The sequence below is a fragment of the Hemiscyllium ocellatum genome, chromosome 10 (assembly GCF_020745735.1).
Source record: "Hemiscyllium ocellatum isolate sHemOce1 chromosome 10, sHemOce1.pat.X.cur, whole genome shotgun sequence".
Lineage (NCBI taxonomy): Eukaryota > Metazoa > Chordata > Chondrichthyes > Orectolobiformes > Hemiscylliidae > Hemiscyllium > Hemiscyllium ocellatum.
In genome coordinates, this window is record NC_083410.1 from 60,815,944 (window position 1) to 60,888,032 (window position 72,089).

Below are 72,089 nucleotides of genomic sequence, written 5' to 3' on the forward strand. Positions count from 1 at the left end.
CTTGTTGTTTCATACTATAACTATGCAGAGTTAACCTGAGTGGAATTTTTCACTAACATGATGCTGCCCAAGCCCAAAAAGACATTCTGCTTACCCAAAATTGAACAATATTTTGTAGAAATTTCATTGCTGGATTGATACCAGTTATCAAGCACACATCACTATGATGGGCTAATTGAATCAAACAGCATGTTCCTTCAGTCTTTCTTGCCCGTTTGCAGTTCAAGTCAGCATACTACAGGAAGGATATAATTGTGTTGAGAGAGCACAGAGAAATTATAATTAGAATATTGCCAGGGCTGGAGAATTATAGCTATGAAGAGAGATCGGAGAAGTTAGGATTGTATTCGTTGGAACAGAGAAGGCTGGAGGGGAAGCATGATTGAGGTTCACAAAATTGTGAGGGGTAGAGAAAGAGTAGACAGGAGGAACCTGTTTCCCTTGCCAGAGAATGCAAAAGCCAAGGGTCATAGATTGAAGCTAAGTGGCAGCAGGATTAAAGGGGACATGAGGAAAAATATTTTTTAAACAGTAGGTTGTGGGTGTCTGAAATTTGCTGCCTGAATTAACAGTGGGGGCAGAGACCCCAAATCTTTTAATAAGTACCTGGATCTGTGCTTTAAGTGCTGTAAGTTGCAGGGCTATAGGCTGTATGCAAGAAGATGGAATTAGAAACAGCATCTGAGTGTCTTTGTATTGGCGTGGGAAAGATGGGCCAAATGTTCCCTTTGGTGATGTATCATTTTTATGGTTCTATAATTGTGAATAATAGGTCTAGTACAAACCAGATTCAAGTAGCCAGGGGATGTAAAACCCAAAATGTTCACTGTTAGATATGATTTTGAGTTTGGGCAGCCCCTGTTGTACAGTCCTGAGTGTGCTATACCCAACACTAAAAAACAATTTAAGACAATCAATCAGGCTTTAACATAGATCATTTAGAATAGAATATCATTTATGTTTACTGGAAGTGATGTATATTCATACAGAGGGCCATATTATCTGTAAACAAAATGAGTAAGTTCAGGTCTTACTCCTTTCTAAATGATCTGGAAGGTTGGAACCCAAATTTCCCCACTGTTTCCTCCATGGAAATGCCCCTCAGTGAATCAGTATCAACTTGCTAGCCAATCAGTTTATTTTCTCCTGTACATTAATTGCTCTCATTTTCTGAAAATACCTGCATTTATCCTGATGGACACAAAGATTGAGGTGTCCATCTCAATATTTTTCTCTCTATTCTCTAAGTGGCAAAAAGTGACAAAGGCACAATGATCCTACATGCTAACTCATTTTCTGTCTTCTTATATTCTGTTGGAACTGTTTCCAACGTTTTCTGTTTTTATCTCAGATTTTCAGCAAAACCCTGGCTCACAAAATTGTCAGCCATATAATGTTATTGTCTAGAAATGCCTCCCTTAATGCACAAATTTGAAAGCAGTGTCAGGTACCAATGTTGTACAAGGGTTTTTTGAAGCTGCACCAGGTTGTGGAAAATCTATAAGCTGTCCCTTGGCATTCCAGTGACTTCCATTGTTCTGCAATCAGCTCTACTGTGCTCAAATATATGAAATGATGGTCTCTGTTACTAATGTCTTTCTGCTAACACTTCAATCACAGAATTGTACTGTATTACCTAATTAAAGTATCTTTCAAAACAATTCAACACAATCAAAGAAATCTACTTATTTCAGAACTGGCAGGTCAGGAGAACAGAAATAGGGAGGTGAGGTTGATTCCTGATGAAGGACTTTCGCCTGAAACTTCGATTTTACTGCTCCTCGGATGCTGCCTGAACGGCTGTGCTCTTGAGCACCATTAATCCAGAAAGTTGAGGTTGATGGTAGGGGAAGGTGACATATATTTGGTCAAGTAAAATGTGCTACTTACAATTGATCAGAAAGAATAAATCAGGCCATAAAAGAACTTGAAGTCAAAGCTGATGATCCTCAAGTCAGTTAACTGAGACAATTGGAAGTCAGTGCTGCCTGGTTAGCAGGAAGATATGTGATTAAAGTGAGGTGGTGCTTTGAGTTAGCAGACTGCTTTTTGGATTTGTGAGGAACCCATCCACTTTTAAGTGCAAATGGGATTAAAAGACATGAAAACAAACTTGCTGAGTTTCCACCAGGGAGACATTTTACTGTAATTTTCAAGCTAGACAGTGGCTCTGTGGTTAGCACCGCTGCCTTACCGTGTCAGGGACCCAATTTTGATTCCACCCTCAAATACTGTTTGCACATTTCTCCCTGTATTTGTGTGGATTTCCTCTGGGTGCTCTAACTTCTTCCCACAGTCCAAAGATGTTAGGTGGATTAGCTTTGGGAAATACCGGGTAGGGTGGTGAATCTGGGTGGGATGTTCTTCAGAGGGTTGGTATGAACTTGAGGGGCTGAGTGGCCTGTTTCAACACAGTAGGAATTCTATTCTATTCTATAATTTAGACAGTCAGTGGTCTTATCAGGAGCAGACTAGAAGTCTAAATAAATAATATTTATTCTCAAATTGATTCTGGTTTTAGTTCCCTCTCACTTCAAGGTATTTTTACAAATCACTTCCTTCCAGCATTAGATGGGGCAGTCAGAAAGCTGTTTCCTCTAGTTAGTTATCTGTTGAGTTCCTTGTGGAGATTGTCAATTAGTCCAGGAAATCAGAAAGCAAATTTTAATTTACAAATTGCCAAAGGCAAACAAACAGTTGTATTTTAGCACACAATGTTTGGGTGGAATAGTTAGGCAATTGTTTTGTTGGTGGCAAGTTTCAGCCACTTGGAGTTTTTGTATGAGATCAGATGCAGTACCTTTTAGTTGGCCATCTGGTGGTTCTCTGCACAGTGAGGATGCTCACTCTCTGATGTCCTGCCCTCTCTTCTGCAAAATAGCAGCATGATCCTTCACGGTTGTGCCTGACTTTGACAATCATGCACTGGGAGTGGCTTCCTACCGTCGAGTTCTGCATCAATAATTGGGCGTCAAGCTCCCCATCCAACTGTGACTTTAACAATTGAAGAAAGATAGCAATGAGTAACTGAGTTAAATGCAGTGTAGTGTTGGATCTCAGGCTAGTTTCCTGACCAGGACTGAGTGATTGAATCTTCTTTTTCTACAAAACCAAAGGTTCTTCTGCCGGCTTTGTTAGGATCTTTACTGAGAAAGTTCCACATTTCGCCTAACTCCTTAAAATGTTGCCCTCATTTTCCCATGTTCACATCACTTGATTTTGTAAAGTTTCTATCTTGCAGAGGTATTGTAAATACTTAAACGCTTATTTTGACATATAAACTTTATATATAGACTGTCTTTACTTTATATAAATTGTAGAAAGACAGATAGAAATTTTTAAATTTAAATGCTTTATTATCAGCTCTTGAAAGTGAAAGACAATTTGTTGCAAAGCTGTCATAGTAATACAGGATTGTCAATTTATTAAATATTCCATCTAAACACCAGCAGCAGGTAACTACCTTACAAGGGCATCCCTGAGATATAAATATACACCTTTGTGAGAAAATATTTGCATATGTCAGCAACAATTCAAAAGCAGCCAAACTCAAATGTGCCGTACCAAATGCCATTTGTCTCAACGTTTGAGTCAGTCAGTGATAGCAGCTGCTATTTCGCATTTTGCTTTGCTTGCCAGTATGAGTGAATAATGACTTGTACTGGTGCATTGTGTTCTTTTAGCAATAAATTATCAGTCAATGTAACACTGATGGTTATTCTAAACTGGTCAATTCAAACAGGTCTGGAAGCTGGACAACTGGAAAAGTGTAATTTTATTTTGAATCTCTACAGTTGCAGTGCAAGGAAGGAGCAAATATATGATAAATTGTATTCTTGCATTTTACCGAATCACACACAATTTTTAACCCAGGGTAACTGAAGATTTGCAGGTATCTATCACAGACATAAACAGTAATAAAAAGTTGATATATTTATTGTTTAACACTGAATATAATTAACTATCACAAACATGTTATTGAATGGCTTTAATGGCAATATTAATTGACCTGTGTGCTGTTACAAAAATGTGTTCTATCAAATATTAAGTTGTAGGTCTTTATTAAAAGGCAGTTCTTTTAAAATGAAACAAAGAATGCTGGCTGCAATTTAAGATTCCTGAAGAAGGGCTCATGCCTGAAATGTCGATTCTCCTGCTCCTTGGATGCTGCCTGACCTGCTGCGCTTTTCCAGCAACACATTTTCAGCTCTGATCTACAGCATCTGCAGTCCTCACTTTCTCCTAGAAGATTTTAACCTACTGCGAATCGTCTTGCAAGGATGCCTTCCTTGAAGAAGCTCTCTTCCTCCCTCTACAAGGATTTCAGTGAGTCTCTCTCTCTCACTGCACACCCCAGGTCATCTCTGCCCAGAAGCTTTTCAGCCACGTTCTCAAACAGACTCGCTACCACAGCCACATCTCCTTCCTACGGAACCGACTTACCCCGCACGGACTCCAGACTACGTTCAGACCAACAAAATTTGGACCCAACCAGGACAACCAGTACCTACAACAAATCCGAAGCCTCCAGCAACAGACCTCCCCCTGGATCCTCCGCTCCACGCTTGCAGCCATGCGCCGCTACCTACATTCGCTGCAGTCAGCCCTACCCCAGCTCAGGACAACACTCTCACAGACTTGCAAAGGACCTCTACTGTTCTTCATCCACAGAAGAATCCATACACTAAACAAAAAGTTCTTCCTAGCCATATCGGAATTCCTGAAGAAGGGCACATGCCCGAAACGTTGATTCTCCTGCTCCTTGGATGCTGCCTGACCTGCTGCGCTTTTCCAGCAACACATTTTCAGCTCTGATCTCCAGCATCTGCAGTCCTCACTTTCTCCTGCAATTTAAAATGGCCAGGACTAAGCCAAATTCCATTCCATGAAGACATAGAGCCTATAGAGACTCGAACAGAGACAGTGGCACTCTTGGAGTTGTGAGTAACTCCTTCCTATCTTCTCAAGTTGGAGGATGGAACATTCAGGATTTAATGCCTGTCACATTAGAAATTAATCACTTGGTCAGATGATTGAATAGAAATTAGGAGATAGAAAAGGCATGTAAGAAAGGCATGATTACAAATAACAATAGATGACTTCAATATGCAAGTGGCCTGAAAAAGTCAAGTTGGCAGCATATCCTAAGAAAAGTGATTTATGGAATGTTTACAAGATAGTTTTCTCAGAGTGGCTTGTCATAGAGCCCACTAGGCAACAAGTAATTGTGCATTTTTAATGAGGCAGACTTGATTAGGGAGCTTAAGGTCTTAAGGGACACTTAAGGGACAGTGACCACAATAAGGTGGAATTCACTCTGGAGTTTGAGAGGAAGAAGCTGAAATCAGATGTAACAGTATTGATTGGAAGTGGATCCCAGCAGGGAAGATGGTGGAGCAACAATGGCAGGAGTTTCTGGGGTAATTTGGGAGGCCAAACAGAAACTCCTCCCAAGAAAGAAGAATCATACTAAGAAGAGGATGAGGCAACCATGGCTAACAAGGGAAGCCAGGACAGGAAAACAGAACAAAAGAAAAAACATACAATGTGTTGAAGATTAGTGGGAAGTCTTTAAAAAACAGCTGAGGACAACTAAAGACACCAATAAGTGGGGAGAAGACAAAATTTGAAAGTAAGGAAGCTAGTAATATAAAAGAAGATTGCAAGAGTTTTTTTTCATATCTAAATGGTAAGAGTACATCATGGACCACTGGAAAATTAAGCTAGAGAGGTTGTAATGGGGAAGAAAGAAATGGTGGAGGAACTGAATAGGTACTTTTTATCAGTCTTCAGAATGGAAGACACCAGCAGAAACCAAGGGCTTCAAGAGAGTTGGGAAAAGTGGTGAATATAGTGGTCATTACTAATGGGAAGATACTGGGAAAGCTTTAAAGTCTGGAGGTGGATAAATCACTAGGATCAGGTGTTCGAAGGACAAAACTAAGAAAATTGTAGAGGTGATCTTTCAGGAGAGTCCCAGAGACTGGAAAATGGTTATCGTGACACCTTTGTTTAAGAAGAGAGGGAGACAAAAGATGGGAAAATGTATCATTAACCTGATCTTGGTTGTTGGTAAGATTTTAGAGTCTATTATAATGAAATTGTGGAGGACTTGGAAATATTTGGTAAAAACAGCAGAGTCAGCACAGTTATATCAAGGGGACGTCATGTCTGATAAATCTGTAAGAATTCTTTGAGGAGGTAACAAACAAGTTAGACAAAGGAGGGCCCATGGACATAATCTATTTGGATTTCCATAAAGCCACAAGTTGCCACAGGAGGCTGCTAAATAAGACAAGGGCACATCGTGTTAAGGATAAGGAACTGGCATGGATAGAAGAATGGCTGACAGGCAGAAAGCAGAAAGAGGGGATAAAATGGTCTTTTTCAGATTGGCAGCTACTAACTAGTGGAGTTCTGTTGGGGTTGCTAATGAGATTACAGCTATTCATGTTATATAGTAATGATTTGAATGAAGAAACAAAGGTTCTAAGAAACAAAGGTGACTAAGTTTGAAATTACACAAAGTTGGGTAGAGAGACAGGTAGAGTTGAGGAACTGGGAAGGACTTGGACAGGTTAGGAGATTGAGCAAATAAGTGGCACAATGGAATAAATGGAACACTGTGGTTATGTGTGATGTTTTACACTTTGATAGGAAAGATAGAGGCATCGACTATTGTCTAACTAGGGAAAAGCTTTGGAAATCTGAAGCACAGAAGAACTGAGGCATCCTAGTTCAGGATCCTCTGAAGGTTAACATGCAGGTGCAGTTGGCAGTTAGGAAGGCAAATGCAGTGTTTGCTTTTATTATGAGGGAGCTAGAATACGAGAGCAGGGACGTACCACTGAGGTTGAATAAAGATTCTGGCCAGACTGCAATTGGAATATTGTGAGCAATTTTGGGCTTTATATCTGAGGAAGGATGTGCTGACATGGGAGGGAATCCTGAGGAGGTTCACAAGAATAATCTTGGGAAAGATGAGTTTGTTATATGAGAAGCGATTGAGGACTCTGAGTCTGTATTCAATGAAGTTTAGAAGGATGAACAGGGATCTAATTAAAACTTACAAAATACTGAAAGGCTTCGATAGAATGGACATGGAGGAGATGTTTTCACTTGTAGGAGAGACTCTGACTTGAAGGCACAGCATTAGAGTGAAGGGACAGCCCTTTAAAACAGAGATGAGGAGGAATTTCTTTAGTCAGAGGGTGGTGAATCTATGGAACTCATTGCTGCAGAAGGTAGTGGTGGCCAATTGTAGAGTGTATTTAAGACAGTGGTAGATAAGTCCTTGATTAGCAAGGAGATCAAGGGATATAGGGCGAAGGCTGGAGAATAGGGTTGAGAAGCATATCAATCATAATTGAATGAGGAAGCTGTCTTCATGGGCCAACCCATTTAATTCTGCTCCTATGTCTTATGGTTTTATTGTAATATATAAAGAACAGCAAACATTAATCCAGAGAAAGAAATTTGAAATATAAAGAGCTTCTATAGGTATTTGAAAGAAAATGAGTAAGTAAATAGAGTAAGTAAACTCTTGAGAGTGAATGGAAAAGTTAATTATAAAGGAAATGGCAGGTGACTTTGAGAAATCCTTTGCCCTTCACTTTGGGATGAACACCTCACGGGTGTCAGAGGTGAACACATCACAAAACACTTCATTGGTTTTCATCAAACGTAGTTCTTTGACAATGTAGAACCATCTTTTATTCAGAAACTTTTAGCACCTAACCTCTCCAAGACGACAACAAAAACAGAAGTTGCTGGTGACACTCAGCAAGTCTGGTGGTAACTCTGGGAAGAAAGCAGAGGTAATGTTTTAAATCCAGTGACTCTCCATCAGAGCTCGGAACTGTCCCCAGTACTATATTCTTCTTACCAGAAACACACCATCACAGCTCTGGGGGCTAATATCTCCATCTGTTTCTATCAAGCCAAAGATCATGCTCCCATACTAATATATCTCAAGGCTTCTCTCCTTCTGCAGAAGAACATCCAAAAGAACAGCCAATCAGGGTTGAGAGCATGACATCAGACTTCTGAGGTCCTTTGTGGATCAAGCTGCCAAGTGACCAGGAAAGCAAGAAGATCAAACCTGTACTGAAGGGGAGATTCGATATCTGTAGACACCGCCTGAGGAAGCCTCCAATCTGCAACTTCAGCTGTATATCAAAAACCAATGTCTTAATGAACATTATGAGGTGTTCATCCCAAAGTGAGAGGCAAAGGATTTCTCAAAGTTACCTGCCATTTCCTTTATCACTAACTCCTCCAGTCACTCTTGAGGATTTCTCAATGTCTCCTTGGCAGCTTGCAACACTATATTCATGTTTTTCTCTGCAGCTTCCAGATCCCACTACCAAGCCTGAACAAAACAATGAGAAGAGACCTAACCCCTGGCACATACTTACCAGCCCCTCGAACCTTTGAGGATGAACAGTTATGAACTTCAGAGGGTACACCATCAATACCTTTCTCCTGCATTCCACCAGATCAGAGACAATCACCTTGTTGGGTCATCTATCTAGAACAGTTTCAGAGTTCCATTCTGGCAAACACTGCATAGCATTGACACAAGCCTGCAGTTAGGGAAGGAGAAAAGAACTGAGATCTCTGATGTTCAGAGAAATGCTAGAGAACTGGCCCCAGCTGAATCAATGCAGATGATGAGCCTCTGGACTCAGTGGCAAGTATGGGAGCATCCATCAGAGCTGCATAGTCTGGAGCTAAGGAAGAGGATTCTGTCCAAGTTCTGCCTGAAGTTATAGATGCCTCTCATCATCAGTGTTGGCTCCTTCAGTATCCCCATCAGACTTTGCTTTTTCATCTGAGGAGACAAGAGATTGGTCCAAACCAGTCATTGATTTAGGAATGCAGCACTTAATCATTATTCTGAAGACCTTGTTCTGACAAGCACTGGAGTGCTCCTTTTGAACAGTCCAAGCAACAAAACCACATCTATAGAAGACCAATTGTCTGTTCAACAATGCCCTGGTGGACACTCAGGCAGTGTTGCAGTTCTGTTTGGTATCAGTCTGAGGGTAACATCCCATGCTTTTTGTGGGTCCCTCTGGTCACCCATGAGCTAGACCTGGAGATAATGCAGAGTGGGATGGGAGGGAGTCAAACATTTATGGCACATGGGATTTGTTCAGCTTGTAGGCATTGTGGCAGCTCCCTGGATAATAGGCTCACACTTGCTGGAACAGTTTCCTGTGGTTACAATCAAGCTAGAGACTGAGGGAATTAGATACCTTTGTGTTCAGGAATCTGACTGGATGATGTGATAGAGTTCTGACCACCCCATGTCAACAGTTGAAGAGTTCTTGTTCCCAAGGCAACCCAGCAGTTACTGTAAACCTGACCTTTGCTCTCTGGTCCACAGTTAACTGGGCAAACTCTCCTATGAAGGGCATCAGTGTACTCATGAATGTATTTGTGGTCTGCTGAACGTGAAGTGTTACCATTGTTCCCAGGTGAGGTTTGAAAGGAATCAGTGGTGAGGAAGTACAATAACATTAGTGACCCTCAATGTCAAGGGCATAGTGTTGCCTCCCAAGTCATGTGCTTCCTGTTTTGTGATATAAAGACATCACCTTCACTCCCTTTCACTTACCTGTAGGTAGCTGCAACACCTTTGATCATACTGCATGGCAGGATTAAAGATCCTGGCTCCCTTGTTGAAGTACTGCTTGTTTGTTCAAACCTGCAGCCTTCTAAGTGTTGTGTCTCTGGTTCTATAGCTTTCCTCCTTCTTCACTTCAGCTATTACACTGCAGCTTTAAATTGGTCAAATAGATTGTGTGGAAATATTGATCTGTGAGGAAATGCCTGGAATTAGATGTTTGTTTTGAGACCTTTACAGAGTCGAGTTGTCTTTGGGCCCTTTTCATTGGTTGCTCATGTGGTGGGTAAAATCCTACTCTACAACCTCTGCACAGTGAGGAGAATCCTCTGTGACCCATGTCCAGTTTTCCTCTTCCTCATTCTGCCATGTGCAAGATTTTTGTAGCCTTGAACTTGCCACATAGATGGCAATTATCTCAATCTGACTCTTGCTGGCCAGGAATTTCCCTGTGATAGAATCCCTACAACTTTGCAAACTGGTCTTATCCCCTCCCAATCCATGTCCAGAACTTGCAGATACATGGGCCTGTGAATGAAATTACCCATTACCCTCACATCCTCTGGTGAACTTTAGGTGCCCACATCCTCAGATTTAGATTAATCAAGTAACATAGTATTGAGAGTTGATATAGCCCGTGTTTGCTTTCAGCCTGTTGTGAGTGTTTCCCTTCAGTGCTAAGCCTTTCACCAAATGCTTGATCGGTGGCAATTTCCAGTTTCTGCTTTAATTCCCTTGGTTGGGTGCATTTGTGCTGCACATTAGAATATGCAAATAGATCTCGGGGACCTCCCATTTTTCCTGTGTATTATCTGGGAAGTGGCAGAAGGATGAATGCTGAGACCTTGAAGGTGGTCAGCAGGGTCAGGACCTAGAGATCCACTGACCAAATGTGTCATCTCAGCAATAAAAGATAATCTGCTGGAGAACAGATTGTTGGACTATTCTAAGAGCCTGAAAATCATTTTTCAGCACTAGTATCTAAAAGCATAATGATAGCGTCTGTATGTTAACAAGCTGAGATTGGAAAACCTCAGAATGAGAATCCACTGCAGCACTGAAGCATGAAGTAGCTACTGTCTAAGCTACAATGACAGCTGAGATAACAGCCATTTGAGTATAACATCTCCAATCTGTGTTCCATGCTGCAAAGGATGGGCTTCAGACACTACATTAAGCTTAGTATCAAGTGGAAGACAGACATCCACCTAGTCTTCAACTGGGACAGTTGGCATTCTGTCAATGAACCAAGTCATTCATTGTCCCCATCAATGAGATTTTTCTGCAGCCTTCCCCATCAAATCCCTTGTCTGAATCAAGTATTCTGCAGCAGACTTCTTGTGCAAGCTTATCCTGTGACAAACTGGTGGGTGCACTAGGAGAAAGTGAGGACTGCAGATGCTGGAGATCAGAATCGAGAGTGTGGTGCTGGAAAAGCACAGGTCAGCCAGCATCCGAGGAGCAGGAGAGTCGATGTTTCGAGCATAACCCTGAGTCCTGATGAAGGGCTTATGCCTGAAATGTTGATACTCCTGCTCCTGGGATGCTGCCTGACCTGCTGTGCTTTTCCAGCACCACACTCTCAACTCTGGTAGGTGCACTGTCCTTGTCCCCAGTGGCTTTATGCCCCTCATGTCTCCATGTTACCCCTTAACAACACATGATGCCTCTGAGGGTGAGATCAAGTAACAATGTTTCATTATCAGCTTCTTTCACTTCCACATTCCAGTCCTGCACCACAGTCTGGGGAGGCAGAGTTCTCACATATCTGAATAGAGATGGGAATAAGGCTAAGGTTAGAATGAAGAGGCTGGCAAAAGCAAAAGGAGCATTCTTCAACCATTATATTGCAATCCCAAGGTATAATGCGATGAAGGGGATACAGAAAATTGAGATAAGAGCATGTCATCATCTTCTACGATTGTCTGTTGCATCTTAGTCATGGCTGTTCCAATGTAACGAGTACCATCTCCTCCATCAGGATGGGACCAGGCACAGGTTAGGTCTTGCAGTCATCCCTTAAGCACCTTCTCGACCTGCAAGACAGAGGGAAATGTGCCATTGAGAGTGTACAGCGTGTTTGAGTGAGGTGCCTGCATTGTTGAAAAGTTAACATTGAGTGCAAATTTAGGTATGGATATGAGGTCTGCAGTTGTTAAGTTGTAAGAATAAAGTGAAGCTATGAATGTGTATTGGTAAATGGGTTTAGGGAATGGTCGTGAATGGAGCAGTATGCAAAGCTAGTGTTAATAAGGTTATGCATTTACAGATTTTCACTGACTTTGACTGCTCATGTGAGGCAATTAAACCCCTTTTAGCACTGCATCCAAATTATTGGGGTGACTGTCTGCATTGACCTTGGTGGTTCTCTGCTCTCATTGCTTTTGCTGCTTCAGTCTGGAGGACTTGCTTGCTGGCTTTAAGTAATGTGGGCTAGCTTCAAATGGTGCTAACCTTGCAAAAAATTGGAACTCCTGCTGAGGTGCGCAGTCATGAATCAATGTGTTTAAAGTGTTGCGCTGAATATTATTAGCGTTTACATTAGCAGGCAGCACACCGTTTGCTTGTTATCATCATTGGAAGGGAGAAGTAGATTAATCATGCATCACCATCCAGTTTATCCAATATTCCTGCCTATGCCTTGAGCAAAACTTACTACAGGATCAAAAACTCTGGCTGGTTAAAATCTCACCCAGCTGACGAAGCTGTATATGAAGATTGTGCTGCTGTATTTGAAGGCCCTTTGTTAGTTCTTTAATTTTCTGTTCTCTGCCAATTTGCATTTAGTCACTGATGCATATGACATAATCTTCTGGGGTTATATCAGTTACAGCAGACAGACTTTGGGAATCTGAAAGATTACTTTGCAAATCTGAAAGATTACTTTGCAAACGTAATTATGCACATCTGGTGCTCTGTCAAGGTTAACCTCCAATTGTGGTGCAAATGATGGAAATCTGTCAGATTATTGTACACTTAAAAAATAAAATCCGAAAATTATATTCAACTTCTGTCCAGCTAATAGATTTATTTGGGTGAAGTTTCATTAACCTATAAGGAATTTATCCAAGAATATTTATTAACGTATAAGAGTTAAAACCTATGAAAATTCTTGAATACACATTTTCACAAAAGCATGTTAAAATATCTATGTATTTTGCAAGAAATATAGGAAAGTGTATGATCCAAAGGATTGATACTTCTTGAAAGTCATAGCTAAAAGTATTCTATCAACACAAATTAATGCACTCATCAAATTGCTTTACAGGACAACCCAGTGAAGCAAAAGATTAGTTTACTAACACACTATGTTTCTGAATGGTTTTACACCCATGATTCCCCAGTACAGAGCTCTGATCTCTGCTGAACTGTCAGTGGGAGATAATGAATGGGGATGAAGCTCTTTCCCACAGGGGATGATGGGAAATCGGGGGAGGGAGCTCAACCAAGACTGCTTTCACTCTCCACTTTGTGTTACAGCTCACAGTGGCAAAAGGTTCAGGACCAGTTCGACTGTGCATTCAGTTGACCAGGGAATTGTATGCAGTAACATTATACAAAAGAAAAAAAAATGATATATTTCTCACTTTATTTATTACCACAAAGACTTTAAATTACATATTTTGATAAGGTTGCTGTTTACAGATGGCTTTAAAAATTTAAATCACATGAGCCGTGGAAGCAGTTAGTGAATCAGAAAGTCTACAAGATCATTCACTTGGTAATCTGTCTTCAGATCTGAATCTGGTGATCTCGCTGTATGTATGGTAATGATCATTTTCTTCAGTGAGATTCCACATTTCCTTTCTGTTTGTGACATTCTTTTGTTTAATATTAGGAGAGAAATTCTTCGAAAATTAATGACAGAAATTGGTGATATATCCACCATCTTGTGGACCTCGCTTTCTTACTCATGCAATCTATACAACTGAAATATTCAGGTCTTCAAAATGAGGATTGTCAAAGACCCACTGCTAACTTCACCAAGTCATGCTGATACAATTTTGTTTCTTCAGTTTAGACCCTGAACTTCCAGAGATGTTTTTGAACATCAATGATAATTTTTCTGGATGATTTGGTGAACCAATGTAGAATTTCAACCCTTATTTTTACTTTGCTATTAGAGTTCCTTTTGCCCACATTTTACAATGGAAATGCACTATATAATACTCATTCTGTAACTACACTTGCCCACAACTGATGTAGTTCGATAAACACAATGGTTACCTTTCTCATTACAATGTTTGAGCTTGTATTGATGCAATACCTTTCATACTAACATAATGTCCCTCAGTAGTTCACAGCCAATGATGTCATTCTGCAACTTAATCGCCGTTGTAGTGCTTTTTTAATATAGAGAACACAGCAGTTATGTTTCTCACAACAAGATTCCACAAACAGCAATAAAATAATGACTAAATGGTCTGTCTTGATGATGTTAGTTCATAAGACCTAGGGAGTGTTGCTGAATGAAGAGACCTTGGAGTGAAGGCTCATAGCTCCTTGAAAGTGGAATCGCAGGAAGATAGGATAGTGAAGGCGGCATTTGGCATGCTTTCCTTTATTGATCAGAGTATTGAGTACAGGAGGTGGGAGGTCATGTTGCAGCTGTACAAGATATTGGTTAGGCCACTGTTGGAATATTGCATGCAATTCTGGTCTCCTTCCTATCGGAAAGATATTGTGAAACTTGAAAGGGTTCAGAAATGATTTACAAGGATGTTGCCAGGGTTGAAGGATTTGAGCTACAGCGAGAGGCTGAACAGGCTGGGGCTGTTTTCCCTGGAGCTGAGGGGTGACCTCATAGAGGTTTATAAAATTATGAAGGGCATGAATAGGATAAATAGACAAAGTCTTTTCCCTGGGATCGGGGAGTCCAGAACTAGAGGGCATAGGTTTAGGGTGAGAGGGAAAAGATATAAAAGAGACCTAAGGGGCAACTTTTTCACGCAGAGGGTGGTAGGAGTGTGGAATGAGCTGCCAGAGGATGTGCTGGAGGCTGGTACAATTGTAACATTTAAGAGGCATTTGGATGGGTATATGAATAGGAAGGTTTTGGAGGGACATGGGCCGGGTGCTGGCAGGTGGGACTAGATTGGGTTGGGATATCTGGTTGGCGTGGATAGGTTGGACCAAAGGGTCTGTTTCCATGCTGCACATCTCTATGACTCTATAAATAGGATCAGGACTTGGCCATTCAGTCTCTCAAGCCTTCTCTGTCATTCAATGGGATCATGATGATATCCAACATTCCTCACATCCACTATCCTGCCCTTTCCCTGTAACCCGTGATTCCCCTACTGATCAAGAATTCTTCTCTCTCAGCTTTAAATATGCTCAAGGACTCTCAGTGGAAGGAGTTTCAAAAAAATCACAATCCACTGACAGAAAAGAAAATCCTCATCTCAGGCTTAAATTGGCACCCCTATATTCTAAGACCATGCCCTCTGGTCAAATACTCTTCCATGAGGACAACCACGGTGCCACTGTGGGTGGGCATGGTGGCTCAGTGGTTAGCACAGCTGCCTCACAGCTCCAGAGACCCTGGTTCAATTCCTGCCTCAGGCGACTGTCTGTGTGGTGTTTGCACATTCTCCACGTGTCTGTGTGGGTTTCCTCTGGGTGCTCTGGTTTCCTCCCATAGTCTAAACATGTGCAGGTTAGGTGAATTGGCCATTCTAAATTGCCCGTAGTGCTAGGTGAAGGGGTAGATGTAGGGGAATGGATCTGGGTGGATTGTGCTTCAGCGGATCGGTATGGACTTGTTGGGCCTGTTTCCACACTAAGTAATCTAATCTAATCATCCTTTCAGCATTTACCCTGTCATTCCCCCTTAATAATCATGCATGTTTCATTGTGATCAACTCTCATTCTTCAAAACTCCAGTGAGTAGAGTCCCAACCAGTTTAACCTTTGCTCATAAGACCAGAGAACATCCCAGTGAACCTTCTCTGAGGAGCCTCCCATGAAGTAATATCTTGACTTAACTGAGAGGAGTAAAGTTGCTTGTCGTACTACAGATGGGCCTTGTACACCTTGTCTTATTCCTCAGTCTTGTCCTCCAAGCCCTTGAAATAAGGGCCAACATTTCATTAACTTTTCTGACTACCTGCTGCACCTGTGTGCTAGCTTTCTGTGCTTTGTGCACAAGCACCCACAAGTCCCTTGTGTTGCAGCATTCTGCAGTTTTTTTTCCCATTTAAATAATATACTAAAAGTTGAAGGATAAATATTTGTCAAGAGAGCGTGGAAGACACTTTTACTCTTTCATGTTCTCCTGAGAAGAAACTCAGACCTCAACTGAAAGATTGTCTGAAAGACAAATATGTCCAACTCTGCAGCACTCCCTCAGTCCTGTAGTGGAGTGTCAGCCTAGATTTTGTATTCAAGTTTTCATTTTAATCGTGAGAAGGCAAAGCAAACAGAAGAACAATTATTCCAGGAACTTAAGCTCAATTATCTGATCGTGGTCTAATTGAATTTTCAGCCATATAATTCAATATTAGTTACCCTGGATTACCTATAAGAAAATCAACCTGGTTATGACTTTGAAATCTAATCCAGTGATCCCTGGTAGAAGTGGACACCTCAGGGCAACACGTGAAAACAGGATTAGCAGGAAAAGATTCTCAGCTTGAACGACTTTCACAAAAATCTTTGAGAAGGTTCGTACAAAAGCAACAGCCACTTTGATGAATTATGGGTGATCTGCTAGTGCCAGCGAAAATGCAAACTCCTCTGACATTATCCTGAGGGCAGGAAACAAAAGGGGAAGTAAAACAATAAATAAGTGATAATGTGTTGGTCTCTTGTGTTGACTATAATTTAATAATTGTTCATCAATCTTTATAATTAATGTTTAATCCTGTGCCAGGTGCATCATCAGGAGTGAATTATATTCTTCTGAAATGTTGAGCTTTGACAGTTTAAAGTGCTTGAGGCAACAAAAGCTGTTTGCACCCTTTAAAAGTGCATTTTATAAACAACAAATCAAAATAGCTTGTTAAATAACCTGATATAATTGTTAGACTAAAGACCCAGCTGTCATTATTCAAATGCATATAATACAGCAAACAATTCTGGAGTGAAATAGAAATTTCTGCAAATAATTGTGCGATCACAAGTGGCAAGAATCTTGCTAAATGTTTCAAATGCTTTAAAGTTGAAATCTTCATGAATCCCATGTAGATTTTCACAGAATTATAGCATCTTACAATATTGAAGAGACCCTTCAGCCCATCAAATCTGTCCTACCAAAAATTCACGCAACCTAAATTAGCACCACTTTTCAGCACTGGCCCCATCATTTTCAAATCCTCATCAAGTACTTTTAAAAAGTTGTGAAGTTACCTGCCTCAAATACCCTCAGCGCATTCCAGATCCTACCATCTTCTGAATTAAAAAAGGTTTCTTCAAATCCCCTGTAAAAAATATGCCACTTCAAAAGTATGCCCCTTGTTTTTGACCCTTCAATTAATGAACAGATATTTTCCACCCAGCCTATCTATGCCTCTCACAATCTTAGACGCCTGCATCAGGTCCCCTTTCAATCTTCTCCACTTGAATGAAAACAGCCTCTCTTCAAAGCTAAGGTGCTTCATTCTGGTGAATCCCATCTCACCCCATCCAATACAATCATATTCTTTCTACAATATGGTGACCAGAACTGCACACAGCACTCCATAAGCTTTGCAGAGTGAGGAAGGAGAGATCACATCCAGAGAGAAGCATAGTTCAAATGAATATGTATTACAGAGATTTTGATGCATCGTGGGAATTTAGTGCTGAGGGTAAGGGTACGTTTTGCTTTTTCTTTTGTTTCTCAGTTTGTACGTTTTTCTTAAACAGGATAGATTGAAGCCCAGGTTCGGAAGACCCTGAACAAAGCAAGCAGTAACATCACAGGGAAAACCACACTGTGAAGATGCTCACTGGGAATCAGAATCTCAGAGTGGAGCTTATGGGGAAGGAGCTTGTACGGAAAAGTGAGTAATCAAAAATGAACAAAAACCTTACAATGGACAGGGAGAAACAGAGTGTTACAGGGAAGTGCAAAGATGATTGTTTCTTTAGGAGCCAGTTTTAGGGACTGAGTAGTAACGGGAGGAAGAGAGTGTTAAGTCCCTATTTTGAGGGTTTGTAGTTTGCTAGGGAAGGAGAGAGAGAGATCAATCTGATTTGGTGAGTAATGGCTAAGTTTGTGTAATTTGATCCGAGAATATTGTTTGAAGTTGGTAAGGATCACAATGGCAGGAGAACTTAGCCTTGTGACTGAAAAGTATTGGGTGACCACCAGAAAGATTAATGGGCATGGACACAGAGTCCCACATGGTCAAACACCTCTCAACCAGATATGCCACGTTGGATACTAGCCCTGGGGTGTTAGCCTCTAGGGGAAAGCAGCAACAGGCAGGTTTGTAACACCACAGGTGCCTCAGCTGCACAGCAGGAAGGGATAAGACTGGGTCAGCTTTAGTAATAGGGGACTCGATTGTACAGGGAAATGATACGCGGGTCTGTGGCTGCAAGCAAGCAAGACTTTCGACTGGTCTTTGCCTCCCTGGTGCTGAGGTCAAGGATGTCTCAGAGCAGCTGCAGGGCATCCAAACAGGAAGGGAGAATAGCCGGCAGTCATCGTACAACTACATGGTTAAAAAAGAAATGGGGTCCTGCACCAGGAAATTAGAGGGTTAGATTGAAGAGGAAGACTACTAATGTTGTAATCTTTGGATTACTTCCAGTGCTATCTGCTGATGGGTATAAGGAGATGAAGATAGGTCAGTTGAACGTGTGACAAAAGGGATGGTATAGGAGGAAGGGCTTTAGATTTTTGGATCATTGGGACAGTTTCTGGGGGTGCTTTGACTGTACAAACTGGAAGGGTTGCACCTGAACTGGAATGGGTCTAATATCCTTGCTGGGAGGTTTGTTCATTCTGTTGGGGAGGTTTTGAACTAATGTGTGATATTATAGCAGTCACTGAGACGTGGCTAAAGGTAGGACAAGACTGGCAGATCAACATTCTGGGGTATCAAAGTTTCAGGGGTGAAAGAGGGAGATATAAGAGAGGTGGAGTCATTGTACTATTGATCAAAGAAACCATTACTGCAGCAGTAAGGGAAAATACCTTAGAACATTCTTCAAAATTGAGGTTATCTGGGTAGAGTTTAGAAATAAAAGAGGGGTGATCACTTTGCTGGGATTATATTCCAGATCTCACAATAGTAGGAGGGAGATAGAGAAGCAGACATTTGGGAAAATCAGAAGTATGAGAACAATAATTATGCAGTAGTAGGTGATTTCAACTTTGCTAACATTAATTTGAATAGGGCAGCACGGTGGCTCAGTGGTTAGTACTGCTGCCTTAAAGCACCAGGGACCTAGGTTTGATTCCAGCCTTGGGCAACTGTCTGTGTGTTGTTTGCACATTCTCCCCATGTCTGCGTGGGTTTCTTCCCACAATCCAAAGATGTATAGGTTAGGTGAGTTGGCCATGCTAAATTGTCCATAATGTTCAGGGATGTGTAGGTTAGGGGCATTAATCAGGGGAAAATATAGGGTAGGAAAAGGGTCTGCGTAGGTTACTCTTTGGAGGGTTGGTGTGGACTGGTTGGGCCGAAGGGCCTGTTTCCACACTGTAGAGATTCTAATTCTTGAGTTGTTTTTGTGTGAAAGGATTCAATCAGGTAGAATTTATTTAAAGTGCACCCAGGAGAATATTTCGCATTAGGATGTGAAGTTTCAGTGTCATTGCACCTTCTTGAAGTTTCAGTGTCATTATGGAAAGGAATAAGGATAGTGCAGAAGTGAAGTGTCTAATTGAAGGATGGTCAATTTCAATATCATTGAACAGGATCTGACAAGCTTAGCTTGGGTGCAACTCCCTACACATTGCCACTTTCCAAATGTGGACTAATCTTTTAAAAGTAGTCCGGTGAAAACTCAGGGCCAGTGTATTCCTCTAGGAATGAAGGGCAAGGGCAGCAAATTCAGGGAACCCTAGATGTCAAGAGTTCCCCTGTTATTTGTCATTTATATTAACAATTCAGATGAGAATTTAGGAGGCATGGTTAACAAGTTTGTGGGTGACACCAAAATTGGTGGTATAGTTGAGTGAAGAATGCTATTTAAGATTGCAAAGAGATCTTGATCAACTGGGTCAGTGACTGAGAAGTAGCAAACGGAGTTTAATTTGGATAACTGTGAGGTGTTGCATTTTGGCAAAACAAACAAGTGCAAAACTTATACGGTTAATAGAAGGTCCTTGGGTAGCATTGTCAAACAGAGAGCCCTAGTGGCTCAGGTACGTAGTTGTTTGAAAGTTACACTATAGGTAGACAGGATGGTTAAGAAGGCATTTAGTACACTTGCCTTCATTGCTCAGACCATTGAGTATAGGAGTTGGGACACTAAGTTGAGGTTGTCCAAGTCATTCATGAGGCCAGCTTTGGAGTATTGTATACTGTTCTGGTTATCATGCTATTGGAAGGATGTTACTAAGTTGGACAGGGTTCAGAAATGATTTGCCAATATGTAGCCAGAACAGGAGAGTTTGAGTTATAAGGAGAGGATGGATGAGCTGGGACTTTTTTTAATGGAGTGTAGGAGGTTGAGGAGTAACCTTGTGGAGGTTTTAAAAAATCACGCAGAGTATAGGTAAGATGAATAGCAAAAGTTTTCTTTTCCGAGGATGGGGAAGTTCTAAACTAGGGAGCATATTTTTTAATGTGAGAGAAGAAAGATTTAAAGGTGACCTATGGGGTAACATTTTCACACAGAGGGTCATTTGTATGTGGAATAAACTGGTAGTGGAAGTGGTAGATACAGGTTCAGTTATAATATGTAAAAGACATTTGGACATGTACATGAATAGGAAAAGTTTAAGAGGGATATAGGTCAAATACAGGCAAGTGGGACTAATTTTGTTTGGGACTGAAGAGTCTGTTTCTGTGCTGGATGACTCTATGACTCTAAGTGAAATCATCAATGTATCATTTGAGATGTTGGTTAGCTCAGATGGTTGGATGGCTGGTCTCAAATGTAGAGTGACACCAATAGTGTGGTGTCAATTCCTGGACTGGCTGAAGTTACCATAAACTCTCATTCTCACACTCTCCCCTGACTGGAGGTGTGGTGACTCTCAGATTAAACCTCCAGTGGTTGTCACTCTCTTCAATGAGTAAGAGGCCTATGGTGACCTTACCTTCAGTGGTGGGCAGAGCTCACTGTGTTCCATTGCAGATTCCTACTTGTAAAACACTTGCACACCTTGACTACATCATGGGCAGAACTTCATACTGGCCTGAGCAATATAGGCTAGGGTGAGATGTATTATAGAATTAAGCTATAGATTCAGTGAGGCCTATCTCAATGTCATGAGGAACACACTCCACTTTTATATTATTCACAGGTGCCATAGCAAGTTTCTCAGAGGAACATTGAGTTGCTTTTTAAAGAGGATTGTTGCTTGTTAAAAACCTTGTTAGCAGCATAAACCACCTCATTAAAATTAGATTCCCTACAGCTGGGAAACAGGCCCTTCAACCCAACCAATCCTCCAAAGAGCAACCCACTTCCCTTTGACTAATACACCTAACACTATGGGCAATTCACCGGACCTGCACATCTTTTGGAATGTGGGAGGAAACCCATGCAGATATGGGGAGAATGTACAAACTCCACACAGACAGTCACCTAAGGCTGGAATCAAACCTGGGACCCTTGTGCTGTGAGGCAGCAGTGCTAACCACTGAGCCACCTGCATATGACCACAAGGCCATAAGATATAGGAGCAGAAGTAGGCCATTCAGCCCATCAAATCAATTCTACTATTCAATGAGATTGTGGCTGATCTGATAATCATCAATTCCACTTTCCTACCTTTGCCCCATTCTCTCAATTCCCTTACTGATTAGAAATCCATTTATCTTAGCCTTGAAAGTATGAAACAATCCAGCTTCTATGACCCTGTCTGGTAAAGATTTCCACAGGCTTACTACTCACTGAGAGAAGAAATTTCTCTTCACGTCTCTCTTAAATGGTCAACTCCTGAGATTACAACATCTCCTCCTAGATTCCCCCACAAGTGGAAACAATCTCTGCATTTACCCTGTCAACTCCTCAAAGAATCTTAAATGTTTCAGTAAGATGTCCTCTCATTCTCCTAATCTTCAATGAGGACAAGCCCAATGTACTCAAGCTTTTCTCATAAGAAAATGCCTCCATACCCCAGATCTCAGTGAACCTAATAAACTATCTCTGAGCTGTTTCTAATGCCAGTACTTTATATTGTCCCTTCAATAATGGGACTGAAAGTATTCATTATATTCAGGTGTGGTCTGATTACTGCTTTGAATAGTTTTAGCACATCTTCACTATTTTTGTGCTCCAGTCCTTTTGAAATAAAGGCCATCAGTCTATTGCCTTCCCTATTACCCCTGAGCTTGTACAGTAGCTTCTTGTGATTCATGCACAAGACCCAAATCTCTCAGTGCTGCAACTTTCTGTTGTCTTTTCCCAGTTTAAAAATTACTGAACTTTGTATCTTACCAAATTCACTGAAGATGCTAGATATCTAGAAAGCTTTGCAAGGAAGCCATAGCAGGGGCCTACTGGATTTCAGCTGGCTGCTTGCTCTGAACTACATCCATATTACATATGACCAAACTGCAGCTTACATGGCAAAAACATTGCATATGGAACAAACTGTCTCAAGGCCTTGGGTGAGTATTCCTTGCTGAAATCCATGGAGGGGGATTCATTATTCAGGGGCCCAGGCACAATAAGTCAAAGTCAGTTTCCATAATAGACCAGTGGATTGGCCATGGTTAGGTTTCATCTTGGTTGATTTTGATCAGGAAGTCTAATGTGCAGTTCAGAGAGTGCATCACAATCAATCCATAGTAGCTAAGAGCTAATGTATCACAGAAATGTCAAGCCACCAATCAGGGATTGGGGCAGTTCTCACCTAGGGTTGTCCGGTTTGGTCACTCCAGGGGGTGGGCCATTGTCAGGCTATCAGGTCCACCCTGAAAGTCAAGGGAAAGATGATGGAATGGGATTAATGATGGCCCTTGCACAGGGAATAAACTCAGTGTGTCAGTCTTTAGGGCTGGAGGCTACAGGTTCTGGGGAAGGGTATGTTACAATTGGGAAGGGGCAATGTAGAGGAGGTCATCATAGTCAGGTATGCAGCATGATTGACCAGGAAAAGGATATAGATGTTCACCATGTTCTCAAGTAGAAAATGGAAGCCACTGGCCAAGGGGTGCTGGAAATTGAAAGTGCACAACTGTGAAGAAAATGGCTGCACTAACACTTGGAGTGGGTGGAGTAAATGACTTGACCTATGAAGAAGGGAGCCGCAAATCTCATCTGTATAAGAGCTTTTAAATGGAAAGAACATTGCACGTAGATCCAAGTACTATACATTAAATACAGATCTGTAGTGCTTAGGTTCCACAGCCATCCTAATGCATTGGCCCTCTATGTGTGTGGCATCTCCATGCCAGACACACAGCTGTACAACACCCTGGCAGCTACACATTTGAGCACAAAGCCATGAAACAATATGAATAATATACAAGGAGGGTCAAGGTAACAGCATGACCCAGTGACATGTACATGCATTGTCTGTATTGCTTCCATGTGATACAATAGATTCTGAGCATAGACCTCCATTCATGAAATCTCATGTATAGCCATAAATGATGCTGGATGGTGCATATTGCATGGGGAGACTAACAGCCAGATGTACTGTTAAAGTACAACAATGTATCCAAAGGTTCACAATTGTTTACAAGCCATTGTCATCTGTGCCACCAAAATGGGCTCAATCAGTTTTCTCCTTCCTCTCCATCCCATTATATCTCAATGCATTCCTTGGTTCTGCATCTGGAGGGAACCATCTTGGCAGTGAAGCCACTTGCCCTGGATGTTTGCAAATGTAACCCCAGGAGTTTTGTATTGAGACAAGCTAGATATGCTGAAGGTCAATTTGCCAGAGGCAAGTGGACACTCCTTGGCTTGAACTTCCAAGAATTGAAGGAGGAAAGGAATGGTGGAGGTGGAGGTGGAAGTGGAGGATCCAGTCACCTCTACATTGTCCTGATTGGAGGCTGAGTCTGAGTAATTCTCCAGCTGCCATCCACTGTCTACTTGTGAGGAGGAGGCAAATAGTTTGTCAGATTCAACATTCCTTTGTCTTCACATCTTTGGGTACTGAGGACCAATGACTGGAGCAATGGAGTGCAAGTTGGTGCACCTCTCCAGCAGACCTTGAAGGGGCTAGACCTGAGTCTCTATGGCAGCTCCCAACATGTCCATACAGACAAACAGATGGTCACATGACTTGCTGCCCTGCTGCAGCTTCTGGGCAATGCATCATCATCATCATCATCATCATTATCGATGATCTCTTGCAGACAAGGATGACTGTCTTCCACTCTCAGGGTAAGTCCATAGATGGTTGCACAGACAAATGTGACTACCGGAGCTACATTTGGTGCAGGTGGTGATCACAGGAAGCATTGGGTAAGGTATTGGTGTGACAGCATGTTCCTTTTGCTGTTTTCGCTTGGCTTCCATTTCTTTCCCGATGGCAAGTCTTGAGGTGCTCAATGCCTTCCTGGATGCTCCTCCTCCACTTTGAATGGTCTTGGGCCAATGAATCCGAGGTGTCCGTGGGAATGCCGCACGTTGCAGTGAGGCCTTGAGGGTATCACTGAAATGCTTTCTCTGTCTATCTGGGGCTCGCCTGCCATTTTGAAGCTGGGAGTAGAGCATCTGCTGCTTAGGGAGTCTTGTGTCAGTCAGGCGGGTGACATGTCCATCCTACTGTAGCCAATCAAGGGTAGTCAGTGCCTCGATGCTGGGGCTGTTGGCCTGGTTGAGGGTGCTGATGTTGATGCGTCTTTCTTCCCAGCAGATTTGCAGGATCTTATGCAGGCAGCATTGGTGACACTGCTCCTGCACTTTGAGGTGTCTGGTGTAGACAAACCACGTCTCAGAGACACAGAGGAGGACAGGATCCACAGCTCTACAAACCATGGTCTTGATGTCAGATCTGATATTGTTGTTGTTCTTGAATACCCTTTTCCTCAGGCAGCTGAAGGCTTCACTAGCACACTGGAGAGGGCTCTGGATCTCTCCATAGAGTCATTGAGTCTCGGAATCATAGAGATGTACAGCATAGAAACAGACCCTTTGGTCCACACCATCCAGGCTGACCAGATATCCCAACCCAATCTAGTCCCCCCTGCCAGCACCTGGCCCATATCCCTTCCTATTCATATACCCATCAGATGCCTTTTAAATGTTGCAATTGTACCAGCCTCCACCACTTCCTCTGTCAGCCCATTCCATGCACGTACCACCCTCAGCATGAAAAAGATCCCCCAGGTCTCTTTTATATCTTTCCCCTCTTACCCTAAACATATGTCCTCTAGTTCTGGACTCCCCGACCCCAGGGAAAAGACTCTGTCTATTTACCCTAACTATGTCTCTCATGATTTTATAAACCTCTGTAAGGTCACCCCTCAGCCTTGGACGCTCCAGGGAAAACAGCCCCAGCCTATTCAGCCTCACTCTATAGCTCAACTCCTCCAACCCTAGCAAGATCCTTGTAAATCTTTTCTGAACCCTTTCAAGTTTCACAACATCCTTCCGGTAGGAAGGAGAACAGAATTCCAAATATTCCATGCAATATTCCAAACGTGGCCTGACCAATGTCTTGCACAGCCACAACATGACCTCTCTGACTGACAGGACAGTCCTGAGGTATTAGATGTGGTCGATGTTCTCTAAGGCTCCCTGGTGGACCTTAATGATCAGGGCTTCATTCACAGTGCTGGGCCAGGTTGGTGGAGGATCTTGGTCTTGTGGATGTTCAGGGTGAGACACATCTCATATATCTCTGTAAATGTACTGATGATAGTTTGGATTACATCCTCTGAGACTGCACATAACATGCATCATCTGCGTACTGAAGTTCGATGGCACTGCTTGAGGTGACTTTAGTTTTGACTTGAAGGAAGCAGAGGTTGAATAATTCTTTTAACTACACCTGGGATACAGAACGATGGTCACGTGACTCACTGCCCTGCTGCAGCTTCTGAGCAATGAGGCCATTCTCTCCTACATCCCTGTCTGCTACTTCTGTTCCTCCATCTGCCTGGGGGTGAAGTCCCTGGTTACAGACATCACAAGGTCCTCTCCTGCCTGGGCCTGAGAAGGTGTCTGGTCTCCGACAGACTTTTGAGTGCCAGCGATCGAGGGCATTTCTTCCACAACCAGCTATCACAGTCCACCAGTTTGTACTCTCACCTTCTCTGCACTAAATGTTTCCACTGAGGTGCCAGGATCTCATCTGGTTCAGGTTGCAGGAGGCAGACTTGCCAATGCTTCTTCTGAGGGCCTAGATATTTTCATCCTCAGAGTTGGAAAAAGCGTCTTCTGGCAGAACTGGGCTAGTCACCATGGGTGTGGTAGATGCATTAATGGTGCCTGGCCAGACACAAGAGAGAAAAACTGTCACGGTTAGAAACAATGTACAATGAATGGCACTGACTGCAGGGTACTGTGAGAGACGCAGTGAAATGAAAAGTGATACTTACTAGGTTGGTAGGATGTGGATGTTCCGACGTCCTCACAAGTGTAGTGTCGGTCTTCTCTGGCAAAGGCCAGGATTCTCTCTGGATCAGGGAGTGAACACCTGAATGTCACATGCACCCATTCCGCCCATAGTCTCGCTCTTCCCTGTTATTGGCTGTCTTCTCCTCAAATGAGAGAAAGGGAGGGATTGAGTGAGATCAAAGTGAGTGACACAGCTTTCAGCACTGTTGCATGTGGTGGAATGTGGTGAGGTTTCCTGAGACAGTGAGGAGATAGCACACAGTTCATACAGAGTTAGTTGTGTGGGAAGAGGGGTGAGAGAGACAGAACAAGGGAAGATGTTTTTGGTGACAGTGAAAGTGGGAGAACATGAGTCTTGTTGGGAGGTGGGTGCAGAGATAGAATGAGTGTGAGGTAGCAGAAAAAAGAGTTTGGCACTTAACTTGCTGCAGTAGAGAAGGTCAAACACCTTCTTTTGACATTGCTGACTATTCTTCCTCACTGTGGCACTGGGCTATGTGCCAACATCAGACCTGGCTCCCAGGATCTTCTGATGCAGTTTCCTTTCTTGGTCCTTGTGAAAAAGTCTTCTCTCTGCTCCATCCATAGTGAGCACTAAATCCCTAATGGAGAATTACAGTAATATCTTTCCCTTCCCCAACATGTTAAGATTCCATGTTTGAGCGAACAGGGCAATTTCAAAATGCCAGTGTCCATCTGGCTGCATAATAGTCTATTAAAGGTGGCAAGATGCAAGGAATATTGGTAACTTGGCAGATATCCATTGAGGAACAAGTTGCTCCTGGAATGGTGTTTAGAAAGATGGGGCTGGAATCTAATGTGGTCAATGCCATTGGGGCAAAGAAAGGTAATAAATGTGCAAAGTTTGGTCAGATATGGAATGGAAACTTGCTAGACCTCATGTTGAAAAGAAAAGTTGTACTTAGCAACAAAAGCATGAATAATCCCCTCATCTTGAAACTCAATTTTAAATATTCACCTGTGGGGCGTGGGTGTTGCTGGCTGGTCCAGTATTCATTGCCCACTCCTAGTTGCCCATGAGGAAATGGTGGTGAGCTATCTTCTCGAACTGCTGCAGTCCTCACGCTGGAGTTAGGCCAACAATGCCATGAGGGAGTGAATTCCAGAGTTTGAGTCGGTGCCAGTTCAGGAACAGCAATATATTTGCAAGTCAGGATGGTGAGTGGCTTGGAAGAGAAATTGCAGTTGGTAATGCTCCCATTTATCTGCTGTGTTTGCCCTTTGGGATGGAAGTTGTGAGTTTGGAAGGTATAGTATAAATATTTTATAAGGTTTCTGCAGTTCGTCTTGTGGATAGCACAGGATGATGCTCAGTGGAGGAAGTGGATGCTTGTGCCTGTGGTATCAAACAAGCTGGTGCTTTGAACTGGACAGTGTCAAACGTCTCGAGTGTTGTTGGAGCTACACCTACCCAGGCAAGTGGAGAGTGCTCCATCACACATCTGACTTGTGCCTTGTAGATGGTGGACAGGCTTTGGGGACAGAGGAGGTGAGTTACTCACCGCAGTATTCAAGGCTTCTGATCTGCTCGTGTAACCTCTGTGTTTATGTGGTGAGTCCCGTTCAGTCTCTAGTCAATGGTAACTCCCCAAATGGAGATAATGGGGAATTCAGTAATGGTAGCATCATTGAATGTCTAGAGACAGAGGTTACAATATCTCTTATTGGAACTGGTCATTACCTGGTATTTATGTGGCACAAATGTTACTTATCACTCGTCAGCCCAACCCTGTCCAGATCTTCTTGCATTTGTACATGGATTGCTTCAGTAACTGAGGAGTCATGAATGGTGTTGAACATCTTGACTTCTGACCTTACGATGATGGGAAGATCATTCAAGAAACAGCTGAAGATGGTTGCATCTGGCACAATACTCTGAGGATCTTCTGCAGAGGTGCCCTAGTGCTGAGATGACTGACCTCCAACAACCAGGAAAGATGGCCCTTTCTCAAAGCTTCTCCTTTTTCTCAAAGTTACTGGGTCCTTTAATATTTTCAGAGGGGGCATAAAACAGCCCAAGCTATGAGTTGGTGCAGAGGTAAATGATTTATTGGGGTCCTTTTTATTTATCCCTGAACAGATGATACCTCAGGGCAAAGGCTTCCATGTTTTAGAAATAACTGGTATAATGAAAGGGCAGTGGGCAGTCCTGGTTTTTTGGTTCAGTTCAGCAATTGTGTGTGAAACAGGCTGTTGATTTCTCTCTCTCCTTGCAAACTGTAAATTGCCTGTGCCGTGTTTTACGCTTTGCACTAAAGGATGTATGTATTGGGACTTTTGCACATATTTTCAGAACAGCATCACTAAGTTGGGTTTGAATAGGGTAAGTTATTACTATTTTCTGTTCTTTGTTTTTCATTCCGTAATTTTGTAAATAAATTTTGTTTGTTTAAAACTTGGCAGTTGACCTAACTAATTTATACTGGGAAAATCCACTATATATCTCGCAAAACAGCTCGCAAAGTTTTGGCCTGCTTAAAGAGGTTTTGTGGGGTCTGGCCTAGTCCATAATAATACCCATTGTTTCCAGTTTTACTAGGACTCCTTGATATCAAACTCAGTCAAATATGGCCTTTTTGTCAACAACTGCCTAACCTCTGGACTTGAGCTTTTTTTATCCATTTTTGAACTAAGGCTGTAATGAGGCCAAGAGCTGAATGGCCCTGATGGTCCCCAAACTGGGAAAACTGAGCAGGATGTTCCTGATCATGTGCTGCTTAATAGTATTACTGATGCTATCTTCCATCACTTTTTTGACAATCAAAAGTAGATTGATGGGGCAGTAATTGGCTGGGTTGAATTTGCCCAGATTTTTACATATAGGACATACCTAGGAAATTTTCCACATTTTTGGATTTATGCCAATATTGGAGCTGTGCTGGAACGGTTTGATTAGGGATGCAGCAAGTTCTGGAGCACAAATCTTCAGCACTGTTGCTGGAATGTTGCCAGGGCCTCTAGATTTTTCCATATTCAGTACCTCCAACCATTTCTTGATATCATGTGGATTGAAATGAATTGGCTGAAGAATGGTGTCTGTAATGCTGGGAACTTTTAAAGGATGTCAAGTTGGATGATTCACTTGGCAGTTCTAGTTGAAGGTTGTTGCAAAAGCTTCAGCCTTATCCTTTGCACTGATGTACCGGGTCTTCCACCACTGAGGACGGGGAATTTGTGGAGCCTCTTCCTCCAGTGATTTTTTTTAAATTGTCCACCAACATTCATGACTGAATGTTGTAGGACTGCAGAACTTAGGTCAGATGCATTGGTTGTGACAGCAAGTCCTACCCTCATTATGTCACAAATGATCAGCTGTCTTTGCTGAACTCTGTGGCACAAGGGAGGGTGATTAGATTGGCAGTTTGGATGAAGGAATAGGAGCAGCGAGGATAACTCAGGGACCAGGGAATTGGGTGGGCAATGCAGTACAAGTCTTCAAGGGAGAACAGCATGTGATGTCCAGCCATGTGTATATTGGGAAGGGCCAAGCATCATGCCTGTGATTGGGGATAGTGGAGGCAGATAATGAAGATAAATGGAATGAGATACTTAAAGCATAGTGTCCAAAGTTAGGTTCTGTGTGTTGAACCTAACTGGCAAAGGGAACATTCACAGTCACAGGATGGAACCTGATTTGGGAGAGAGGTAGGTTCAGTTGGAGATGGCAATACTCATAGGTCTCACAAAATCTAAAGGAGACTCAAAAGAAGATGTGAGGGATTCACGATCAGAGGAAGAATGTTAACAGAGATGGCGTAGGTCGGGGAGAGATTGGATATCCACTTCTACAATGGCAGGGCTCAAAGTGTGGGAGGGGAGGGTCTTGGGTTACACATGGAAGGCAGAGAGTGGTATTGAGACTGTGCTAAGCAGAAGAACATAATGACATAGTTAGATTTCTTGACTAACCAACTTCTAGGAACAGATAATAATGCATACCTTCATGCTACATTTGCACTCCACAAATTCCTAAGTCTTCTTTTCCTACATCTTGGTATTACCCTGATATCAGCAGCTGATCAATGTGATGCTTTACTGCCTTCAGGTATCCTCTGAAAATCAAACAGGTCATTTAGCAGTGCAATGACAGCCTCTTTGCCCATGTTGGCTGGGGGTAATGGGAGAGAGGCTGAGGAGAGACTATTGACTCTGAGTACCCAGACAGGAAGTCCAGGATTGTTGATTCTTGCTTCCTCACGTATGAGTGTGCACAATAGCAGCTTCCTGCCTTCCTGAAGCATTTGATAGGAAGCACAGGGTCTTCAGCTCTTCTTTCCTAGCTGAAAAGAGTCCATGATCAAAGTGATGAGATATTGCTCAGAATGCATATGGCTCAATCTCTTAATGTGGGACTCAGTTTCAGTTACTAAACTCTTCATGTAGGAAGCCATGTGCCTGAATTGCTGCAGAACTCATGGTAATAAATGAGCACCTTTATTGTTCACGAATAGTTGAAGATTGCTCCTGACATTCCCTACATATGTTTCTCAAACCTCTTTGCATTTCTTAAGCAATGACCAGAAGCCATTTTTTTAGCATTGGCCTCAGTAATGACCAGTTCTCCAAAAGTCTTCTGAAGGTCTGGGACCATGGTTGTCTCAACTTCTCTCAACTGCTCAGACCTAACCATGCTGTACTCACAAGGAAGTAGAACTGAGTCTAAATAGAAAACTCCCATGACTCAGGCATGATTCCCTGCAATGGTGGTGGGTGCAGAGAGGCAGAAGACAGAGCATCCACTGCGTCTTTGTTGTCCCAGGGACAAGTAAGGTTTTAGAGATTGTGAGTACAGTACAATTGCTCACAAGATGCTGCACAGCTACATGGCAGCACGAGATTTGATGTCTTCTTACTCTGATCTCTTTGCAATTTGGTACACCATGTGGTCAGCATGGTCTCCTGCAATCTTGGAGGATTGTTCTTCAGTTGGGGTGAGGATCCAAGCTTGGACCCTCTACCCATCTTCACCTTTGTCTTCAGCTTATGGGTCTGCTTTTCCTACAGGAGGAAGTGAAGACTAAGTGGCTTGACAAAGCCAATGTTCCCCTTAACCTCTTATGCCCAGACGAGAGACAATCCCATGGCATTGTTTTCAAGTGAGCTCATTGACCTTTTTCTGTATTGGATCCAGGCTTTTAGGTCAATATTGGGTAGTTGCTAAGCTGGTCTGTAATTTACATCCAAGCTGCTTTGCTCAGAGAGGTGTTCATCACTTGGGAAGGTCACCTCCTGCCTTTTCCTAATGGCTTGGAGGAAAATCTGATCTAAGTCTTTATTCTGACATTTCCAAAGTAATGTGGAAAGAGCTTGCCCATGATGTGGGTGGTGGGGTGGTTAGGTTGAGGAAAGCAAAGTTTATTAAGAAAGGGAGTGATGGGGTGGATGTTTGAGGGGGGTGAAGGGTTGCACCAGCTGAACTGTCACGCAGTGGTGGGATCGACCATAAGAAATTCATCTCCATTGCATTATTGCATGTGTTCACCAAGTTCATAGCCAGTCCTTTGACTTTTCATAGCAATCGCTTGAGAATCAGCTTCCAGATGGAAACAGTGCTACTCCAGTGTTGCTATCAGAAACATCATGTCAACAATTAAGTTCTACCAAAGTTTTCTTTGATTCTGTGTCCAGATATAACAATTAACTTCAGTGATTAGTTCCATTAGATTATAGTCAAATTTAAATTTTGAAGAAAACAAACTTAAAGTGACAAACACATTGGGAATGAAGTTGCACTTTCTGTTGTTGATTGCTTATAATAAATTAGGTTTCGGTTAGACCTTGAGAGGTTGCAAGCATTGGCTATGCCAAATTTAAAATCGAAGCAAAGTCATTCAGTTGTTTTCCTAAAATATTATATGTTCTGCTTTAGGTTGGAATCTAATGATGCAGAAATCAATGTAGAAAACTTATTGTCATTGTTTTGCCAGAAATACATGTGCGAAATTATAAACAAGAGCAAAGGCTCCAGGGCCTGGGGTCAATTTCAATTATTCACAACATCACAATTCCATGCTCAGAAAAATTCAGAAAAGTAACAACTGCTCTCATTTCTGTAACTGTCTAAAAATGTTGACATTCTCTTAAGTCCTCTACTGTTTTTAACATAGATTGTCGCATTACATCATTAGTCAGATGTTCAATTAATAGCCGAAGACAATTAAATCTTCTGCACAAGTAAAGGCTGAATTTATAAGATATGCAAGTCTAACTATAAAAAGATAAAACAATATTCTTGCTGTTAGGCATGACTGAGCATGGAATGATAATATGCATGACCTACTGTACAAATTGTTTTAAAAAAATTCTTCTGGCATAAAAGTTAAGCAGGTTGAAAAGCATGCCAAAACATTTCAGTTACTGGGAGGAAGATAAACAAAGTGGTAAGTCTGTTGACTGTTTCTTCAAACATTGGAGTGGCTCTTCAGTCTCATCATATTTCACACCACATGCAATACTTCAGCTGCTCTTATACCCATAAGGAAAGACAGCAGAATGTGACAGGCAGATACAGAATAATGAGCTTGCAGCCTTTAAGGACAGTCATTTTCACTTAATATTATGAAGCTCAAAATGAAGAAAGAGCTTCTAATGCCAGTGAAGATGCAGCATCTTCGAGCAGAAGGAATTCCAAAAGCTAGCACTACTCTGCTGAGTGAAATATTTGCCCTGATATTGCAGCCAGTGTAGTGATAGTGTTTGATAAATATGCAGATAAGCCGATAAGGATTCAGTTTGCATGACTGGTGGTTCTAGTAAGGAAGTGCTGCATGTTTAAAGAATGCTGGAATTTCCAAGACATGTAGCTTTCGTGGGTGGACACGTGGCTATTTCATTTGGTAGAATACAGGCTGTACCTGTTCAGTTTGTCCAAGGGTATGGGGAACAGTATTTTTGATTGTCAAATGAGGTGGGAAAAGAACTCTTTTAAAAATCAAGGATTGTGGAAAGGATTACAGTATCTTTTTAAAAATATGTTACCTGACACCCATTGTAAGTGCTGTTTACATTGTCATTTGTTCAAATATTGAGAGGTTTTGTTGCAGGTGAGCTGGAACCATGGAATGTGTACAAAGTGAGATTTGGCTGGCATCAAGTAGCTGATTTGTCTATGGGATGGTGACCAGTGTCGATGTCAAAGGTTTTCTATCTGACAATAACTGTGAATTTGGCTTCCAGTTGGTTTAACAGCTTGTGGGTATGAATGCTTGGTCAGGAACCACTGGATCTCCAGTGAAAAACACTGAAGCAAACCAGTTTCCTCCTCTCATCATTTGCAGTAAGCTGTGTCTTTTAATGTATAGGTCACAGACTTTATAAGCATGAGCCAGTCACTCTATGCATTCTGTAAGCAAGTGAATGTACCTGAAGAAGGAAGTTCGAGCAACAGCAAGTCCTGACAAACTGAAAAACATCATCTCCATAAGCCCTGTGCACAAGAAACATTGAATTGTTTGTTTTAAGAGGGTCAGTGTTTTAACATAGAGTTATATCTTGATTTTTTACCTGTGGAAAAAACATCTATTAATTTTTCATAAACAGTCATTTTTGTTAAGTACAGAAACCTGGTCAGTGCTTTCTGTAAATTTAAGTCCAAAAGATGAGACATATTGGGAAATTTGTGTACTTTTATAAAATCGTTAACTTTTGTGAGAACACTGGGAATAGTGGGGTTTGATTTTCAGTGTGTTACCTCATTGATGCATAAACAAAATGTGGGAAAACTCTTCCCTGAAATTGAAGCATGAGAATGATGTTCTATTTTTGTATAAGAGTCCAAGAATGTTTTTTGCCTTCATCTGGTGATCTGGAGGCACTGTCAGATGTGACAGCATGAAATTTTGAAGTCCCTGTTATGTCATTTATTCATCACAGAGTCTCCAGATGTAGTCCCAGTAGTCCTGACTGTGGATCTTTCAGTAAAAGCAGCAAACTCTGAAGAGATCTTTGAATTATTTTTAATTTTTGATTATTTGCAATCCTTGTGTGAATCACCTGAATGAATGAGTCCATAATCGGCAATCTTCACAATCATTTACACATCTCTCTGCTTTAGAATTGAAAATGTGTCACAGGAATTACAAGATAATGTTCTGTTTCTATTTGCAATCAAATGGTGTTACTCCTCAGTTCTTCTTGAATGGTGCAGCTTCACCATTCAGTACTTTTCCTTTGTCAGATCTTCAATTCACCAAGGGATATTGTGAAGGAGACCATATAGCTGATGTTCAGTCAATGGAACATTGTACCATTTCTGGTGACTATCCACCAGTCTTCACCTTGATGCTGTTGCTATTTTTTTGTTGCTTCTCCTATCTTTCTTTCCTGCATGACCAACCTTTTAATCTCATTTAATCGCTCCTGCTTTTCAACTCATTAAAGACCTTTCCTGTTATCCTTTACCTGAAATCTCACCTTTCCAGAGTCTTCTTATTTACTTAAATCTTGTGACACGTGACATTTTTAAATTATGTCTGTTTCTCTTCCCATAGAATCTGCCTGGTGTGGTGTGAATTTTCAACATTCTCAGACTTCTGGCATCCATAATATACTGTCCATGTATGTGTGTAGTAAACATTTGATTTAATATATTGAAAGAGATGGCACAGTGGCTCAGTGGTTAGCACTTCTGCCTCACAGTGCCAGGAGCCTGGATTTGATTCCAAACTTGTAACTGAACTAAATTGAATCATTTATTGTCACATTTATTTAACGTAAAACACAGTCAAAACTTTGAACTGTAGGCAAGCATTGGCACCATTTTGAGTAACTTAAAATGCAAAATAAATTTTAAAAGCAACAGGAAAAAATAACTTAACAGAGTCCAATTTTCCACTGCTGTCGATAGCTGCCTCTTTGATGTTGCCATCAGAGTCCTCCTCTGGGCTTCACCAGCCACCGCCATATCCATGCCAGAGTCCCACTCCTGACTCACTAGCCGACCAACTCTGTAACCACTTTGCCATAAGGGCCCGGGCCCACAATGCTGCCATTGCAAAAACCATCTCTAAAACCACAGACACTGCCACTGCACCTGACCCTGTCAAAGTAGAAGTGAAAACTAAAAAAGAATAATGAACCCAAGAAAAGTAGAAGAAAAAAAGAAGAAAAGCAGACAGAGTAGACAAGCCCCAGGCTTGTATTTTTATGTATATCAAGTTCAGTTTCTGGTCAATGGTAGGATGTTGATAGAAGGAGATTCAGTGATGGTCAATAAACTGAAAGTCTTTTTTTTCCAACTGTTACTTCCTATTAATCAAAATGTATATAGCTAATCCTTGTTATGAGTTGTTCGTACTATAATTTCACAACAAATATTTCTAACTTTTTAATTAAAAACATAAGGGAGATTTCATCCTCACTTCCCCTTCATTGCAATCAGTGGAATGAACATATGGCAGGTTCCATAATAAGCAGAACATCCACTCAATGTCTAACAATCCAGGTGCTGCAACAGAAAATGTATCCCATTGAATTTAGCAGCACAGACGGAAAGCTTTTGGCTGATTATACTGTGTTCATTCTCAGAAGGATCTATTCATTCAGTTACATTCATCAGTCCTTTTACTAGCACATTCATTTTATTTTCATGTATTTACCTGAATGATACTGCTCCCATTTGTGGTTTTACTTGAGAATTTGACAACTCAGCAACAAAAAAACTGTTTCCTGGCATACCTCTTTACTCATTTGATATTGAACTTCAAATCATATCATTTAGGTTCTAGCCTTTTGACGTTCCCACTGAAAATAGTTTTCACTGTTATTTTATGAAATGCCTGAATAATTGTTGACACCACTATCAAATCTGCTTCAACCTTCTTTGTTCGACTGAAAATCATATTTTTGTTAAATTTCTCCACATGAACTTTTTACTTGTAACATGGTCTGTATTTTGTGGGAATTTTCCTCTTGCAGAACCTTTTCTTTGCTTTGAGTTGATAAAGATATTGTTAACTTCCAATATTTTCTGAGGGATCTGAACTGGCCATTCTTATAGCAGAAAACTGCCCCTGCTGGATACTCTTACACTTGTGATTCTGTTTGGAGCCACATATTGTTCAACCTAATACGGTCTACTATGTTGACACACACACACACTTTTCCCAGTTTGCTGTCTGAAGAGAAGGCGGTGATGCCATCTTACACTAACCTATTGGATCAGATCAGTAGAATCCCTAATATTCTTTCACTGAACAGAATGGTTTCAGGCCTTGATTTCTGCCTGTGTAGTGAATTGGATTACCTGTTCCAATATAAATCCTCCTTTTCTTGAAGAAATTCTGATAAATTCTCATCCCTCACATCAATTACTATTGGGAGTCTAATTATTTCTTCCTTCACAGCTCTATGACCACATCCTATTAGTTGATATAATTGACTTACAAAAGTTTCTGTTGATATTCTCAGAAGCTAACATCACCAATTAAATATCACCTTATTCAGAGAATCCTTATAGTGTGGAAACAGGCATTTGACCCAACAAATCCACATCAACATTCTGAACAGTAACCTACCCAGACCCATTCCCCTACTCTTATACTCTACATTTACCCCTGAATAATGCATCTAACCTACACATCCGTGAACACTATGAGCAATTTATTATGGCCAATTCACCTAAACTGAACATCTTTGGACTGAGGAAGGAAACCAAAGACCTGGAGGAAACCTACCCAGATACGGGAAGAACATGCAAACTCCACACAGACAGCAGCCTGAGGCTAGAATTGAACCCTGGTCCATGGCGCTGTGAGGCAGCAGTGCTAACTGCTGAGCCACCATGCTGTCCAAACCTCTTTTGGGGGCTAAGGTTTCTGTTGAATACAATAATCAACATGTCATTCTCTATAATACTTTATTCCATGTTTTATCTTACCAGAACACGATCAGCTATTGTCCTGCAGCATATTTAAAAAAACATGCTGACCTGGTGGTACTGCTGTTTTGTAAGTAAGTCTGAAGCTGTTGAATAGCATTGAAACTGCTACTTCCAGAATTTACACATCTGACTCATTGTCAGCTTTCCATGCTATCAAATGGTTAAGATAATGGAAAAGTCTCTACTAGAGTTACCACCACAATAAGACTAACATGTCTCACTGACCTGAGTCAGTGAGTATTTGGAGTTTTCATTCTTACTATCAAAGTGTTCTGATCCTGCATTTTTCCTCTTCAGAGTACTCCCAGTCTTTGGCTAGGTTTTGAAGTCTTCCAAGACTTTTTTTTCTGATCCTATGAAATGTTCATGCTTGTAGACCTTTGTGGTCAAAGTCTTCTGAGTTCTTTTGCCTGCTTTCTGAGTCTTCTCTTTTTCCCGCTGTTCTTTTCTCTCCTGAGGTCTTGATCAACTGTTGGGGTCTTCACACTCTTTACTAATCTTCACCTTCAAAGTCTTGAAAGGCTCTGTCACATCTTTAGAATCCTCGCTTTTCCTTTGTATCCCTTGGATTCTTTAAATCCTGGCTATAAAGCCTTCTTTCCTTAGCTGCCACCTTGCTTTATTTTGTAATTTCAGCCAGTGCTCTTGCTTGCACATTCAGAGACCTCAGAGACCAGTCTGGAGTTTCTCAGACTGTGGGTGGCTGGGCATTCACTGCTCCTGAGGCTGCTTGCCCTTTATCACTAAGTAAGGCTCTTCAACTCCTTATGTACTGTAATTAATCCAGTAATGGACAGGGGTCTTGCCTTACTAGGAGTATAAAAAGCCAACCTTTGCAGGGTTACCCATGGTTTCTGGTATGTAAATATCCGTTTTTTCAAAGTCACTCAGTACCTGATTGAGAACCTGGCATTTGGAAGTAAGGGAAATTTTGACAGTCATTCCCCTGCAGCTGGGCCTTCCCTACATTCCCCCATGTCTCACACTCTTCAACCCAGACTTCTATCATTACTCAAATCAGATCCAGTGATTTCCATCTTTTCTGGGTGTCCTAACAGCAGAAGCTAAACACTCCCAGTGATACTGCCATTCAGTAGGACTGGCTGATTCTGATTGGCTGGCAGATCTCAGTAGGTCAGTTCTTCGCCTTATATCCTTGATCAAGAAGGACTGTCTGTCAGCAGCCCTGTCAAATGCCTGAGTGGCACAAGATGAGTCAAGCCTTCCTGAATTGAGGCAACACTTGGCTCTCGCCAGTTTTCTAACTGGTTCCCAATATTTCCATTGCTTTTATAAGATTCTACATGTTGAGACTAAATTTATACACAGTGCTCCCAGATCTGCCAAGGTATAATTGTATCCTGACTTCCTTATTCTAGAATCCCCCTACACTAAAGACCAGCATGATTTTGCCTTCCTATTTCCTTGCTGTGTTCCTTAAAAGAGTACACCCAAGTCCCTTTGAAGATCAACATTTACAAGTTAAAAACCTTACACTTTTCTGATTTTCTAGTCTTACTAATAAATTGAATAGATTTACTTTCCATCAATATTACATCTGCCAACTGTTGCCAACTCACTTAACTAGTTTACATGCCTCCACAGCCATCTCACCTCTTTCATTCCACCTAGCTTTGCATCATCTGCAAACTTAGTTATATTACTTTCTGTCTCTTTATCTAAATGTAGATTGTTAATAGTCAAGGACCCAAGACTGAATATTATGGCTCTCCACTATTCCCAGCCTGCTGATTTGTAACAGTTCTGTTTATCCCTATTATTTCTATTAACATCCTATTAATCAATCCTCGATCCATGTTAATGCGCTGTCTAAACTCCATGAGTCCTGATCTGGTGTAATAAATAACTTTTCTATGGCATCTTAGTGAACGCCTTTTGGAAATCCACATATACCACTGAATGAAATACACGCAAGGCCCGTTAATGGAGCAATGATTGATATATATATATACACACACACACAAAAAACTACAATACTAGTTGTTTGTAATTTGACATGAAGTTGGAATTTCATGAATTTTACTTGAAACGATTGATAGTATTGATCTTCTTCAGTATTTGTGCCCTATCCCTCACACATAGGGGTCCTTTTGAACCACAACTATGCTCACGAACAATGTGCAACCTGTTTTAATCATTACAATGATAAATCTCTACCAAGTGATTGTTTCCTATGGTTACACTCACAGTGTGCACAGTGTGAAGAATGGAAAAGTATCTCTTATTTCCTGGAGATATACTAGAAGGGCTTGTTTCCTTCATTATCTACTGTTTTACTTGATTTGTCAGTCTCGCAAGGAAGAAAATGATCATAGAATTCACACTTTCAAAGCACAGGGAGGAGTTTCAAACTGAAAACCTGGAAGAATCCATTTCCTGCATATCCCACAACTTTTAACACTTTTCTTCAGGGTGCTCATTGGATAGCAAGACAAGTCAGGTTAGCTGCATGGCAAGTGAAACCTTCTGCAGCAAAAGGGTGCAGCACAGGAGGAGGGAGGGAAGGACCGCTGACAGCAGTGCCTGTTGCAGCACCGAGGGATGAGCTCAGTGAGCATGGGAATGTGGTGGGTATCACGACTGAGGACTGACTTTGGGGTGAAAATGAAGCTTGGAGGTATTACAATTGTTGGCTGGTTACCACCCTCAACAACAGTTACAGGTTTGATAAACAGAAGAAAAGAGTCAAGTCTGCATCAACAAACGATTGATTTTATTGGTTAGTTAAAATAGACATACAATTCACAACATTTTGGTTAAGAAAGAATTAAAAACAGTATGAAATTCATACAAGATTAAAATCTATGCGCACACCCACTAGGTTTCTCTGATGTTCCCTGGACAGTCACAGAAAATAAAGGCTAATACTTGAGAATAGGAGCTCACACTGACCAGACAATCTCTCAGGTACTCCGTTTAATCTCCACATTTCTAAACATAGGGATCGCTTCTTCAGAGAAGGTTGATGGCTGGAGTTTTCACTCCAGAGCCTCGGTCACACCCTGTTTTATCCTTGATCCCCTTATCAGCTTCTTCCAATCAGGGACATCCATGTCATGTTGCTCAGCTCCAATCTTCCATTCAGGTACCAGGTCTGTTTCCCTTTCCTTATTTTATCCAGGTAGCAGCAATTGTGGACTTGGCTGTTACCATGTTCAGCTTGAGTAACTCACAGTTTCTCCATTCAAGCTTTAACTCTTTCCAGCCCTGGCCGACAGAATGCTATCTAAAGAGAATATGCAATTGATGTACAAATGTCATTGAGGAACCAAAATGCAAAGCAGTAGGTGACCAGCAACTAGCTGCAGTTACTATGAGTAATGGCAGTTGTTGAATCACTAGAGGAGGCCTATTTTTGAACTAGTTTTAGTTAGTAATTGCACTTTTCAAATAAATCAAACCTACTTATAGATTCCCAATTGTATCTGTATGATTGGTGAGTTTATGTAAATAAGTAAGAAACACAACAGGGAGATGAGAGTATGATGGGGAGATGGGACCTGCAGATAGGTTTGACTATGTTGGAAGAAACATGCCCTCTCTGCTTGACCCTAAATCATGTCATAAAAACACTCGCTTTATGAATTCTAGACCTTTTCATCTAATTTTATCTGTCTGGTTTTCTAAGTCCCAGAAAACTCAGCTGACTGGAATTAAAGAGAAAAATGTTGGTAAGATCAAAGCATATTGTCTCCTTGAAAAGATTTTAATCGTTAACCTGCCTCCTGAGAACAAATTGCTAAAATCAGAATGAGCTGAGTTGCAAAAACATTGGACTCAAGTTTAAAATGTGAAGTTTTCATTTCTCCTACTGTCCAAAGCTCCCAGTTGTGGTAGTTAAAGTTATTCATATTTTTCATATTTCTTGACATAATAATAACTGCTTCTGATTGTTGCTTGCCAAGAGATAGGCTTATAACTAGGTCTCTGACTGCTTGAATGAGGAAGAAAAAGGAAGCTGATCTCTCTGGTTTGCTACAGATTACAGATAAATCATTGAATGAAGTTTTTTGCCAATGCAGTCAACGCGGAACATAAAAGAGCCAAAACATAAAAGAGACAAAGCACAATGATATGTACGCAAAGCAAACTAGTTCAAAACAGAAAACTCACTATTGTTATCACAAATGCTTGGAGAGAAATGCCTGCTGTTAATTTCAATCAAGAAAGTCAAAATGAGGTTACAGTAGGATATCTGGCTTAATCCTTCAGCTGGAATCATTGAAGGAGGAATTACATCCCCATAAGTCCTTTTAACTAAGTTCTAAATTAGTTCTTTCAGCAATCTTCCTTTCTTTTTGTTGCTGGTTGCATTAATTGAAATTCAAATTTAATGAGCCAACCAATTTGAATTCAATTTAGAAAATACTGTAAATGGGAACATTTTGAGCCTTAATTAGCTCCATACTTTCTTTTCGTAAAGACTATCAATTCTATTATTTCAGCTGAATCTTAAGTCTGTTACCATTTCCTGTATGTTAGTCCAACAATATTTTCCCCAGATCTTTTCAACCTTAACAGAAACGCATACAAGGCAAATATACCAGAGTGTTATATTTGTCGTTTCTATCCAATGAATAGTGAAGTGTAATTGGATCCTGGTTTTGACTTCAAGCTTCGTAGCTTGAATGCGATACATTGTAATGATAAAACTGTAACGTGAAAACAAATAAAAAGGGACTTCACAAAGTTTATAAATGCTCAGAGGAACAGACATTGCAGAAACAATGCATTTATATTAGCTTGTACAAATTTACTGTTTATCATCTTTTCTGCCAGGCTGGGCTTGAATAAGTGATAGGATTTTGGCTTCAAATTTGGCCTCTCAGCAAGACAAGCGAGAAAAATACACCGAATAACCATGGTTTTTCATTTTCCTTAATCAAAAAACTAAAAGATTGCAGAGTTATTTTAACTTAGAAAATGTAAACAGAAAGAGAATTGAGGTCAAAATGTTCCTTCCAATGAGAAGTGCTTAATTTTATCACTTTTATTTTGATTGATTCCAATTATTTGCTTAGGACCTGCATTACTGTCATAAAACTATTGACAACACTTTAAGATATTACAACCTTAAGGATTATTCAGCATTGCTATTTCTGAAGTGAAAATTAGAAAATATGTCAAAGTGACAATAAGTGTAAGGTTACTCGCTTCTAAAAAAATGCAGCAATTCTTGAACAAACATTTGTTTTTGAAATAGTTATTTTCTCATGTCAGTCTACAATCAGAAATACAAAAAAAAAGGTCTTCACATTTGGATTTTCTTCTCCTCGTTATTGGTTAAAATTTCAATCCACCCCACTGCTCACCATGTGTTATTGCCTCATGGTATCTGATGCTTCTGCCCGTGTATGGTTCAGAGTAAGGGTTGTTTAATGTAGTGCAGTATCATGAATTCTCCTTTATCGATAGTTTGACTGGGGTCTGTCCAATGATCAATGGTAAAGGATAATAGAGTTTAACAGAAACAGTTGTTCCTAGTTAACAAAATTGCTTATTGCATGATTGCAATAAGTGCAACTACATTGAATTATGAATGATAAACAGAGAACTATCAGGATCTGTGCAGAATATATCTGTTCTCTAGGAAAGCTAGTGTAGAAATCATTATGTCTAACCAAAATGTGTGTGACAAACAAAACAATTGATAGAAGTAAATGGAAAATAAACAATATATCTTTCTGAGCAATTACCTCATATAACGTAAGTTTTATTCCCTGTTGGGACATAGAAGGCTATGGATCTAGTGCAGATCATTGGGATTAATGAAGTTTGGTGTTTGTTGGTCAACATAGACGTAGTGAGCCAAAGGGCATTTTTCTATGCTGTATGACTCTATGACATTGTGAGGCCTTATGGTTCCACAGAATTGACACTGATTTTTAGCGTCAAGTGTTTGGTCTCATCTCTATATGAATTTGTTGCACACTATTTTAGAGTGTCCATGCTTCCTAAACTGAATAGACCCCATTGGCCTCTTGAGTTAGGTTTAATCTTCCTCAATGAAGATCCATCTCTGAGTCCTTTTGGGTCTGCTTCCAGCTCAATTTAAATAACTTTCCCTAAAGTTTAATCTTCTTTGAGGAACTTGATTTCCATTCTGAGAATGGGATGCATTGTTTGGGAGGGTGATTGAGGCGGGTAACCTCACAACCTCTTAAAAAGTGTTTGGAGGAACACCTGACTGGTCACAACATTCAAGGTTATGGGCCTAGTGCAGGGAAGTGAAACTAATATTGGTAGTAGTGGCAGTACAGACTCAGTGGGCCAAAAGCCTCTACTGTGCTGGATATTTTATGATCAGACACATTGAATATATCAATCTCTCAACCCACTCAGCTTCAGACTTGGTGTTTACCATCTCAGGAAACACTGTACCTTAACATCTGCTGACCCCACAATATCCAATTTTGTATGTTGTTGGTCTTTCTTTAAACTTGAATCTTTAGGGAAATATATATTTTACTATTTCTTCACAGTGACTTTCTTATTACTGCAAATTGGTTTTACATCTGTATCACCTCAATACTTCACGTCATTTGCTGTTCATTAAGTTTGTAACCTTACATTCAACAATGCTTTTTTTTACATTCAATTAGGTAAAGTTTACTTGACCATGTTTGCACTTTTGCTACTTGCCAGTCTTGTTAAACTCTGTATTGCAATAATACTCTATTAAAGTCTTCCATTGAGCTTTAAGTTCTGGTTACTGCTTTCCAGATTTGAAGTTCTATTTAGTTGCTATATAGTTTCTCTGTACTGATTACTGGATTGTCCTGCCTTCTTCAGAGAAGCACTGCGAAGAGTGTTAAGGGTTCCTCCACAGCTTCGTAAATTTTGGCTGTTCACAGAAGTTGGCGTATTGCAGTTGCATCAAATGTACACGAATCTGAAGAAAAAGAACCTAACACTGCTGCCACATAGACAGTTCTCATTGAACATATCAAGTGTAGGAGAAGTACAAGAGGGAGGGGTCAGGTGGAAGTAGAGTGTTGGAAGCAGCTGAAGGGGTCTATGGAATGGAGACTGTACTCTAGTCCAAAGAAAATTGGAGTGGCACAGTGACTCAGTGGTTAGCACTGCTGCCTCACAACCCTTGGGACCCAGGGTCGATTGCAGCCTTGGGTGACTGTGTGGAATTCCTCCGGGTGCTCCAGTTTTCTCTCACAATCCAAAGATTGCAGGTTAGGTGAATTGGTCATGCTAAATTGCCCATAGTGTTGAGGGATGTGTATGTTAAATACATTAGTCAGGGGTAAACATACAGTAGGAGAGTGGGTCTGGGTGGGTTATTCTTCAGTGGGTCGGTGTGGACTTATTGGGCCAAAGGGCCTGTTTCCACACTGTAGGGATTCTAAAAATGAAGTTACCATATTTTTAGTGCCCAATGTGGTGGTGCACACCTTTTCCAGGCTTGTTCTTTCATCTGTGGTCAAGATGGAGTTTTTCTACTTTTTGGTGCCATTCGCCTCAGTGGTTAGAGCTATAGTCTCACACAGCCAGAACCCAAGTTCAATTCCAGCCTTGGGTGAGTGTCTATGTGGAGTTTTCATATTCTCATCATGTCTTCATGGGTTTCCACTGGGTCCTCCAGTTTTCTCCCACAGTCCAAAGATTAGATTAGATTAGATTACTTACAGTGTGGAAACAGGCCCTTCGGCCCAACAAGTCCACACCGACCCGTCGAAGCGCAACCCACCCATACCCCTACATTTACCCCTACCTAACACTACGGGCAATTTAGCATGGCCAATTCACCTGACGTGCACATCTTTGGACTGTGGGAGGAAACCGGAGCACCCGGAGGAAACCCACGCAGACACGGGGAGAATGTGCAAACTCCACACAGTCAGTCGCCAGAGTTGTAACAAATGCAGGAATTGAACCCAGGTCTCAGGTGCTGTGAGGCAGCAGTGCTAACCACTGTGCCACCGTGCCGCCCGTGCAGATTAAGTAGATTGGCCATGCTAAACACAGGGTTACTGGGCTAAGTGGGAGGTCTAGGTCTGGGAGGGATACTCTTCGGACAAGTGGTGAAGACTCAATGGGCGAATGGCCTCTTTCCCCACTGTAGGGATTCTATGGTTCTGCCTTTCCTGGTCTAGGACAATGAACACATTCTTCTGCCCAAAGTTTTAAATTGGCTTCTCTGGCTTAGCACTTATAAATCTTCTTGTGAAAGTTGTAATTTATTACTGAGTCACATTCCTTTTACAGCTTTAGTTTCTCCTGACTTTACTTCTTCTGCTCGATTTTTTCACAAGGCTTCTGTAAGATAACTCTTTTCCAGGTTGTATTACTTCTGAAGCCTTCCCAATTCTGCAGTCCCTATATAAATTTCTTTTCTGGATTTTTTGCAGAATTCATGCGTCCATGTGTAATGGAACCTAATTTTGATGGCTGTGATACTTGTTGTGAGAGGTGGGAACTCTCTTTTATAATTTCTTTGGCTTCTTTTTCTGATTTTTGCACAGTATGAAAAGAATTATTCACCTTTCTCTTTGGAATTTCTAATGCTACTTCTTAAGACTTATTGTATTCTCTACAGAGCCTCCTTTGTTGAGACCTCTATTTTTGTTCTGAGGATGACTGTCCTTTCTTTCTCTTCCTAGGCCACACACTTGCCCCTGCACTTCTTACCAGCTTCTTGGTAAGGTTTGTGTTCCAAGCCTGAGCTTGCTCTGATGCTGTTTCATTTTCAACTGCAATCTTTTTCAGTCACTAGTTGAGTTTCGGCTGCTGACTGACTGTAAAAGCTCTTCAAATGGTAAACTCATTTGTCTTCAATATTTATTCAGTTCAGCATTACATCTCACTGCTAATACTCCCAGAGTTGTAACAAAGGCTAACAGTTTTATAAAGTATACATGATTCCCCAATTTAGATTTTAGGTTTCTGGTGTTAACACAAATGACTATTTATAACAAATTAGTAGATTCTAACTACAGAAAAACTTTTATGAACTGTCAACTTATAACTATACTATTTAAAGTCTAACTCCTTATATATGCCCCCTCCATGCACACATACAGACAGATACAAATAGAAATAGCAATGGTGGTTACAGCTGAAGGAAAACCCAGGGAATGGAGCTGTATGGCCCCTGTCCACCGGGTTTGCTGAGATGAATTTTGTGATGTCAGAGCATTGCTTTTTGATCTTCCTTCTCCAGCTACTTCTACCTATTTGCAGGAGGCACAGGCTGACTTATCCAGCTTTTAAATGTCCTGGTCTTTACACAGCTTCCAGTTAACGACAATGGGAAATAAGCACACTATCTTCAGGGTCAAGATTTATTCCAGAAAAAAGAGACAGCTCCTACCTTTGTGGAGATTTAATTGCTTCCATAAAACATTCAGAGCCCCCAAGTTGTTCAAGTAACTGGGAAGATTCACATAGTTGTGGCAAGCAGAAGGCCTTTGTCATTGATAATTGACCACTAGTCCACAGACCAATCAGCCACATGTTGCCAGACAAATCTCCATTTGTACAAACTCCTTGGCTCCAATTCAGCTAGCACCAGGTTTCCACAGCTGCTTGAACTCCTCCAAAATGCCCAGCATTACAGATGCTAATGTTTACTAAGTTCAGTTTACTACACATTATGTGAAGAAATGGTTGAAGACACTGGATATTGCAAAGGTTAAGAGTCTTGATAATATTCCATCAACAGTATCAAAAACTTGTGCTCCAAAACTTGCAGCATCCCTATTATAGTTACATTATAGTTGCAACATTAACACCTACTTCACCTTGTGGAAAATTGTCCAGATGTGTCTAATACACAAAAAGCAGGACAACCCATTGCATACGGTTCTGGTCCCCACACTACCAGAAGGATGTGGCTGCTTTCGAGAGGGTACAGAAATGGTTTGCTAGTACAGAGGATTTTAGCTATGATGTTTGTGGGCGGCATGATGGCACAGTGGTTAGCACTGCTGCCTCACAGTGCCAGAGACCCAGGTTCAATTCCCGCCTCAGGCGACTGACTGTGTGGAGTTTGCACGTTCTCCCTGTGTCTGCGTGGGTTTCCTCCGAGTGCTCTGGTTTCCTCCCACAGTCCAAAGAGGTGTGGGTCAGGTGAATTGGCCATGCTAAATTGTCCCTAGTGCTAGGGGTATGGGTGGGTTGCACTTTGGCGGGTCAGTGTGTACTTGTTGGGCCGAAGGGCCTGTTTCCACACTGTAAGTAATCTAATCAAAAATAAGAAAGATTGGATAGACTAGTTTTGCTTTTATGGAGGATTTGAGGTTGACGGGTAACCTGATAGAAGTTTATAAGATTGTAAATGGCATGGATAGATTGGAAAGTATGAGGCTTTTTCCCAGGGTGGAGGGGTCAATTACTAGGGGACACAGGTTCAAGGTGCAAGGACAAAATTTTAAAACGGATATGCGAGGCAAAAGTTTCACACAAAGAGTGGTGAGCGTCTGCAACACATTGCCAGAGAAAGTGGTAGAAGCAGACACAACAGTTGCATTCAAGAAGCACCTGGACAAATACATGAATAGGAAGGGAATAGAGTGATACAGGTCCTGGAAGTGAAGTCAGGTTTAGTATGGAAGGGCAAAATGTGTCAGTGCTGGATTGGAGGGCAAAAAGGCCTGTACCTGTGCTGTATTTTCTTAGTTCTTTGTTCTTTAACCCAACCCAGTTAATTACTGTCCAATTGGATTCTGGATTAGTGGTGCTGGAAGAGCACAGCAGTTCAAGCAGCATCCAAGTGCAGCGAAATCGACGTTTCGGACAAAATCCCTTCATCAGGAGCTTTTGCCCGAAACGTCGATTTCGCTGCACTTTGGATGCTGCCTGAACTGCTGTGCTCTTCCAGCACCACTAATCCAGAATCTGATTTCCAGCATCTGCTGTCATTGTTTTCACCTTACTGTCCAATTGGTCCACTCTCGATCATCAGTAAAGTCATGGAGGGTATCTTCAATAGTACAATCAAACACCACTTGCTTGGCAATAATCTGCTCACTGATGTCCAGTTTAAGTTCTACTAGGTCTGCTCATCCTCTGACCTTATTAAAGACTTTGTTCAAGCATAGACAAAAGAGCTACATTTCAGAGGTGAGGTGAGAGTGACTTCTGCAATTGACTGAGTGCAGCATCAAGGAGCCTGAGCAAAATTAGAGTCAATAAGAACCAGAGGGATAATTTCCTGTGGGTTAGAGAGCAGCCTGGCACATAGGAAGATAGTTCTGATTGTTGGAGGTCAGCAAATTCAGTTCCAAGACATCTCTGCAGGAGTTCCTCAGAGTAGGATCCAAGGCTCAACCATCTTCAGCTGCTGCATCAATGGACTTTCTTCCCTTAATAAGATCAGAATTGGGAATGTTCACCAATGGTTGCACAATGTTCAGCACCATTTGTGACTTTTCAGATTATGAATCAGTCCATATACAAATGAAACAAGACCTGGACAATATCCAGGCTGGGGCTGAAAAGTAGGAAGTAACGTTTGTGCCAATGCCAAGCAATGACCATCACTATTAAGAGCTAGTCTAATCATTGCCCCTTGATATTGAATGGCGTTGCCATCACCAAATCGCTCACCATCAACATTTTGGGTGGTTACCATTAACCAGAATCTGATCTGGACTTGCCATATAATTATAATAACTACAACTGCAAGTCAGAGGTTGGTTATCCTGCAGCGAGTAGCTTATTTTCTGACTCCACAAAGCCCGTCCACCATCTGCAAGGCTCAAGTGAGAGTGTAAGTAATACTCCCCCTTTTCCTGGATGAGTGTAGATCCAACAAGAAGCTTGACACCATCCAGGGCAAAGCAAAATGTTTGATTGACGTCATATCCACAAAGTTTCACTCCCTCCAACACTGACATTTAGTAGCAGCACTGTAGAAATTCGCCAAAGATCCTGCGAAAGTATCTTCCAAAACCATGATCACCACCATCTAAAAGGACAAAAGTAACATACACATTGGAATGCCATCTCCTACAAGTTCTCTTTCAAGCCACTCACCGTCCAGACTTGGAATTATATTGCCATTTTGTGTCGCTGGGTCAAAATCTTGGAATTCCCTCCTTAATGGCATTGTGGACTGTAAGAAGGCAACTCACTGATACCTTTTCAAGGCAACTAGGGATGGGCAATAAATGCTGGCCAACCAGCAATTCCTATACCCCACAAATGAATTAAAAAGGTGTCTGATAGATGAAAGGGCCTAGTATTTTTCTATGATTGCATCCTTCCTTATCTTTCTGCAGTCAACATAATATTCTTCTCTACTCCACAGGCACCAGGTATCCTTCAGTGTCATACCCAGGTGACCATTCTATAAGTGTGTGCTTAGACAGACAATCCCAGTAGATTTCCAGGAAATAATATCTCATGACATTAAAGTGGTGATCTTTACTGCTTTGGCTGGATTCAAACAGAGAAAATACAACTAAGCTGACCAAATTTATCTTTCAAATATCAAAATCTTTTTCAAAGTAATCCATAGCTCCAGTTTAATTCCTCTCAAATCAATCAACCCTAATAATCAGTTGTTTTTTTTGAAAATTGAGTAGCAAAAGCAAATAAAAATGTGCAATCTACAACTGCTTAGGAGAATACAATCCTCTGTTTAACAGGCAGACAAAATTTTCAATTACTGAAATGTTATTGAATGTGCTAATATGAATTTATAATATGATAAACAATATGAATTTTAATGTTATAATTCATCAGTATTACTGGTTTAAACAAAACTATGTGTGGATATATATGTGGCTTTGACTGCAGAGAAACAAAATTAAGGAGATAGATGCACACTAAGCAGAACAATGAGTTGTTCTTAGGCAATACAATGGCATAAATTGAGCAGACTTTAACCATTTCAGGCTAGGATTCTCATTCAGAATACATTTTCTAGAAGTGTTGTGAAAAGCAGGACTTTAAAATGGAGTATGCAAGAAACAAATATATAAATAGAGACTTAAATTTGAGTGGTTGATGAATGTCCTTCATCTAGAACCATCTCCGTTGTGAATTGTACTCCTTTTAATAATCTCAGAAGTGCCCAAACAAGCTGTTCAACTATAATATAATTGTCTGAACAGGCAAAATTATTTGTTTAAAGCTAATTAATAAAAATCAATATCGTAATATTAAAATATGTTTGCTTATATCAACGACAGATGTTGAAACTTTCCAATTGCTACACTTTCATCAGGAATCTTTGAACAGTAGAGGGCAGTAAAACACCATTTTTAAAGAACCATAACTAAACAATAATAACAGTTTTAGCAATCACTCATAGCAGCTTTACCTAGCTGATTCTTACATTTCTGCTATTCCATTTTACTAGGCCAAGATAAACAATCTATTCTTCTTTAGAATTTAAAATAAGGAAGAATTTATAAAAATGTAAAAAATAAAATCCTTTTGAGCAAATAATTAAATACGCCCTGAACTATTTTATTATATTGATTTGTAAATGCAGACCACTGGTTGTAACAAATTAGGACAAATCCTCTATAACAATAGATATGAAGAAAAATTTCATTTTGTCCTACATTAGTATGTGTACTTCAGACCTTTTCTTAGTTCATTTGTAATTGCAAAGAGATTGGAAGAATTTCAAAGATTCATGGAACTAAGAGGATATAATGATGTTTGTAAGTATGAATATTCTGATGTATGATTTCATGCTATTTTAAATTTGGTTCTTTAACATTCTTTAATTTGGTACATTCGTATACTCTGTCTTTTGTAACCCCATCATGTTGATCCTGAGAAATTTAAGATCTGCATAAAGGACCTCGTCTCTCTAAAAGACAGCTAATATTAAGACTGCAATACTGTATGTTATCTTTTGATATTAACATGCCAAAGAATACTATCTTTAATCCCTTTGTTTACTGTCGCATTACTGTATTTAAACAATAGTATACAGCTTGTATCCAGGACCAAAACAAATCTCTTGTATTATTGTGCTGTCAGTTTTATAATGACATGCACCTTCAGGATTTGGATTGCTAATAGCATTCTTTTTCTTTCACCTACTTTACAATGTCCCTACTATGCACAACGTGCATGCCTTCATGATAATATATTTGTTTCGTTTTAAAGATCAGAATGAACATGCATTCCAATAAATAAAGAAATCTGCAAACTGTATGTATGGGAGATGCATTACATTTTAATTTACTAATTTCAAATGAAGTGAGACTCATCAATATTCAGCCAGGAAGCTTTTCTTTGCAACTTAGACAACTGACAGGAAGGAATCATTGGTCAAGCATCCATTCCTGTGGAAGGAGCCTTTTTCTTTAATTTTGAACTTTTGAAGTGAATGTGGCAGCTAATAATGGGGAAGGTGAATGGGGAAACTGGTACTGGATGAGGGAAAAGAATTGATGCCTCAGGCAGATTCAGATTGTTTTGTGGAGATATTGCCTGTTCTGTTCATTATACAGAGTGCTGTTGCACTTCATCTACATTAATCAATTAAGGCTGCAATCAATATTTGAAGATGGATACTATAGATTTTGAACAGTTTGTCAATTAATGTAAGATCCATCTATGATTTCACATATCTTTGAGCTTTACTCAATTGTCTATGGACTTTGTGTTTTTGTGGCCCTTTATCAATCTTTCAATTTTTTGTGAACGTGTATGTATTTCAAATAAAAGAATGCAAACAGAATGAATCGAAATAGAAAGACTACATAATTTTTTTACAAAGAAATAACAAATCAGAGGCACTGGAATTGTACTGTACCTTTTATTCGTGAGGGACAATTAGGTGAAAGTCGTTTATTAAAACAAGTCCACCATAACACCTTGTGCTATTGGAACCTTTTGATACTTTTTTTCACCAATTATCTGGTGGTTTCATTTGTCTGTATCTAGCGGTCAATCAGTGCCACAACTGAATTCCCTATCTGTCTCCCATTATTGAGGACAGCATAGATTGGATTCAGGACCATAGGAATAACTAGACAATGGGAAGTCAACTCCTTCTGGTTTTACCTTTTTGCAGTCTGGCCATTGCATGATACAGTAGTCACGGAGTTGCCTGATTTTGGCAGCCAATCTAACCGATACATTAGAGGTGCAGTAATTGTTCAGGCTTTGATTTCTGTGGAACTGCAGAGCCTCCAGACCTTATCAAAAATAAGCCCCAGGACTCTGGATCTGACAGACTCACATTACTTCAAGTAAAAACCCTCAACTCAGCACCGCCCTCCTAACCTGCAATCCTCTTCCTGACCTCTCCGCCCCCACCCCACTCCGGCCTATCACCCTCACCTTGACCTCCTTCCACCTATCCCACCTCCATCGCCCCTCCCCCTAGTCCCTCCTCCCTACCTTTTATCTCAGCCTGCTTGGCTCTCTCTCTCTTATTCCTGATGAAGGGCTTATGCTCGAAACGTCGAATTCTCTATTCCTGAGATGCTGCCTAACCTGCTGTGCTTTGACCAGCAACACATTTGCAGCTCACATTACTTCAAACAGATCCTATTATTGCAGTAGGGGAAATGTGGTGAAATTTCATCCAGATAGGTTTAAACTCACAAGGGCCAGGTTTAAACAACTAATTTTCACTGGAGAGAGGTTTATCTCTTGCATTGTGTGACTTACAGTTATTAAGAGTAAATGTGAATGCCTGTAAAAAGTAAGCAAGAATTTCAGAAATGCCAACCTTTTTCAATAAAATTTTAATCATTCATGGGAAAAGGTTACAAGATTTTGGAGTAGAAGTGGTGGTTAGCACTGCTGCCTCACAGCACCAGGGACTTGGTTTGATTCCAGCCTCGGAAGACTGTCTATGTGGAGTTTGTATATTCTTCCTGTGTCTGTGTAGGTTTCCTCTGGGTGCTCCGGTTTCCTTCCACAGTCCAAAGATATGCAGATTTACATGAATTAGCCATGCTAAAATTGCCCATAGTGTTCAGGGATGTATAGACTAGGTACGTTCGTCAAGGAAATGTAGACTAATAGGGGTAAGGGAATGAGTCTGTATTGGGTACTCTTTGGAGGATCGGTGTGTACTTCTTGAACCAAACGGCCAGTTTCCACACTGTAGGGATTCTGTTCTATGAAGTAGGCTATTCAGTCCATCAAGTCTGCTGTGTCATTCACTGAGATCATGACTGATCTGGTAATCCTTAACTCCACTTTCTTGTGGTTTCCCCATAGCCCTTGAGTGCCATACTGTTTATAAAATAGTATGAGGGACCACACAGGGTTATAGGCCATAAATGGCATTGGGTGGCATGAATGTGATCTAATTGATCTTTTATGTTACATTCTTTAAAAAAATTGCCTCCACATTCAAAGTCCCCTCAACAGAGGATGTTGAGAGTCACATACCCCAGATTCTTGCACTTTGGCAAAAAGAATAAAAGCATAGACTACTTTCTATGGTGAGAAATGGTGAGAAAATTCGTAAAGCCAAAGTACAAAGGGATCTGGGAGTGCTAGTCGAGGATTTTCTAAAGGTAAACATGCAGGTTGAGTCCATGATTAAGAAAGCGAATGCAATGTTGTCACTTACCTCAAGAGGGTTGGATATAAAAGCACCGTTGTGCTACTGAGACTTTATAAAGCTCTGGTTAGGCCCCATTTGGAGTACTGTGTCCAATTTTGGTCCCCACACCTCAGGACGAACATACTGGCACTGGAACGTGTCCAGCGGAGATTCACACGGATGATCCCTGGAATGGTTGGTCTAACATATGAGGAACGGCTGAGGATCCTGGGATTGTATTCATTGGAGTTTAGAAGATTAAGGGGAGACTTAATAGAAACTTACAAGATAATACAATTTTGGCTTGGAAAAGGTGGATGCTAGGAAATTTTTTCCGTTAGGCGAGGAGACTAGGACCTGTGGACACAGCCTTAAAATTAGAGGGGGTCAATTCAGAACAGAAATGCGGAGACATTTCTTCAGCCAGAGAGTGGTGGGCCTGTGGAATTCATTGCCGCAGAGTGCAGTGGAGGCCGGGATGCTAAATATCTTCAAGGCAGAGATTGATAGATTCTTGATGTCACGAGGAATTAAGGACTACGGGGAGAATGCGGGTAAGTGGAGTTGAAATGCCCATCAGCCATGATTGAATGTGGAGTGGACTCGATGGGCTAAATGGCCTTACTTCCACTCCTATGTCTTATGGTCTTATGGTCTTATTCTAATATAGCTTCCCACCTCCAGAATGAAAATCTGACATCCAGGCAATCATTTTAAGCAGTTGTGTTAATAGACCGAGCCTTGGTCTCATCAAAACTGGTTTATTCATAAAGAAACCCTGTAACATTTTGGGCATGAAATTCTCCTGTGGAGTGGTGCAAGAAAGCTTATCTGGGTTTCCCACAAACAAGCTGCGTTGCTGGCCTTGAGCTGCCCAGCCTATGTGACAATTCTGCAAGAAAATTGGCATATGTAGGATATCCCAGAATGAGTAGGAAATCACTGAAATTGTGCTGTCCTGTTGATAATGGCTGAAAAGGTGCCAGGATCCTGAATTGGGACAATGCAGGTTCTGGCAATTCATGAACCGTCCACTGATTAAAAAATGTGAGAAGCAACAAAGTGGATCCTGTAGTAATACTACTTAAAGGGTTTGCTGTACAGTTGGGACAAATTTGTAGGATTATTTCTATTGGAAAGCAAGTATTTTGATGCATTTCTTGGAGATGCCTTGATAGATACCTACAGATATTTCTCATTTTCCTTACGGTTTCTGCAGCATCCTTGCAGTGGCATGGCTGGTCTGGCCTGGTCTGGGATTCCTTTAGGCGGCTTCAGTGACAGCCTGAGACTTCTTCCAGCGGCTTCGGTGGCTGTTTTCGTAGGTGGCAGTCTGGGTCTCCTTGTGGTGGCCTCAGTCAATCTGTGACTCCATGCATCGATTTCTTTGGCATCATGGTGAGTCTGGCCTGACAGTCCAACTGGGGTCAGGTCCTTTGGTCAGAGCTGTGTCTAAGTAATTTTTGTCTCAACATCTTTTTTTTTCAATTTCTTTTTTGATCCTTTACAATTTTGTTGTGGAAGGACTGTTATTCTGAACTTTTAATCTCATTATTTTTCTAATTTATGCCTATGATTTTATAACTTTGAAGGTCTGTAATGCTAGACTTGTTATTTTTTATTTCCTTTCATAAGAATTTGTATTCAAGAATCTGTACTTAGGTATCTTTGAATCTAAGATGACACCTGTAAGTGGCAACTATAAACTTTTCATTGTACATCTGATTAGATTAGATTCCCAACAGTGTAGGAACAGGCCCTTTGGCCCGACCAGTCCACACCGACCCTTTGAAGAGTAATCCACCTAGACCCATTTCCCTCTAACTAATGCACCTAACGCTATGGGCAATTTAGCATGGCCAATTCACCCTGACCCGCACATCTTTGGACAGTGGGAGGAAACTGGAGACACAGACACAGGGAGAATGTGCATACTCACACAGACAGTTGCCCGAGGCTGGAATTGAACCTGGATCCCTGGTGCTGTAAGGCTGCAGAGCTTGCCATTGTGCCGTCCCTGAACTACTGTGCCGTATGCTATGAGAATATGTGACAATAAAGCTAATTCAATTCAATCAGTTTAATTGTCACAGAGCAATCCCTAGGAAACCTGCATTGGGCAACAAAGACTGTGCCTCTGGTTTTGCAGCATTGGCAAAGAACTGGAGCAGGGATTGTGATTGGAGAAGCTTTGACACATTGGAGATAAATAGGAGGGTGGGTGTGGGGCTGAGACAAAGGTAGCTGGGAAGGCAATAGGAGTTATCTCTTAGCCCCTTTCGTCATGCCCCACATTCTCGATGAAGGGCTCATACCCGAAACATCGACTCTCCTTCTCCTCGTATCCTGCCTGTGGTGCTTTTCTAGCACCACACTTTTCGTCTTTGACTTTCCAATAACTGCAGTCCTCACTTTGTCTCAGCAAATGAATGTGAACCTGCTACCTCTAAAGCACTAGGAAAACACATGATTAGGTATGAGGTATATATATTCATGTTAACACAATGAGATAGATTTTGACCAACAAGAAGTTGATCAACAAAACTGTGTATCGTCAGGGCCCACCAAGTGAAATAAGCAGATCGTTCAGCTGATCAGCTATAATATCCTTACAGGATGGCATCTGCAAGAGTGTCAGCATGATGAAGGTAGTAAAGACACTTTAACAAAAATTATTAGAAATTGCTGGAAAAGCTCCGCAGTTCTGGCAGCATCTGTGGAGGGAGAGCAGAGTTAAATTTCAAGTCCTTTTTCAGAGCTGATGGTAGCTGGGAAAAGATTAAGACTGTAGATGTTGAAGATCAGAGTCGAAACGTGTGGCACGGCAAAGGCACAGCAGGTCAGGCAGAGTCCGAGGAGCAGAGAATTGATGTTTTGGCATAAGCCCTTCATTCCTGAGGTCACCTACTGTGCTTTGCCGGTGCTACACTTTTCAATGCTAGGAAAAATATATATGCTGAAGGTGGGTTGGGGGTGGGGGAAAGAGTATGTGATAGTTGGAAATAGAGCCCAGAGAGAGAGAGAAAAAAAAACAGTCAAAGGCATGTGTAAAGATCAGCCTGGGAGAATGAATAGCTGCTAATAGGGTCCATTAGTGACTGACAATGCATTGTTTGTGGTGGCAGCCCATCGATTACAAGGTCTGGTAGGTGAAGCCTGGGGTAAGGAAATGGGAGAAGGTGCTCAGGCTCCTAAAATTATTAGAGCTGAAAATGTGTTGCTGGTTAAAGTGCAGCAGGTCAGGCAGCATCCAAGGAACAGGAAATTCAACATTTCGGGCATAAGCCCTTCATCAGGATTCCTGATGAAGGGCTTATGCCCGAAACGTCAAATTTCTTGTTCCTTGGATGCTGCCTGACCTGCTGCGCTTTAACCAGCAACACATTTTCAGCTCTGATCTCCAGCATCTGCAGACCTCACTTTTCACTCCTAAAATTATTAAACTTGATATTGAGTCCGAAAGGTTATAGGGTTCCCAAGCAGAAAATGGTGTTCTTCCAGCATGTGCTGGAGCACTACAGCAAGCCCAAACCAGAGATAGTGGCCATGGAACATGGTGATGTGTTGAAATGGCAGGCAACTGGCAGCTCAGGGTCATTTTTGTGGACAGAATGTAGGTGTTTTACAAAGTGGTTGTCCAATTTGCACTTTGTCTTCCCTGTGTAGAGGAGACTATATTGTGAGCAGCAAATACAGGAGACTAGATTGAGTGAAGTGCAGGTAAATCATTGCTTCACCCTGAGAGTGTGTCTGATACCTTGGATAGTGAAGAGGGATAACACTTTAAGGCCTCTCCTATCCACTCTCTATCAGACAGCCTACTTCTAATTGAAATCTAACCCAATTTGGGAAATTTCTATTTTGGGCAATGTGTACATCAAAAAAGCTAGCAATAGAAATAATGGGAGTAATGAATAATGAGTAACTCATCTTATAGAACCCAAAATGACCCCTAGTGAGCCCCAAGTCCTGATGGAGAGATGCCTTGACAGGCCCTGTACCTAAAAGCCTGATGCTCGTGAATTTCCTCAGAGCTGTTTCCTCTCTCCCAGGATAACTTTAGAATTAGAATAAAATTAGAATTAGATTTTATTGTCACATGTGCTCAAATACAGGCATACAGTGAAAAGTATACAAAGTTGACATTTTATGATGCCATTTTAAAATACAAAATATATAACCAGAATTTAAAAGAAAATAAGCGGTGAATTAAAAGAAACAGAGCCAAAGGATAAAGAAAAATATCCAGATGTTAAAGTCCGAATGGAAAAGAATGGAAAAATATCCAGATTTAAAAGCCTTATGTCACTGGGCCTAGCCCTGGCCTGGAGCTTTGTTCAGCCTCCTCCTGGGGTGTGCTCCACCAACTGCCTTTGGTACCACCAATGCCCTCACCAATCACCAGCATGAGCAACCTCTGCTGCTACCTGCTAATTGTCGGGAAGAGCCTCCTGTGGCAGCCACTGCTGCCTCTGCTTGTTGGAAGGATTTGTTTACACATGTTATCAGGGTGTTAGCTGCACTTGTGGTCTTGGAAGAAAGCTTTGGGCAACAGGATATATGGATGTGTATGGGTGAAAATGAGACTTTGGAGCTGGTAGTTCTCAGAATTAACTCGCTACTCCACAGTATTCAATGCCAAAGAATTGCTAACAAAGCAGGATCAACAATCTTGATAGTCTTGCATGACAAGGCGGCTTTGCAATTTATAGGAAAATGAAGGGAGAGGCTGAATGAGATCAATTGCAAAGATGTCAATGACCGATTGTCTGAGGCAAGACAAGGTGGTCTGCAGGCTGTTTCAACTTTTCATTGATTGTCATTATACAGCAACAGCAATGCACACAGACACAAATTCTTCAAGGAATTATTTAGTTTCACAGGTGGTTATATAAGCTTCTGAACTTTTTTAAAAATCCTATAGGGAAATTAAAGAAAATGTCTGGCCACTGAGATCAAAAACAGGGCATATGCAATACACAAATCTTAGCTCTTCCATCTCAACCCCAATACCTGCCCTAACAATGACAAAGTTGTAATTGAATCAGAAGGGTTTCCACTGGTTGAATTTTGGAGCCCGAATCAGCGTGAAGACCTGAGAATGGAAAAGTTAGAGCACACCATTCCTTACAGAGAGTGGGATAATAGCAGCTTCTGGATTTAGATTTCAAGGTGACGTGAAAAGAAAATCATTAACCCAGAGTCTCAGATCTTATGCATCAGACATGAGAGCAGCTTCAAAGCACATGGTAAAGATGATGGAGTATTGAATGGAGTCCAATGAAACACACTGAAACACACAGCCTGAAACACACTGTGGGTTTTTTTAAATAAATTGTAGAATGCCAAGGAAAAAGTGACAGTCCAGTTGATTTATACAGCAACAAATTATCAGGAGGAACTTCCAAAAACATGACTATCTTCTGCAATTACTCCAATTGATGTTTTGATGGTCAACCTGAACATGACGTTGCTTCCAAGACTTGATGAAACTATCCAGTTTGTAATAAAGTCAAAAAGCCGGTGTGATAATAGGGTCCTTCTCAAAATAGCGGCTAGTGACAAGTAGTGTTCCGCAGGGGTCAGTGTTGGGACCATAACTTTTCACTTTATACATTAACCATCTAGATGATGGAACTGAGGGCATTCTGCCTAAGTTTGCAGATGATATAAAGATAGGTAGAGGAACAGGTAGCATTGAGGAGGTGGGGAGGCTGCAGAAGGGTTTGTTCAGGTTAGGAGAGTGGGCAAAGAAGTGGCAGATGGAGTACAGATGTGGGAAAGTGTGAAGTCATGCACTTTGGTAAGAAGAACAGAGACTTGAACTATTTTCTAAATAGGGAGAAAATTTAGAAGTCTGAAGTGTAAAGAGACTTAGGAGTTCGTGTCCAGAATTCTCTCAAGGTAAACTTGCAGCTTGAGTTAGGGATTAGGAAGGCAAATACAGTGATGACATTTATTTTGAGAACTTGAAAATAAAAGCAGGAATGTACTTCTGAGGCTCTATAAGGCTCTGGTCAGACCACATTTGGTGCTTTGTGTGCAGTTTTGAGCCCCATATCTCAACTAGGATGTACTAGTCCTGAAGCGTGTTCAGAGGAGGTCCACGAGAATGGTCCCAAAAATGAAAAACTTAACATAAAATGAAAGTTTGAGGCATCTGGATCGCTACTCAATGGAGTTTAGAAGAATGACGGGAGATCTAATTGAAACATACCGAATACTGAATGGCCTGGACAGAGCAGGTGTTGGGAAGATGTTTCCATTGGTAGGAGAGACTAGGACCCAAGGACACAGCCTCAGAGTAAAGGGAAGATCTTTTAGAACAGAGTTTAGAAGAAACTTCTTCAACCAGAGCGTGGTGACTCAATGGAATTTACTGCCACAGAAGGCTGTGAGCAGGTCATTGAGTATATCTAAGACTGAGATAGATAGGTTCTTGAGTATTAAGGGGATCAAGGGTTTACAGGGAGATAGCAGGAGAATGGAGTTGAGAAACTTATTAGCCATGATTGAATGTTGAAGCAGACTTAATGGGCTGAATGACCTAATTTCTGCTCCTATGTCTTCTGGTCTTGTGGTCTTAGATTATCCATGCCCATTAACAGATATTTTACATTTTTTTCTCTACTTCTTCCTTAAGGTCCCCTTTTATAGCAATCTCAGTAAAAGCTTCAAACTTGAGGTCAATCAACTCTGTATAATTGTAGAATAATAACTGGAACAGCAAATTTAACCAAACAAAGGTCAAATCAGCTCATGAAGATTCCAGAAGAAGCTTCTCACCACTCCCAACTTTATCTTACTCAGGGGAAAAAAAACCTCTTAACTTTGTTGGTTTAAAGTCAAAAAGAAGTATGCAGGGAGGCAAAAGCTGAAAATGTGTTGCTGGTCAAAGCACAGCAGGCCAGGCAGCATCTCAGGAATAGAGAATTCGACGTTTCGAGCATAAGCCCTTCATCAGGAATGAGAGAGAGTAGCCAAGCAGGCTAAGATAAAGGTAGGGAGGAGGGACTTGGGGAAGGGGCGATGGAGGTGGGATAGGTGGAAGGAGGTCAAGGTGAGGGTGATAGGCCGGAGTGGGGTGGGGACGGAGAGGTCAGGAAGAAGATTGCAGGTTAGGAGGGCGGTGCTGAGTTGAGGGAATCGACTGAGACAAGGTGGGGGGAGGGGAAATGAGGAAACTGGAGAAATCTGAATTCATACCTTGTGGTTGGAGGGTTCCCAGGCGGAAGATGAGGCGCTCCTCCTCCAGCCGTCGTGTTGTTATGTTCTGCCGGTGGAGGAGTCCAAGGACCTGCATGTCCTCGGTGGAGTGGGAGGGAGAGTTAAAGTGTTGAGCCACGGGGTGGTTGGGTTGGTTGGTCCGGGCGTCCCTGATGTGTTCTCTGAAGCGTTCCGCAAGTAAGTGGCCTGTCTCACCAATATAGAGGAAGCCACATCGGGTGCAGCGGATGCAATAGATGATGTGTGTGGATGTACAGGTGAACTTGTGGCGAATATGGAAGGATCCCTTGGGGCCTTGGAGGGAAGTGAGTGTGGAGGTGTGGGCGCAACCGGCAGAACATAACAACACGACGGCTGGAGGAGGAGCGCCTCATCTTCCGCCTGGGAACCCTCCAACCACAAGGTATGAATTCAGATTTCTCCAGTTTCCTCATTTCCCCTCCCCCCACCTTGTCTCAGTCGGTTCCCTCAACTCAGCACCGCCCTCCTAACCTGCAATCTTCTTCCTGACCTCTCCGCCCCCACCCCACTCCGGCCTGATTGCTGATTGCTGCATTTTAAGCATCTTCTTTTTCTGCCATTTCGAGTTAGAGTCATAGAGTTATAGAGATGTACAGCAAAGAAATAGATCCTCTGGTCCAACCGGTCCATGCTGACCAGATATCCTAAATTAATCTAGTCCCATTTGCCAGCATATGGCCCATATCCATGTAATCCCTTCTTATTCACATACCTATCCATATATTCATATTCATATTCATATACCTACCCTTTTAAATGTTGTGATTGTTCCAGCCTCTACCACTTCCTCTGGCAGTTCAGTCCATACACACATTACCTTCTGCATGAAAGATTTGCTTCTTTGGTTCCTTTTAAATGTTTCCCTCTCACCTTAAACTGATGCCCTCTAGTTTTGGATACCCTTTCCTGGGAAAAAAGACCTTAACTAGTCACCATATCCATGCCCTTTACAACTTTATAAACTTCTAAGTGGTCACCCTTCAGCCTCTAAAAGGTACAGGGAAAATAGCCTCAGCCTATGCAGCCTCTCTCTTTAGCTCAAACCCTCCAACACTGACAACAGCTTTGTAAATCTTTCCCAAACCCTTTCAAGTTTCACAACATCTTTACTATAGCAGGGAGACCAGAATTGAATGCATTATTCCAAAAGTGGCCAAACCAATGTCCAGTACAGCCATAACATGATCTCCCAACTCCGATACTCAATGCACTGACTAATAAAAGCAAGCATACCAAAAACCATCTTCACTACCCTGCCTAACCTGGGACTCCACTTTCAAGGAGCTATGAACCTGCACTCCGAGATCTCTCTGTTCAACAACACTCCCTAGGACCTTACCATTATGTGTATAAGTCCTGCCCTGATTTGCCCTACCAAAATGAAGCACCAAGCCTTTATCTAGATTAAAGTCCATCTGCCACTCCTCGGACCATTGGATCATCTGATCAAGGTCCCGTTGTACTCTGAGGTAACCTTCTTCACTGTCCACTGCACCTCCAATTTTGGTGTCATCTACAAACTTACTAATCAAACTTCCTATATTCACATCCAAATCATTTACATAAATGACAAAAACCAGTGAACCCAGCACCAATCCTTGCTGCACTCTGCTGGTCACAGGCCTCCAGTCTGAAAAGCAACCATCCCCACCATCCTCTGTTTCCTACCTGCGAGCCAATTTTGTATCCAAATAGCTGGTTCTCCCTGTATTCCAAATGATATAACCTTGCTAACCAGCCTACCATGAGGAACCTTGTCAAACACCTCATTGAAGTCCATATAGATAACATCCACCACTCTGGCTTCATCAATCCTCTTTGTCACTGCTTCAAAAAAACTCAATCAAGTTAGTGAGACATGCTTTCCCGTGCATGAAGCCATATTGATTATCCCTAATCAGTCCTTGCCTTTCCAAAATACGTATAAATTCTGTTCCTCAGAATATCTTTCAACAACTTGCCCACTACTGATATCAGGTTCACTGGTCTATAGTTCCCCAGCTTTTCCTTATCATTTTCTTTCAGTCATGAACCCACATTAGCTAACCTTCAGTCTTCCGGAACCTCATCCATGGCTATCGATGATGCAAATATCTCATCAAGGGGCCCAGCAATCACTTTCCTCACTTCCCACAGTGTTCTAGGGTATGCCTGATCCGGTCCCAGGGATTTATCCACCTTTATGCATCATAAAACGTGCAGCACTTCAGCCTCTGTAATATGGATACTTTTTTCAAGATATCGTCACTTATTTCATGAAGTTCTCGAACTTCCATATCCTTCTCCATTGTATATACTGATGCAAAATACTCATTTAGTATCTCACCTATTTCCGGGATTTCCACACATAGGTGGCCTTGTTAATCTTTAAGGGGCCCTATTCTCTCCCTAGTTACTCTTTTGCTCTTAATGCATTTGTCAAAACCTTTTGGATTCTCCTTCATTCTATTTGCCAAAGCTATCTCATCTCTCCTTTTTGCCCTCCTGATTCCCTCTTAAATGTACTCCTACTGCCCTTATACTCCTCCAGGGATTCACTTGATCCCAGTTGTCCATACCTGACATATGCTTCCTTTGTTTTCTTGACCACAACCTCAACTTCTGTAGTCATCCAGCATTCCCTACACCTACCAGCCTTACCATTCACCCCAGTAGGAACATAGTGTCTATGGAATCTTGTTATCTCATTTTTGAAGGCTTCCCATTTTCCAGCTATCCTTTTTATCTGTGATTACTGTCAAAATTGGCCCTCCTTCAATTTAATACTTTAACTTTTAGGTCAGGTCTATCCTTTTCCATTACTTTCCTTTTAAAAAATTATTAGAATTATGATCACTTTCCCCAGAGTGCTCCCATACTGACACGTAAGTCACTTACCCTGCCTTATTTCCCAAGAGCAAGTCAAGTTTTGCACCTCCTCTAGTATATACATCCACATGCTAAATGAGAAAGTTTTTTTTGTGCACACTTCACAAATTCCTCCCCATCTGATCCTTTAATACTATGGCATCTGTTATGAGATGTAGATGGTTTACCCACCTTCTTCCAATGCTAGGACTGAAGCTTCTTGAATGCCTGCTAACCAAACTTATACAAGCAGCTCCACTTAATAAAGTCACTGTGACGAGAAGGTATGTGCAAATTTTGTATAATATTTCTTCTATTATAACACAGTGTAGCATTTATCTTGCCTCTTATTCTAGCTGTTGCATTTGAGTCTCAAAGTTTATTGGAGGTCGTTCTGAGGATTCTTGGCATAAACCATGGTCTGGTATCTGATAGTATCGATACATACAAGAAAACTCCAGTATCCAATTTTAAACTAGTTTCCCTGTCACTTACGTTAAACCCCATAAACTAAAATGCACGTCTGTATCATCATTGAAGTTGAATTGTTGCTGTGAGACTATGATCTTCCAGGAAAGGTCACCAGTCACTGGGAGTCTCACAGAATGTTCTAATCTGTGTTTAATTCTCTGGGCTGTCACTGCAACCTTATCCAAATGTCTCTTTCTTCATGCTTGGGACTTTCTATAAAACTGTCCAAATTGGACTTCTACCAATGGAGTTTGATCATGGCTGAGACTGTGCTCCAATCCTTTGTGGCCCTATTCTGGGTATATTTCCTGAATGTTCATTTCTTCCCCATTGCTGTAGATACTTGCATTCTCTGTAATACTTTCCTGACTGTGACCAGTTGCTTTGTTCCTGTGGTTAACCATTTACTGACAAATGCCTTCTTCAGCTTTCAAGTTCAACAGTTCAGTGGCTAGATATGTCTATCAATGCCTATCAATAATGGACCCCTACCACTACTAAGCTTTATTTCCCAGCTCTGGATTTGCATTGTTGGGCCCGACTCCTCATTTACCATCATTGATCTGCACTTCACGCTCTTACTGTTTGCCTTCAGTCCTATTGGTCTGGTTACCATTGTCACCATGGAGAGATGTCAGATATACAATATTGACTTGAAACTTCAGATTTAATTTAACTTGACATGCTTGACAACAAACTTTCTTGACCATGAGTGTATATCTAGAACAAAAGGTCGTAGTTTTCAGATAGAAAGAGCAGATTTAAAGAGAAGATGATAAGAAATTACTTCTCTCAAAGGGACATTACTCCATGGAATTCACTATCTCAGTGTGTGCTAGATGCCAGATATTGAGTAAATTGAAGGATAAGATAGAAAGATTTTTAAATAGCAATATTTTGAAGCGTTATGGGGAGTGGGAAAAAAAGTGAAGTTGAAAATGAAGTTAGGTCAGCCACGATCATATTAAACAGTAAAGTAAGCTACTCCTGCTCCTCATTCTTATATTCTTATACAGAGGTTGTTAAGAGAAGCCATTTTCCCAGGAGACCTGTGTATTCATGCTGTAGTTCCACATGATCTGATGTCACTGTGACTCGCTTCCATTTGCACAGATTCAGTGCTATCCGCAGATTAAAGATAAAGTTCACTTTAGCCTTGTCTTTTCACAATCTTGGTTCTGGGGCTGTCCAGTAGCATGATGTGACAGCAGTTTAGATGTTGTGATAGTGACGGGAGTTACTCCACGCCAGTTGAGAATGAGAATGTTGTTCTTGTCATTTCTGTGGGGTGACCTGAAGCTATTCAGGCCTTCCACAGAAACCAGCCCCTCAGTCACCGGAAGCACATGCCCCTAAGAGCTGCTAGTCCACCAGAAGTTGGCAGCTGTCCATTATCAGGATTGGTGGTTTAGGTCTGAGACTTAGCCCAACAGTTCCCAGTGAAACCCTGATCACAGATGAATGGGACATGACAGGGAGGCTGGGAGGATTGGGATGTCAGTTACATTAGAGACTAGGATAGGGGTGTCGATTTCAACATTTCTGCCCTCTCCTGATGTAGGGTCCCTCAATCTGATACATTCTGTGCTTGAAAATGAGAACCACCAAGAAGAGAACCCAAAAAAACCAACAAGCTTGTAAGCTCACAAAAAAGAACTGGGAAAATTGTTTTTAATCTATGACCTACTGTAAAATTTCCTTGAACTTGGACAATTACTCTGAAGTGGTTCATAAGTGAGCCTTATTGACATCCTACTGTGTGGGTAGGATTACTGCACTGGCTCCTTCCTACCCCCAACTTAATTTGGGATAGTTTTCATGTGATTCCAATGCAAGTACTCGCATGCAATTCTTCAGGAACATTCTCCCTTCATAACCATTTTGCCAATTCAAGACTCTCTGAAATCCTGACCTGTGTTTCTTACACTGGCAATCATTGTCAACATTTTCTGGGTCTGTGGCATAATCATGTGCAAATGAGGAGTGGCTGGAGACTGGGTTAATTGGGATGAGTTGGGAGGTAGTAGTGAGATATTATTGCTTATGCAATTAATATCATCTGGTTCACGAATCGCCTTGAGGGAAAGCAAATTGTTGTCCTTACCTGGTCTGGCCAACATGTGACTCTAGAGCCACAGCAATGTAGTTGACTCATAATTGACCTCTGAAATGACCTAATAATCCATTCAGTTCTATCAATGGATGGATTACCAACAATGGCTATGGCTCTGGACACAGCAACAGCAAACATAGCTCTGTTGCCTCTGCTAAGTCTAACATCTGAAGGTTAGTGCCAAAACTAGGAGATCTATCTCATAAACTGCTCAAGCAACAACCTGACATAATTATACTCATGCCTTACAGACAACGTCCCAGAAGCCATCATCACCATCCCTTCTATGCCCTTTTTTTAAAAAATTCATTTATGGGTTGTGGGGGTCGCTGGCTGGGTCAGCATTTATTGCCTATCCCTAGTTGCCCTTGAGAAGATGGTGGTGAGCTGCCATCTTGAACCGCTGAAGTCCACTTGCAGTGGGTTGACCCACAATGCCATTAGGGAGGGAATTCCAAGATTTTGACCTAGTGACAGTGAAGGAACGGAGATGTATTTCCAGATCAGGATGGCGGATGGTTTGGAAGAGAAATTAAAGGTGGTGTTGGTCCCATATATCTGATGCCCTTGTCCTTCTGGATGGAAGTGGTCATGGGTTTGGAAGGTGCTGTTTAAGGATCTTTGATGAATTTCTGCATTGCGTTTTATAGATAGTACACACTGCTGCTACTGAGTGTCATGGTGGAAGGAGTTGATGCTTGTGGGTGTGGTGCCAATTAACCTGGCTGCTTTGTGCTGGATGGTGTCAAGCTTTTTCAGTGTTTTGGGGGCTGCACTCATCCAGGCACATTCCTGACTTGTAGATCGTGGACAGGTTTTTTGGAGTCAGAAGGTGAGTTACTTGCCGCAGCATTCCAAGCTTCTGACCTACTGTTGTAACCATTGTGTTTTATGTGGTGAGTCCAACTGAGTTTCTGCTCAATGATAATCCCCAGTATGTTGGGGGATTCAGTGATGGTAACACCATTGAACGCCAAGGAGTGGTGGTTGGATTGTCTCTTATTTGTGATGGTCATAACCTGGGATTTTGTGTGGTGTTAATGTTACTTGCCACATGTCAACCAAGCCTGGATGGTGTTCAGATCTTGTTGGATTTGAACATGGACTGCTTCAGTATTTGAGGAGACCTGAATGGTGCTGAATATTGTGCAATAATTGTTGAACATCCCCATTCCTGACCTTATGATGGAAGGAAGGTCATTGATGAAGCAGCTGAAGGTGGTTGGGCCTAGGACTTTACTCTGAGGAACTCCTGCAGAGGTGTCCTGAAGCTGAGATGACTGACCTTTAACAACCATGACTATCTTCTGATGTGTCAGGTATGAAACCAACCTCTGGGGAGTTTTGCACCCTGATACCAATTTTGCTAGGGCTCCCTGATGCCACATTCGGTCAAATGTAGCCTTGATGTCAAGGGCTGTCACTCTCACCTCTCCTCTGGAATTTTGCTCTTTTGTCCATTTTTGGACCCAGGCTGTATTGAGGTGAGGAGCTGAGTGGCCGTGGAAGAACCCCGGCTGGGCATCACTGAGCAGAGGAGACAACCTGGGGGTTACAGTGAGAGAGAGACTCACTAAGCTTCTTGTAGAGGGAGGAGGAGAACTTCTTCAAGGTAAGCATCCTTGGAAGAGGATTCGCAGTAAGGTTAAAATCAACTAGGCAAAAGCGAGGACTGCAGATGCTGGAGATCAGAGTCTAGATTAGAGTGATGCTGGTAAATCTCAGCAGGGCTTTTGCCCAAGACATCAATTTTCCTGCTCCTATGATGCTGCCTGACCTTCTGTGCTTTTCCAGCACCACTCTAATCTAGACTCTGATCTCCAGCATCTGCAGTCCTCACTTTTGCCATCACTGAGCAGGTTGTTGCTGAGCATGTGCTGCTTGATCGCACTGTCGATGACACCTTCCATCACTTTACTGATGATCGAAAGTAGACTAATGGGGCAGTAATTGGCTTGATTGGATTTGTACTTCTTTTCATATATAGGACATACTTGGGCAATTTTCCACATTGTCGGGCAGGTACCAGTGTTATAACTGTACTGGAACAATTTGGTTGTTACTGTTCTTGTTACTGAACTCCAAACTGCATGAGCAGCAAGTATTAGACAGACCTATGCAATTCCACAGACAACAGTTTGTGATGATGCTGCTCCTTTAGCAAGGTTATGTTTCCCTGAAGAGCCATAAATGCAGAGTTGCCGATATGTCTGATTTTGATGGGTTTTAGGGCCAATTTGATTATAGCTAACAGATACTGCCTCAGGGAAAGGGCTTCCAAATAAAAAAAACACACTTGTACAATGAAAGGGGAGTTGCCAGTTCTCCCAGTTCAGCTTTCTCTGGTTTGGTTTAAGCTGGTCCAAGAAAAAGCTACTTGGAAAAAGAAGTCCCTCTGCCATCTCTCTCTCTCTCTGTCTCTCTCTCCTGTAAGACCCTATGTTTGCTTTTACCTTTTGTGCCATGGGGTGTTTATCGGATATGTTCCAAGAATTTGGAACAGTATCATTAAGTTGTGATAATATGTGTGGTTTTTGGATAGGTTGTTATGCTATATTCTGTAATCTTTCATTTGTAATCTTGCAAATAAATTCTGTTTTGTTTAAAACAAAGTGGCTGAGTCAGCTCCTAGAATATCCACTCTACACCTGCTTAAAACAACCAGCAAAGTTAGAGTCTGGGCTACTTTCTTGAAATATTTTGAGGGGATCTGGCGTGGTTCTTAACAAATTCCAATCTACACCCTGCATTCCTGCCACGTTCAGTTGTGAATGTTGGTGGACAAGTAAATAACTCACTGAAGGAGAAGGATCCACAAATATCACCAATGGGGGAGCCCAGCACATCAATACAAAATAGAAGGCTGAAATATTCACAGCAAACTTCAGCCAGAAATGCCCATCCCAGTGGAAATATTTCACTAGAAGTTCCCAGCCAGTTTTCAGCCAATTCAATTCACTCCACATGATATTAGGAAAAGGCTGGAGTCAGGAGATATTGCAAAGGCTGTGCATTCTAACAGCATTTCAACAATAATATTAGAAGCATGTGCTTCAGAAATTGTAACACCCCTAACCATGCTGTGCTATGGTAACAACACTAACAGCAGACCAAGTGGGAGAAATGCCCTGTACACAAAAATCAGCACAAATCCACCCTGTCAATTACTATCTCATGAGTCTACTCTGGATCATCAGTAAAGTAATGAAAGATGTCATCAATAGTGCTATCAAGCTGTACTGGTTTAGCAATAACCTGCTCACAGATGCCCAGTTTTTGTGTTTTGTCACAGTCACTCAGTACCTGACTGGATTACAGCCCTGGTGCAAATATTGTTAGAAGAGCTGAATTCCAGACGTGAGGTCAGAGTGACTGTCCTTGACATCAGGGCCCAATTTAACTGAGTGTGGAACTAAGGAGCCTTGCCAAAACTACAGTCCATGGAAATCAGGTGGGAAATTCTTCACTGGTTGAAGTCATATTTGGCGCAAAGGAAGACAGTTATGCTTGTTGAAAGTTAGACATCTTAGCTCTAAGACATCTCTGCAGGAATTACTCAGGGTAAATATTTCTAAACAACCCATCCAGGTGAAAGGACTTGAACCCAGGTCTTCTCAGCGATAGGGACATTTTCACTGTGACGCAAAAAGTCCCTGTTCCTTCAAGTAAGTTCATGGCCGAACCATCTTCAGCTACTTCATTAACAAGTTTCCCACCATCGTGAGGTGTGCATGTTTGCCGACTGCAAAAGGCTCCTTACCATCAGGACTCATCAGTAGTCCATGATCAACACAGCAAGCCTTGGACAGTATCCAAGCTGAGCTAACAAGCTTGGGCGGCACGGTGGCACAGTGGTTAGCACTGCTGCCTCACAGCGCCAGAGACCTGGCCAGAGACCCGGGTTCAATTCCCGCCTCAGGTGACTGTGTGGAGTTTGCACGTTGTCCCCGTGTTTACGTGGGTTTCCTCCAGGTGCTCCGGTTTCCTCCCACAGTCACAAAGATGTGCGGGTCAGGTGAATTGGCCATGCTAAATTGCCCGTAGTGTTAGATAAGGGGTAAATGGAGGGGTATGGGTGGGCTGTGCTTCGGCGGGTCGGTGTGGACTTGTTGGGCCGAAGGGCCTGATTCCACATTGTAAGTAATCTAAAAATAAAGTGACAAGTAACATTCACAGCACACAAATTCCAGGCAATGACTGGCTCCATCAGGAAAGAATCTAACCGTCTTTACATTCAATGCATTACCCTCACTAAATCGCCCATTATCAATATCCTGGGAGCTACCATTCACCAGAAACTGACTGGGCTCACCACATAAATGCAGAGCTACAAGAGCAGGTTAGAGGTTAGAAATACTGTGGTGAGTAATTCACCTCCTGACACCAAACGCCTGTCCACTACCTACAAGGCACAAATCAGGAGTGTAATGGAATATTTCCCACTTGCCTAGATAAGTGCAACCCCAACAACACTCTTAAAACTTGACACTATCCAGAACAAAGCAGCCCACTTGGTTAGCATCACATCCGCAAGCATCCATTCCTTCCACCACCGACGCTCAGTAGAAATTTGTGTATCATCTACAAGATGCACTACAGAAATTTACCAAGGCTCCTTAAACAAAACCTTCTAAACTCACAACTACTTCCATCCAAAAAGACAAAGGGAACAAATACATGGTGACACCACTACCTTCCAAGCCACTCACTATCTTGACTTGGAAGCATATCGCCCCTCCTTCAGTGTCATTGGGTCAAACTCCTGGAACACTCTCCCTTACAGTATTGAGGGTCTACCTATAATAAATGGACTGCAGTGTAAGGGAAGCTCACTAGCACTTTCTCAATGGCCATTAGGGAAGGGCAATTAATGCTGGCCAGGACAGTGATGTTCATACATGGTTAAATAAATATGGTGGGCTGCCTAGCTTACTTCAGAGGGGAGAGTTTGTGGAGGAGTTCTGAGATTATGAGGAGGCCCATATTTAGCTGGGTTGGTACTGATTGTCAGAATTTAACTTTTCTCCACACAGGCAAGTTTCTAAAGTATTATACACTGTAATATTTGAACACAAAGAAAAGATACCAAAAATATAGGGTCAATCAGACATTAATGAGTTTGATATTGTGTTATTATTCAGCTAGGGTAAGTTGACCACAATCAATCATTCATTTATTTGTAAAGTTATCTTTCAACAAAAAAATTCTGAAAAAAACAGGTCAAAAGGTATACACCTAATCAACAGTGTTTTCATGCAGAGTGTGCAGTGATATTTGGCAATGAGGGTATGGCATCTCATTGCAGAAATTTACCCATCCTTTCACCCGATGCCTGGAAACATTAGCATTCCTTATCTACATTAACAGCACTTCCTACTAACCAAGGATTCTGTCCAGCTGCATCTCTTCGTCTCAGGTAAAAGGTCATCAGAGTAGGTGTGACCAAGACAAAGAAACTGGGAACAGGAAAAATGTTTTGAGCGGAAACAGATTTATGAAGATTCAAAGCACCTAACATAAGGATAAGCACCGAAAACCATGTGAAATTCCTCTCTAGGATAGAGCTAATATGTGCTAACTCTGCTTTAGTGTGAAATGATTTAGCTGGGAGAAAATATTTTCAAAATCTTGCCCAATCTGCCAAAACTCTCCTGGGTTGTAAATTGGTTTAATGGGCAAATCCAAAAAAAACTTATTTTCTCTTAAGGGCTTGTTAACACCAATTATGCTCAAACAC